The sequence below is a fragment of the Loxodonta africana genome, chromosome X, assembly GCF_030014295.1.
Source record: "Loxodonta africana isolate mLoxAfr1 chromosome X, mLoxAfr1.hap2, whole genome shotgun sequence".
Taxonomy (NCBI): domain Eukaryota; kingdom Metazoa; phylum Chordata; class Mammalia; order Proboscidea; family Elephantidae; genus Loxodonta; species Loxodonta africana.
Genome location: NC_087369.1, coordinates 131565221 through 131637309, shown reverse-complemented (window position 1 = coordinate 131637309; position 72089 = coordinate 131565221). Strand labels below are relative to the sequence as shown.

The 72089-nt window shown below is 41.5% G+C and overlaps 1 protein-coding gene across 1 annotated transcript; it reads left to right on the top strand.

Annotated features, from left to right (window-relative positions):
- The first annotated feature begins 36607 nt into the window (after positions 1-36607).
- On the top strand, positions 36608-54925 carry CHRDL1 (chordin like 1). The gene is made up of 5 exons (XM_064278683.1): positions 36608-36738; positions 43029-43238; positions 49146-49313; positions 51385-51474; positions 54718-54925. Exons 1-5 carry the CDS (start codon positions 36669-36671, stop codon positions 54846-54848), a joined length of 669 nt encoding a protein of 222 aa, XP_064134753.1. The 5' UTR covers positions 36608-36668; the 3' UTR covers positions 54849-54925.
- The last annotated feature ends 17164 nt before the right edge of the window (positions 54926-72089 follow it).

The window sequence follows — 72089 nt, the reverse complement described above, 5'->3', positions numbered from 1 at the left end:
TTTGCCTTTTTTCTGTTAGGTTATTAGTCTTTTTCTTATTAATTTTAGGCATAGACACACACACTTGTGTGTGTGTGTATATATATTAGAGGCAAATAGGATTTTAATCTAAAAATGGCAAATTTCTGAAGAGGTTCTAAGCCAGTGATATTACAATGTTTTTTTAGCAGCAAAACCCTTTCTTCAAATGAAATCATAAAAAACCCAAACATACAAACCAGTAAAATTGAAGTTGTTCTGTTGAAGTGGAAATAAGGGAGAGATTTCCTTCCTGATGCCCATCAGACACCTCTGAAGACTCCCAAAGCAGCAAAGAATACCATTTGAGAATGGCCGCCCTACACTGCTGATTGACCTGTGGTTTTAGTTTCTATAACCCTTTCAGCCAGGAATATTTCCTAGTGCCTAATCTGAATCCTTATTGATGGCGTTGATAGTCCTTTCCTCTTGACAAAGTTGGCAATTTATTATTATTTGTTCTTTCTCCCATTATTAACCTTTACATGTATTTAAATACATTATCATTTCCTTTATGTATTCTTTTAATATATTATCATTTAAAGACTTTTTTTTACCTCCCCACCCAATAAGAACAAAACTCCCCTTGAGGTCAGGGTCCTGCCTTATTTATCTTTGTAGCACTAACCTAGCATAGTGCCAGGCAGATAGTTAAGGATCTCCATAGGTGTTTGTTGAATGAAGAAGGAAACAATGTTTCAACTTCCTTTATCCCTATAGCAGCTACCATTCTCAGAAGTACAGTGCAAACAAGTTTTAATTAATTATCCTGTCATCCATGGAAACAAGGGGATCCCTTCATGTTCTTCAAATTTGTAGCTTTCTTCTCTGTGCCTTCTTTTTTCTAGACCAACACTATCTACCATTTATTTTAAGCTTTATTATATATTCAGTACCTTTGGGCTTTTAAAAATAAATTATCCCTAAACCTCACAGCCATATAAGGCAGACAGCATACTCATTTTGAAGATGAGGTAACTGAGGTGTGAAGAGATTAAGTAACTTTCTTAAGGTCACAGATCTAAGACATTACAGTGGTGAGATATGAACCTAATGTCTGCAGACCCCGAAGGCCAGGCTCAATTCTCTTCTCTTGCATAACTATGATATAAAGAACAGAGAAACACTGTGTACAAAGAGTGCCCTATCCCAGGGGCTCCTTTTCTAGCCCTTTTGCCATTCTCTACTTCCTTGTGTTTCTGAGACCTGGAGACAAACCTTTTGGACTATTCCACCAGTTGCTCTGGAGTTGACTCTGACTCATGTGTGTCATGTGTGACTCATGGTGAACCCGCGTGTATCAGAGTAGAATTGTACTCCATAGGTTTTCAATGATTGAAAGTCATTGAATGAAGTAGATCACCCAGCCTTTCTTTTAAGGTGCCTCTGGGTGGAATCGAACTTCCAACCTTTTGGCTAACAGCCAAGAGCATTAACCATTTGCACCACCCAGGGATGCCTTGAATCCACCAGGCGCTCCTTAGAAACTCTATGGGGGCATTTTCCCTCTGTCCTATAGGGTCGCTGTGAGTCAGAATCAACTCAACAGCAGTGGATTTTGGTTTTTTGGGGTATTTTTAGGACTATACAGTTCTGTTTTGTTGGATGTATGTGTGTGTCTCATGTGTAATTAAAGGGAGCATAACTTCTTCTTCCAAGTCTTTTACCTTCATCTCCACCCCTTGCACCACCACCCCCAAAATGGCCTGCAGATATGCTGGAACTACAGTGGAGTTACAGAGAACCAGACTAGAAACCGTAGCCTCAGGCCCAGCCAACAAAAGTAAAGTAGAAACCAGAGTAACAGTCCAAACCCAAACCAGTTTCATTGCTGTTGAGTTGATTTGGACTCATAGCGACTGTATGGGACAGAGAACTGTCCTATAGGGTTCCCAAGGCTGTAATCCGTATGGAAGCAGACTGCCACTTCTTTCTCCTGCAGAGCAGCTAGTGGGTTTGAACTGCCTACCTTTTGATTAGCAGCCGAACAGTTAACCACTGCACCACCAGGGCCCCTTAGAGTAACAGTAGCAATGGCAAAAGAAGGGAAGGCTTGGAGTTGAAGAATTAGCAACCAAACCTTGGGTGCTCTTGAAGGGTTTGCATTTATCTCATAGACACTGGAAGCTGATTTTTTTACTAACATACCAGCTGCCTTCCTGACTAGCCAAGAACTTCCCCACTAAGAAAATAGAAATTTGAGGATGGGGCAATTGGGAAAGAGAGGAACCAGCATGAGGACTTTGGGTTCCAGAGTGTAGAAAGAAGGGTATGCCAGGAGGGGAGACAACAGTGTACCAAAGGACGTAGGGTAGGACCACAGACTTATTGACCCCTTGTTAAAATTTGCCAGTAGCTCTGAGGAAAAAAAAAGGAACTATTGCAAAGTTGTTCTAAGATGTCAGTTAGTGACAAAGTGTAGCCTCTCACAGAAATTTTGGAATTGTAAAATCTGATTGCAAGAAGGCAACCTAAAGAAATGTACTGCTAATGGTGGCATTTTAGGCATCAGTGAAGGAATAGGTGGTAAGAGAGATTTAGGATAAGGGGATATTTTCTGAGCACCCTAGAAATCATAGTCCTGCTTACATATAAGACCACCTTTCTCATCTGGGGAGAAGAAACAATTTCTTGTCCCAAAACACTTGTAGTCAGAGTGCTTGGCTTTAGTGCTTACCTTCTTACCGCACCGCACAATGTCCTTCCTCCACTCCTTGTCCTAGTGCTGTTTGGGAATTTGACTGGAATTGGGGGAATTGGGGGAGGCTAGAAGCCATACAGCTTGATCATTTCTGTTGTAGCATTCCCCTGAGGAGCCCTGGAACCAGCTTTGTTTTGGACTGATTTTTTTTTGCCAGTTTTCAGCCAGGAACACTGAATGTGTTCTAAGGATTGTTGGTTAGAAGCCCAGCCACCTTGGAAAATCTGGGAATGGAGAGGGTAGAGTAAGAGGTGGCTTTCCTTGCTTCTGTGGTTGGGAAGCATACTTTATTAGTCCTCTAAAGATGCAAGGGGAGATTTGAGTCCCATATCCCATGCTTAGGTAGAAAAATTGAGACCCACATAGGTAAAGTGGCTTGTCCAAAGTTATGGGGAGTTGGTATGCAAGGTGAAATTATGACTTCGTGATCCTGTCCACCAGTTTTAATACTCACTCCGTAAAAGGAGCACAAACTTGGAGGCAGGAGAACTGTATTTCAGACTTGGTTCTTCTATTAAATAGTTGTATGACAGTCAAATCTTTTGGGGGTATCAGTAGCCTTATTTTCATAATTCTTTCCCCTATACCATTAGGGATGTTAGATGAATGAAATAAGAATTAATGAGAAGATGTTTTAAAATATTATTGTATAAAACTAGTATTAACCACAATAATATTTGGTTTCTTTTTTTTTGATTCTGTTTTTTCTTTTTTTTGCTTTCTCCCCATCTCCCGCTGAGTAGATTAATAGACTCCAGTGCCAGGTTACCCAGAAGACTATTTCAAGGAAGGCTCTAAAGGTCATGCTTCCACTGGAAAATCTCATCTTGCATTTGCCTTACTGTTGATTCCTTGGTGGAAGGTCCAGTTCAAAAATCAATCCACATTCCTTTGAGGCAAAATAATTCCAATTTTTTTTTCTTTTTGGTATTCCAAAAATCTGCCAGCTCCTGTAAGAGCCATGGCAAATATTATTTTGTAGCTCATCCTAGTTTTCCTTCACCACAAAATCTGAGATTTAATACAATTAGAGCCCAGGGGGCAAATGGTTCTGCTCCTGTCATTTATTTCTCTGATGGGTTTCACTCATGTCTACCAACTGCAGCTGTTTGTGTGTACTCAGAGGCAGGTGTAGAGACTCAGAATCAAGACCAAAGGGTCAATTAGCATGAGGTAAACTCTTTCTAGGAGCTAATACTTCTTTTAAAGGGAAAAAATAAGAAGCTTCCTTTGTATCCTGTAAAAGGTCATTAATAAGTCATTAATGCCTATGGAGTGAGTTAATCACAAATTGAAGCTAAATCAACTTATATAGCAAAGTGTAGCATTTAGCTAGTTATCAGATCACTGATGAAAAAGAAAGTTTGATGTCAGTTTTCTAGAGGGACAAGACAGTCTTCACGTTCCATTGGTTTTGATTTTAAATGAACTGGTCCTTTCCTTTTACAGGTTTGAAGTGATCGGGGCTTTACCTAATAGTGGCTAGGTGATTCTAGAATCAGACATTAGTTTAGATGCTGGCATTGCCACTTACAAGTTGTGTGGTCTTGAGCAAATCAATGAATTTCTTAAGCCTTAGTTTATTTATCTGCAAAATGGGCATGATCATTATGTCTACATCAGAATTTGTTAGTAAGATCCAGTGAGATAAGCTATGTAAAAGCACTTATTATTGTGCCTGACATATAGTAAGGGCTCAATAAATGTTATCTTTTTATATCATTATTATTACAGGTATGGGTGTCTTGGTTATCTAGTGCTGCTATAACAGAAATACCACAAGTGGGTGGCTTTAACAAACAGAAGTTTATTCTCGCACAGTCTAGTAGGCTAGAAGCCCAAATTCAGGTCCCCAGCTCCAGGGGAAGGCTTTCTCTCTCTGTCGGCTCTGGAAGAAGGTCCTTGTCTTCAATCTTCTCCTGGTCTAGTAGCTTCTCCGTGAAGGAACCCAAGTCCCAAAGAATGCACAGTTCTCCTGGCACTTGTTTCTTGGTGGTATGAGGTCTACATGTCTCTCTGCTTGCTTCTCTCTTCTGTATCGCAAAAGAGATTGGCTCAAAACACAACCCAGTCTTGTAGATTGAGTTCTGCCTCATTAATGACTGCCACTAATCACATCTCATGAACATCATAGAGATAGAATTTATAACACATAGGAAAATCACATCAGATGACAAAATGGTGGAGAAGTACACAATACTGGGAATCATGGCCTAGCCAAATTGATGCACATATTTTTGGAAGACACAATGCAATCCATGACAATGGGTATTATTATTATGTTGGCCTTTGTCATGTTCACCTACATCCTGAGAATAATTTCATTTTGATTTTTTAAAAACAGTTTTATTGAGGTGTAGTTTATCTACCGTAAAATTGACTCACTTTCATTCTGGTTTTGATTGATGGGAAACAAGGGCTGATGCATCTTCCAAGCCATATTTTGAATCACACAACTCTCCTAATTTCTCTTTATCCACTATCCTACAGCTTGTTCATTTTTGTTCTGGATGTGCGTGTATGAGTATGTGCGCACACGTGCAGCAAGTGCCTTAAAGAAGTCCAGTGAAAAGACTTCTAGAGACCATTCAGTTAGAGCCAACTCAACAAGTGTATTGACTTTTTACAACATGGCAGCCCTGTGCTAGACTCAGTGGAAAAGAGTCATATAAAAACAGAGGCCCAAGTCCTTAAGGAGCAACATAGTTTGATAGAAAGAAGATGGGATTTAGGGCCAGTAGACAATGTTTCAATTCTCTTTGACCACTGACTAGCTTTGTGAGCTCAGATAAGTCACTCAACCTCAGAGACTTCTTTCCCTCGATTGAAAAATGAGGATAAGAATCTGTCCTTACTTGATTCACAGGGTTGTTATGAGACTTCACTGTGATAAGGTATGTTAAAGCTCTTTGTAAATTGTTTGCTAACCCAGTAACCCAGTGCCGTCGAGTAGGTTACTGTAATTCACAAACATGAGTTATGAGAAGAATATCCAAGTGCCAAACTGTGAGCTGCATACCTCAGATGCCATGAAAGGTCCAGACTGTTGGCCAGAGCTATCAGGGAATGCTTCCTGGAGGAAATGGAACTTGAACTGATCTTTTAAAATCAGATGGGATTTCAATAGGTGTAAAAGAGCAGTGGAGGGTGAGGAGACAATCTTAGGGAGGGAGAAAAAAATAAGCAAAGGGTACAGAGGCTGGAACAAGCACACAAGCACACACCAAGTGATGGGAAACATGGAAGGGGCTAAAGTTACTAGCGTGGTTATGATAGATGGTTCCGCTTCTGAAAGAACAGGGGGAAAGAATAAATAGAGGTACAGTGAACTCCCTCCTTTCAGGCAAGTTAGTATCTTACTCATCTAGGACCTGTAGCTCCATCAAGGCCTTGTCCTTGTTCACTGCTCTCTCTCTCTCTCTCTTACTGGCTTACAACAGTGCCTTGCACATAAAAAAAAAATTTAGCACATAGTAGGTGCTTAATAACTACACAATAAATGAAAGAATGGATGGATGATTATGCCATGTGCTATTCTCACCTGCCTGCTTTAATATTATCTAAAATCATAAGCCACTGTGGCACAGATTGTCTTTTAACTCCCTCTGTGTTGGAGCCCTGGTGGTGCAGTGGTTAAGAACTCGGCTGCGAACCAAAAGGTTGGCAGTTTGAATCCACCAGGTGCTCCTTGGAAACCCAATGGGAACAGTTTTACTCCGTCCTATAGGGTCGCTATGAGTTGGAATTGACTCACGGCAGTGGGTTTGGTTTACTTTTTGGTATGTAGTACAGCCCCATCTGCTGTTGGGATTTATGAAATTCTTTGCAATGATGCCAATACGCGGTGTGGTTTTTCTTCGCCCTGCCCCAGAAGACTCCTTACCTCCAGCAAACAATAAAGTGACCAGCAAGTCATGTGAGTACAACGGGACCACTTACCAACATGGTGAGCTGTTCATGGCTGAAGGGCTCTTTCAGAATCGACAACCCAATCAATGTACCCAGTGCAGCTGTTCGGTAAGACCCTGCATCTTAATGTTTCTGGTAGCCCCTACCCAAATAAGAGAGCTTCCTCTGTCCTTGTGCCTTTAGTTTGAGCCTACACTGTAGCATGATTGGAAGCTAAATTGTAATCTCCCTGCCAATCCAGACTCCCTAATCTTCATCCAGCCTGAACAATTCTGTGAAGGGATCAGAACATATCCCAGTCTTAAAGCTTTAGGACTGCTTGAATGGGTAAAGGTGAGCTGGTGTTTGATTTGCACCTCTTTTCACAATAGTTACACCCCCAAAACCTTCATCTGAAGGACTCAATTACTTGAAGCCTTGGGAATACTATGGGTGGAAAAGCCCACAATCACCATTTAGGGCCACTTAATTCAATTCACAAGAAAAGGGTTAGCCTGCTGGTTCCCATACCTGAAGTCTTCTACTAACCAGTTCATTTATGATGTCCTGCAATGAGAAAACTCTCTGTAAATGCTTGACCATAATGATTCCTATGACATTACTTATCAAAAGAACTGCATGTATTTCCAGAATAAAGTATACCAATTATATCTTTATCTAATTGTGTGGCCCAGAGAATATAATAGATAAAACTAGAAAATGAGGGAAAATGGGTTTTTAACTGGAGCATGAAAGAATGAAGATAGATGTGAAAAACAACTTATCTGTCCATAAGGGACATTAAGGAGTCTCTGGGTGGCAAAAATGGTTAAGTGCTGGCCTACTAACCATAAAGGTTGGCGGTTCAGACCCACCCAGAGGTGACTTGGAAGTAAGGCCTGGCAATCAGCTTCCAAAAGGTCACAGCCTTGAAAACCCTATAGAGCATTCTACTCTGCTCACATGGGGCCGCCATGAGTCAGAATAGACTCGACGGCAACTAACAACGGCAACAACAACAAAGGGCATTAAACACCGTATTGCCAAGGTAAGTTATAGAATCTCTTCCCTTGCTGTTTTTTTAGTAAAAATATAGTATCTCAGTAGTTTGGGGGAATTTGATTGTAACCGTGCCTTCCTAATGACCTTTCAGGAGCCCTTCTGGGCCCAGAAGAATGTGCTTCTGAGGACAAAGAACAAGTTCTAATTTAAGGAAAAGGTTTGGAGCATAGAATTTTAGGGAATGGAGATTATGCAAATACAGACATAACCAGCAAGTAAATTTGATCCTCTCCTTTGCCTTGTGCTGGTCTGAGCTTTGGAATTCAGATAGTCTTGTATAGCCTTGTATTGCTCCAGAGAGCTTGTCTCTTTGGTTTGGAAAGGAGACTCTAGTGAATATTACCAGTGGCAGCTGTCACACAAATCCTCATTCTCTTAAATCTCCAACATACTAGCTGGGACACCTTGGGGACCAAGGGATACAGTGAACAGAGAAAGGGAGAGCAAGGATATATTTGGTGGTTTGAAGGCCCCATGGAAGCCCTCACACCATTTTGTACCATCTTAAGCCAGAACGTCCAAATGGGGTGGGATTATTGCCAACTCTTTGTGGCCTAGTCTCTGGCATGGAGAAATAATAAATAGAAAAAAAATTAATGTGTAATAGAATTTAGGAAGTACCTAGAACTGCCTATGGGAGAGCAATGGGGAAGCATGTGCCATATTTTCACCCCCTACTGTATTACTGTATCCCAGGTACTGAGTAAGCTTTTACATGTATCCCAGATTCTTCTAATCTTAATTCTGTCTCTTCCTGGCAGGAGGGAAATGTATATTGTGGTCTCAAGACTTGCCCCAAATTAACCTGTGCATCACCAGTCTCTGTTCCGGATTCCTGCTGCAGGGTGTGCAGAGGTAGGTGTCCCACTTCCCAAAGAACTGGGGTGAAGCCATCTTGAGTAGCAGAGATTAGAAGAGAGAAAATTGCCTGGCCAGTGGTCTGGAGAAAGGGAATCTTTTTTAATAGTAGCCTTAGATTTTAGAAGTGCTTTCACTCGCAAAAAGAATAGCACTGATTTTAAGAGCCGGAGCCTGAAAGATATTGGGCTGGAGTGCAGCAGAGGGGGTGGGGGGTGGTCATGTAAGATGAAAGTGAGTATCTTTATCTCTCCTTTCTTAATCCCTTCTAGCTTGGTCCCTAAGTTATTGTATTGTAGAATACAAAGGAAGAATGGGCCTCACAAAGCATTGATGTGCCCCTTTTGAAGATTATGCAGGGCAAACAAGTATGTTTTTTAAATTCACAGTAAAATGGAGATAAACGCAATAAAAACAAAATGGAAGGCATCGTCTCCCCAAATTAGATACAAATTGAATCATCATCATGTTTTTTTTCTTGGACTTCTTTTTTTTTTTAAATAATCGGACCATTTTTCCTCCAGGCTCCTAGGATCAAATATACATATATATATTATAATTGCCTTTAATTCCTCCTTTGTTGCATCTTTTCAAGTTGACAGATCTATCAGCAGCCTGTGTTATCCCTCTCTCCTCACCCTTTCCAACTGACTCTATCCTAATTTTGCCTTCCTATTATATTTCCATTCAAACAACATATGTATTGAGCATCTACTATATGCTTCACACTGTGCTGTAAGCTGAGTTATACTGGTTAATAGAATACACATACGAATAATATACCATAGACTATATGGCTTCTTTATGTGAATTAGAAATCCCCCCTTACTTAATATACTTAAGATGCTTAAGATACTTTACTGCCATCTTCCAGAAAAATTATCGTGAGTCCTACCTCCTTAGCTGTGAAACCCTTGTGCAATGAGCAACCTCCAAAGCCATATGTGAAAAGATGGAGGATTTCACCAGAGACTTGAAATCCATAAAGAATCAAACAGAAATTAAATAATAGGGCCCTGGACACCCTTTTAGCTCAGTAATGAAGTCACCCTTCAGCCAAAGATTAGACAGGTCCATAAAGCAAAACGAGACTAAATGGGCACACCAGCGCAGGGGCAAGGACAAGAAGGTAGGAGGGGACAGGAAAGCTGGTAATGGGGAACCCAAGGGAGAGAAGCGGAGAGTGTTGACATGTTGTGGGATTGGTAACCAATGTCACAAAACAATATGTGTACTAATTATTTAATGAGAAGCTAGTTTGTTCTGTAAAACTTCTTTTAAAGTACAATAATAATTTTTAAAAATAGAAAAAAGGAAAAATAATAAAATACAATTTCAAAACTGCTATGTATACTATTTTAGGTACCTGGTTTTGTGGTTTGAGTGGTGCAAGTGGTTTGCAATGAGCTGCTAACCTAAAGGTTGGCAGTTTGAACCCACCCCGCAGCACCATGGAAGAAAGTCCTGGGGATCTGCTTCCATGAAGATGAAGATTACAGCCAAGAAAACCCTATGTAGCTCTGTTCTACTCTGTAACACATGGGGTCGCCATGAGTCGGAATTGACTCAATGGCAGTGGCTTTGGAATTTGGATTTCGTTCATACTATTTTAGTAATTAATGTTATTATGTGTAATTTTACTTATCAGGTTGAGGTGAGTTTAGAGGAAACAAAACCAGAGCTGGCCTTGAGTCTGTTTCATATCCCATCCTAGAAGACAATGGGTAAAACCAACCTGGATTAGTGGGCATCAGTGATCAAAGTCAAAGCCAGCTCGCAAGACCAGGGTTGGGCCAGACACAGGCCAAGTTTGATTGCTGGGCAGTAGATGTCAGCAGGGATGCGGAATGACCACCATAGTCACAGTTGTGGGCAGAGACCTCAGAACCAAGTACGAGACCATGCTTTAGAGGTTGGGGGGAGGACATAGGACAGTGCAGCTTAGTTCTAGTCCCCCTTTATGTGGCCACCAGGGCAACTTCGTGATCTTGCCAGAGGAGGGGAAGACAAGGGAAAGAGAAATGACATGTGTTAAGCACCCACTAGATGCCAGGCACTTTACAAAATTGCCTCAGTGTCCCCATAAAAACACAATGTATTATTCCATTCGCTCTAAATGTGCACTATCCAATATGGTGGCCACATATGAGTATTGAAATGTGGCTAGTTTGAATTGTAGGTATAAGCAGTAGTATTATACACAATAGTACTAATCCTCTTTTTATAGATGAGATTTTGGCTAAGAGAAGTTACATAGCGTGTCCCAGGTCACCTAGGTAATGAGTAGCAGAACCAGGATTCAAACCCAGTGATGTTTGGCTCCCAAACCCATACTCTGTCCTTACATTCCACTGTTTCTAAGTTGACTTCCACTTTACAGTGGATGAGTAGATCCCAAAGGTAAATTTTGTCAATTACAAAATTTTGCTCAAACTAAAATTATACCCAGAAAATGTATTAAAAACTTCCACATTAAAAAAAAATCTCATTGGCTATGGTGTCCAAACTACATAAGAGAGAGGCAGTAATGCAAGTGGAGCGATCAGTGGTTAATGTAGTAACCTGGGAAGTGAAAGAGGATGGGTGTTTGGTCTGGGAATGTTGTGGTCAAGAGTGGAGCCTCTGGAGCCCGACTGTCTCAGTTCCAATCCTAGCCCTGCTGCTTTCTAGCTGGATGACCATGAGCAACTTGCTTGACCTTTTAAGTAAATCTGTAAAGTGAGGATAATGTCAGCACCTACTTCAGAGATGGTTGTAAGGTTTAAATGAGATAATGCAGGGAAAGGATTTAGCACAGTGTCTTGCATAGTAAGACTCAATAAGGGAAAATGGACAGATTTGAAATATATTTAGAGCATTGGTTCTCAACCATGGGTGCATATGGAATCATCTTGACAGATTTATACTCAGACCAGGAGTGGGAGGTGATTCCATTGTGCAGCCAAGTTTGAGAACCACTGAGTTAGAGGGAAAAATTATGGGATTTACTGGGGGTGGGGGATAAGTGATTCCTATACATTATTCTAGCACAGTCTTCCAAAAAGATAGCCTTAACTATGCTGAAACCCTGCTCAAAAGTTTTTATGCTAACATATATTTTACTTACTATATTCCAGTCACAATTCTGAACACTTTACAAATATGAACTCATTTAATCCCATGACAATCCTATGTGATAAGTACTATTATTATCTCCGTTTTATGAATGAGAACACTGAGGCAGAGAGAGATTAAGAACCTTGTTCAAGGTCATGTAGCTTGTGAGTAGCTAAAATTTGAATCCAAGCAGCCTGGTTCCAGACTCTGCACTCTGCTACTCAAAGGGATGGCTCCCTGTTGCCAATAGAATACATATCAACCGCCTAACTCTGACACTGAAGGCTTTCAATGGTCTAGCCTCAACTTACCTTTATAGGACTATATTCTTCTATTCATGCACCTCAGGTTCCAGTCACATTGTTCCTGTGTTTTGTTTTGTTTTCATTTTTGCACCTTTGCTGTCTCCTCTGACTTCAAGCCTGATGTTTCTCAAACTTTAGTTTGCTTCACAGTCACCTGGAGAACTTGTTGAAATTCAGATCCTTGGAACACACCTCCAGAGATTCTGATTTGGTGGCCTTGGATCTGGGTCCCAGGAATCTGCATTTAAACAGGCCTCAGAGTTCGTTCTGATGCAGGTGGTCCATAGATCTTTGAGAAACTATTCCTAAGACCATTGAGATGACTGGAACTCTGGTTTTACATCTGTGTTCTGTGCACTTAAATTGAGCCTACTGAAGGGCTGAAACCTTAGTAAACCAGTGGAGAAGTAAGCAATTTCGGCCTCAGATTGGTCAGAGCATCTAATTCCAATCATATGATGACAGTTTGGGGTGAATAAGTGGCGAGCATTTTATGATAAGCAATTGGGAGGAAAGGGAGACAAAATGGCTGCCTAGTTAACCACTGTGCATGTACAGTAAGGGTTGAGAGGAGGGAATGTTGCCTCTTTCTGGAAAATTCTTTGCCTGCATCTCTGCCTGTGGAAATCCTGCCAGCCATTCAAGACCTAGCTCAGATGCATGCTTCAAGGACACTAATGCAGGTAGTTCTCAGATCATATTTTGATAAAATACTAGCTGGAAAGACCTTCTCTTTCTTCTCTGCCTTCCACCTCCATCCCTAATTTCTTGACCCTTAAATTCTGCTTATTCTTCAAAGGCCAGCCTAAATTTCACCTCTTCTATGAAGTGTTTCTTAAGCCTGCAAACTAGGTATAAACCTCTCTCCTCTCTGGAACCCCTCAGCACTGAACCTGTGCTTCTCCAGTACCATTTATCACCTTGTCACCTTTTGTCTTTCATTATTTGTGTCCTTTCTAACCTCGTATCTTATTTTACCACACATTTTATCAGCCGTACCAATGTATACGAAAAAAAAAGCAGGGACTATTTCTGGTTCATCTTTATTTCCCCTACTGCACTAGGCACAAAGTAAGTGCTCTTTGAATGAATGCATGCTACTTTGGAAATAATACTAGAAATTTAGTCATGGTCTGAATTAGGTGTTACTAAAATAGGATATATATATATATTCTTTTTTTCCTCCCTGAATTACAGACTGACCATGGTAGATGATTCTGACCATACTTTGGATCATGGTCAAAAGGAAATTATTGAGTGTCATTTCTGACCCCCAGATTATTTTCTCCCCAACTCCACTTCAGGACACTATAATTAACATTTCTTTTTTGAAGAGCTGACCTTGTTATGACTATCAATATATATTCATTCCTTTTAATATGTTTTTTATACCAGTGCTCATAAGTAAATGTGAATTTAGTTACACCCAAATTTGACACGGGGTCGCCATGAGTCAGGGGCTGCTGACCTGACTGCAGCTAATGACAATTCGATTTATGCTTCAATACGACCTCGAGTCTTTCTCACAATATGTGTGCGTGTGTGTGTGTACCTGTGCCACAGTACAGCTATTAAATTTCAACCAGGAAAGATGGATTTCTTGTTCCCCACCTTTCTGAACCCTCACTTTCTTTCTCAACTTTGTCCCAAACTAGTTTGAGTCTGTCCCAAAAGGAAGAGCGTCTATAGTGAGCAAAGGTGTGCACGTGGTTGCTAATATAACCAGCTGTTCACTATAATCTAACTATTAAAAAACAATTAGGCTAGGATTATTTTGTTTGGGAAAATGATATTTGAAATGTGAACTGAGGAACAATTAATAAAAGGAAAGAAACCACAAAAAGACATACTATATATCCGAAAAACAACATGGTTCAGTGTAAAGGACAAGGCTTTGACGCCAGAAGGACATAGATTTGATATTTGGGAGCCACCACCTACTAACAAAATGACTTTGGGTAAGTTACTTACCATTCCGAACCTTGGCTTTCTAGGCTTGGTTTTCTCATCCATAGAGTGGTCTTAAAGATAAACTGAGATGACAGAGCATTCGGAGAAGGTCTAGCACAGAGTCATTGCTTAACAAGTAGTAATTATTTTATATAATAATTATTATACTTATTACTCTAACATTAGGTAGAATTGTACCATCTCCTCTATCTCAGTCTTGCCTTTTTATTTAATCTCCATATACAGAACTCTATTTCTAATCCTTCTTGTGGTAACAGAATCTGGACTAACTCTTTCTCTACAGTTTTCTTGGCACAATTTAAATTTCTTTTCTTTTATCATGTCCTTAGAAGAATGAGATAAAAGCTGGTTATTACTGATCACCTGTTGTCCCTTCATACACTTGGAGATTCATTAAGTTCTTTCTTCACCATCTCTTCTCCAACCTAAATAAGCCATTTTCTTTCATCTTTGCTTAAAAAGACTAAATCCTACACTTTTATAAAAACTGTTGTTTTTTTTCTGTGCCTCCGATTTCCTTAAATCTTTCCGTTGTATCTAATGTGATTTAAACTCCTTTGAAGTTCTAATTTTTGAAACACCGTTTTTTTCTGTTGAAATGATATTTTTACAAAGGTATATCTTGAATAAGCATATTACTCTTATAGCAAGGAACGCAAACACATTTCTACCCTATGCTGGCCACCCTAATTGCAGGCAAAATACTGAAGAAGAAATGACCTTTTGAGTGCTGAACTTGCAAACCTTAATATAAAGAGCCCCATTGAAACAGCCTCTCTGCACTGTCACCAAACACTAATTTTGCCTTTCTTCCAGGATCAGACAGAAATCTTAGACACAGATTGAATCTCAGCCCCGGCCTCAGTTGTTTAGATGTGTCTTTGAGGTTAGGACAGTCAGGAGAGTGCTGGCAGAGTGCGTGTCATTGCTGGCAATTCAGCAAACCTCATCTGGACCGGAAGCTTAGTGCAAACAGCCACTGAAACCTTAAGGGAAACTATCAGAAGAAAAAATCTCTTCGGAGATTGTACTACTGCCACATTCTGGGCAGGCAGGCCTCAGACCCAAACCCACACCCAGCTTCCCTCCACCATTTGTCGTTTCTTCTTCCTGTCTCTTGCCTATCTTCCCAAAGCAAAGGGAAAGGCTATGTACTTGGATTCTGGAAAAGGGAGAGGTATTTGGGGTAGGCTATTGACTGTATGGAAACCCTGGTGGCGTAGTGGTTAAGTGCTATGGCTGCTAACCAAAAGGTCAGCAGTTTGAATCCGCCAGACCCTCCTTGGAAACTCTGTGGGGGCAGTTCTACTCTGTCCTATAGGGTCGCTGTGAGTCAGAATCGACTCGATGGCACTGGGTTATTGCCTGTATGCTTGGCAGAGTACAGGGTCAGCGGGAAAGAGGAAGACCCTCAACAAGGTGGATTGACACAGTGGCTGTAACAATGAGCTCAAGCATAACAACAATTGTAAGGATGGCGCAGGACCAGGCAGTGTTTCGTTCTGTTGTGCATAGTGTCTCTATGAGTCGGAACCGACTCGACAGCACCTAACAACAACAACATTGACTGTATGGGAAACCCTGGTGGCGTAAGTGGCTAAGACTGCTAACCAAGAGGTTGGCAGTTCAAATCCACTCCTTGGAAACTCTATGGGGGAGTTCTATTCTTTTCTGTAGGGTCGCTGTGAGTCAGAATTGACTCAATGGCAACGGGTTTTTTTTTATTGACTATATGGGAGCCCTGGTACCACAGTGGTTAAGAGCTGTGGCTGCTAACCAAAAGGTCCACAGTTTGAATCCACCAGCTGCTCCTTGGAAACCCTATGGGGCAGTCCTACTCTGTCCTATAGGGTCACTATTAGTCGGCATCATCTCGATGGCAATGAGTTTTTTTGGTTTATTGACAGTATAGAGAGCTAGGTTGGCATTTGGTAGACAGTATACTATGTGCCAGGCAGTGTTCTAAGCACTTATGTGTAAAAAATGGCTCATTTGGTTCTCACCATACTAGTAGAAACTATTATTATCCCTATTCTATAGATAATGAAACTGCAGCAGAGAAGTTAAGTGATTTCCCCAAGGATACGTGGTAGTAAGTGGCAGAGCTAGAATTTGAACCTAGGCGGTTTGACTCCATAGTCCAAGTTCTTAACTCCTATACTACCTGTTGGGATCCATTCATAGAATTTTGACAAAGGCCTCTCCTTGTGCAGAGGAGTAGAGGCAAAGAGAATATATGCATGACACATTGGCATAGGCAAATAATCCCAAGAGTGTAACTACACAGCCCATCTTTCCTCACCAAGGACTCAACCTACCCACTCCCAACCACAGAGGGCCACCTTCATCCCACCCTTCTTTTTCTAGGCTTAAGAAGTCCGAGTGTAAATATGTACCTTCTTTCATTCAGCAAACTTTTGTTGAGCAACCACTATGTACCTGGTACTGTGCTGGTGCTAGGGATACAATGGTGAACAAAAATGGGCACGGAACCTGTCCTCATGGAGTTTAGTGGTGAAGAAAGACGTGTCAAATAATGATACAAATACATATAAAATTGTAACTGTGCCACATGCTACACAAGAAAGGTACTTGGTGCAATAAGAGCCAAAAATTGAGGAGTGGGGGTTGACCTAATCAGGAAGGTGAAGGAAGACTCCTGCAATTATCTCTCCAGCCTCGACTCACACCACACTTCTTGTTCTCTGCACTCCAGCAGGGTAAGGGAGGACTCACTCATAAATGTTAGTGACTGGGAGCAGTCTGTACTCCCAGTATCCCCAACTTCTGATCTCACCATGAAACTAGGCCCTCCATGCTGTGGGATTATCTCTACTGTTCCTCTTACACTGTATGTACTGCGTAATACTCTAGTCTAGGCTTCTCTTTGTAAGGTATGCTTTATCATACTGGTCAGTGGTTGCCAATTCTTACCATATTATCCAATCTAAATTCTTCAGCTTGTTTTTAAAGGCCTTCTGCAAAGCACTATGTCCCTACCTTAACCTTCTCACCCATCCTCATTTCCCTGCCTCCAGCATACACTACCTTCTCCTCTAGGCTGGCTAATCTCTTTGTCCGATAATATGCCATGTTCCTTCCCGACTTCACTCCTATTGTGTGCTTTTCTTAACTCTTACTTCCCACAAGCTTGGAATAGTTTACCTTCTCTTTTCTACCTATTAGGTCCTGCACATCCGTCAAGAGCCCAGCTCTTCTAAATTGCCTTTCTTGATTGCTCTGGTCCTCGTTGATCTCTTTTGTTTTTGACCACCTTCCGGAGTTTGTCTGGTTCATAGAGTTCAGCATTTAAAAATATTTTCTTGTACTGTTTATTGTTCTGTGTGTCTTGGCTTCTCAACTGGGAAGCTGTGTAAGAAAAGGATCTTCTTTTCTTCTGTTTCCCCTAGCATGTTGTTGTTGTTAGGCACCATCGAGTCGATTCCAACTCGTAGCGACCCTGTGTCCAACAGAAGAAAACACTGCCTGGTCCTGTGCCATCCTCACAATCGTTATGCTTGAGCCCATTGTTGCAGCCACTGTGTCAATCCATCTAGTTGAGGGTCTTCCTCTTTTTCACTGACCCTCTACTTTACCAAGCATGGTGTCCTTCTCCAGGGACTGGACCCTCCTGATAACATATCCAAAGTGTATGAGATGCAGTCTCGCCATCCTTGCTTCTGAGGAGCATTCTGGCTGTACTTCTTCCAAGACAGATTTGTTCATTCTTCTGGCAGTCCATGGTACATTCAGTATTCTTCACCAACAGCATAATTCAAAAATGTCAATTCTACTTCAGTCTTTCTTATTCATTGTCCAGCTTTCACATGCATATGAGGCGATTGAAAACACCATGGCTTGGGTCAGGCACACCTTAGTCCTTAAAGTGACATCTTTGCTTTTTAACATTTTAAAAGAGGTCTTTTGCAGCAGATTTGCCCATGCAATTTGCCCATGCTATAAAAAAAATAAAATAAAATAAAATAAAATGCAATACATCATTTGATTTCTTGACTGCTGCTTCCACGGGTGTTCATTGTGGATCTAAGTAAAATGAAATCCTTGACAACTTCAATCTTTTTTCCATTTATTGTGATGTCGCTTATTGATCCAGTTGTGAGGATTTTTGTTTTCTTTATGTTGAGGTGTAATCCATGCTAAAGGCTGAAGTCCTTGATCTTCATCAGTAAGTGCTTCAAGTCCTCTTCACTTTCAGCAAGCAAGGTTGTGTCATCTGCATAACGCAGGTTGTTAATGAGTCTTCCTCCAATCCTGATGCCCCATTCTTCTTCATATCGTCCAGTTTCTGGGATTATTTGCTCAGCATACATACTGAACAAATCTGGTGAAAGGATACAGCCCTGATACACACCTTTCCTGACTTTAAATCCCTAGGACAGTATTAAGCATGTGTCTTGCTGATGGATTTATTGATAATAAAGAGAGCCACGGTCATGAAAAGCTCTTGACAATGCTCTAAGTGCAGACCTGGCTAGGGAGGCAGGAGAAATGACTGAACCCACAACTTGTTCTACCCACGGGTATTTATCCAACACATCTCAAATGAACCCAAAGAGAAAATTGAAGGTTCTTTTTGTGGAATTGAGATATTTCTGCTAATTCCTTCAGGGTAACTGGAACTGGGAAGCCGATGTTTAAAAGTGGTCTGTCAGTGTTCAAGACAACTGCCATTTTGCCTTAAGTCTCTTGATTTCTCTTTCCAAAAAGCAGTAAAATTGCAACTCACATGCCATCTTGGCTAGCATCCAGGGATATTTGGAGAAATGGTGTGGGAGATACTTCAGTTTTTTAACATCATAAAAATGTACCAAATTTTTGAAGTTTGTAAATCAAAGAAAACTGCAAGAAAATAACAGCAACTCTGAATATAGATCCTCACAAATTGTTCTAGAGTCGTTTTTGTTTTGACCCACATTTTTTGCAGAAATACCATCATCTCCTGGTCCTGATGATAGGAAGGAAACATGGTTTATTAAAAATACTACTTGAACAAATAAAAATTGATCAGAGAGAGATGTGATGAGAGACGAGTCAGAGAGATATGATGTTGCTGGATTTGGAGATGGAAGAAGGGGACCACAAGCCAAGGAATGTGGTTGGCCTCTAGAAACAGGAAAAAGTCAACGAAATGGATTCTGCTTTGGAGCCTTCAGAAAGGAATATATCCCTGCTGACACTTTGATTTTAGCCCAGTGAGACCCATGCTGGACTTCTGACTTCTATAACTGTGGCATCCTACCACCACAAACCACCTTTTCCTGGGTGCAACTATAATTCTGGAGCCCCTTGACCTTAAATTAAGCATGGTTTAATTCAGCAGAAAGCAGGAAGAAGATGGAATTGGCACATTGTGACTATCAGGAGAGTCACTGACCTCAAGAAACCCATGTGTCATCCATGAAACCCAGGACCCTCAGAAGATGGTGCAATTGACAGAAATTGAGAAATCAAGAGGAGAAGGCTTAGGAGAGTAGATTGGTTCAGTTTTGGGCATGCTGAAAGAAAGTTTCAGGTGTCAGTAAACATCAAATCAAAATATTCATCATGTAACTAGAAACTGGGAAACTGAAGAGAGAGAGAAGTTGGGGCTAAAGATAGAATTTTTTATCACATACATGGAGATGATGGCTAAAACCATGAAGGTGGATGAGATCTGCAAGGGAGAGAATATAAGGATAGGAAAGAAAAGAGGGGTGCAAAGCTGATAGATGCCTACAAGTAAAGAGTAAGAGAAAGTAGAAAATGGAGAATGGCTGAACAAAGTTCTGAGTCCCATAGATGGAAATTTGAATATATGAAGACTCAAAAAACAGATAAAATCTGATTCAAGCACAGATACCTCAAACGTGCTGCGATTGTGTGCAAAATATTATTGGAAGGGAACTCACTAATTCCAACAGATCGTAGCACTTCAAATTTTAGCTCTGTTTTTGTGGGTGAGGAAGTATGAGAAAAATGGGATAATAATGAGGAGGAATCAAAATGAAAAGATTTTTTCTAATAATGATATGAGTTCTATGCTCTCACATTTATAAACAAATATAGCTTAGTCAACAGCTGACACTGGGATTGTTTGTATGTTTTTGGAAACAGTCTCAGCACAAAACCAAAACCAGATTCTGACTCATAGCAACCCTATAGGTAGGACAGAGTAGAACTGCCCCATAGAGTTTCCAAAACTGTGATCTTTACAGAAGCAGACCATCATATCTGGTTGGTGAGTTCGAACTACCAACCTTTCAGTTAGCAGCTGAGCACTTAACCACTGCGCCACCAGGGCTGTTAGTCTCAGCACAGTCTCCTGAAAGGTAAGATAAATAAATAATGCTCAGACAACCCTAATTATATTAACCACTTTAGGACTGAAGTCAGAGATGTTAGGGAATAGCAAAATGTTAGTCAACAGGCTACTTTCCCTCCCCCAATCTGGTTGTTGTCTCCCATGCATTCTCCTTTTCCTGCAACATTGGAAATTGCTGGGCTAGGTGGAGTGGAGGATTTAACAAAGTCAAATGCTCCCCAAATTTTAGACAGAGACACATCTCTATTATGTTTCTTATATTAGGATTGTACCAAGGGGTGGGGGGAGAAGGATTGACCAAAAAAAGAAAAAAAGGATCCCTGAGTCTTTCTACCTGAAATAGAGGCACTTCCATAGTCTTAGGGAAGCTGTCATCTGCTTGGAGAATGAATCTGGATGATGTGGGCTGACTGCTATTGTTTACAAACTGATGAGATGCTCTGAGAGTTCCTTGAGGGTACAGTCTTGAGTAAAGGACTAGCAAATTTACTACAGTCCTACCTCACTGAATTAGTTGAGCAGGCTAATCCTCACAAATGGATAGGATTTAAGATATGATTGTGAGATTTTAATCCAACTGCATAAATCTGTGTATAGATGTAGGCTTAGATTTATAGACACTGACTATAAAGAAAAAAATGGACCTTTTCCTCTAACAACTTTCATGCTCATTTAAAATCATCATTGTTTAGCATGCATTTTTCTCAATAAAACTAGCATGCTGAAATGGAAAAAAAAATAACTCAGTAATTTTTGAGTTCATATGTTCTCACCTAAACTTCAAAATGTATTGAAACACTCTGATCTTTTCATAGTTACAGAAATGTCTGACCACCATGACTGATCCCTTTTCGAAAGTGAATCATTTGTGTTTATGAATATGGAGCCATCCTAAAGATTTTCCATTCTTTCCTACCTCTCCTCTTTTTCTAAATCACAATTGGAAGCATTCCCCTTCCATGGAAAGTTTCCAGGTTATTTTTGTTCTCTTTCCATCCCTGGAGCTCCTAATTCACCCCCACATGCTTGCTGACTGTCCCAGGAACCCCACCCCTCTAAGGTCATCATGTTCTTGCTTGGCATGTCTCTTATGTCTAGAATGTTTCTTCCTAGACAAAAAGTCCTTCAGGCAGTGGTTGGGCAACATTGACTTTCATTCTGAGCTTAACAAATTAATAGTGATAATTTCTAATTGACCATCTGGGATATCCTGTCAGGGTCAATAAGGCCCCATCCTGTTTGTGGGGTTGGAGTGGAGATCTTTTTTGTGTATATGAGTCTGGTTGTACAAGAAAAATAAGGAATTCGCAGTGAAGCATATTAGAGCAATTATTTCTTCACGGGTGGTTAAAGCCACTAGTCCTTCAATCCTGTCCCTCTAACTACTTCAAGGAATGCCATGTCTGCCCAGAAACACACCACTGGATGTGCCCATTACTCACCTTAGAATAGTCTTCATCAGTTTAGACTCCAGCATTTATAGAAATTAATTTGATTACTTGACTGACAGTGTAAACAAAGGAAAAAGATACATAAGAAAGAGGAGCTATTTCAGGCAGAGGAATCATATTTGCACAATACCCAGACTGTAAGTATAAGAATTTACAAAGTCCACGTCTCCATAGCCCAGGCAAAGTGGACAGTGGATGTAATTACCCAGTTGATTCAGGCGAAGAGCTGGCATGACTGCGTCCACTTTCCACTTGGCTTTGGCTATTAAAACCAGACCCACATCCTCCTCTCGCACCAAGTACCTCAATCCTCTTTTTATAGCACCAGGAAGCCAAAGTGGTGTTCATGACTGGAAGACCTTACAACTGACTGATTTTCATTACCGGGTTGACTAAGCAGAAACATTGGTACATCATTGAATTTCCCTTCTCTGTCCTGCTTGTTATTTTTAGTTTATGGATGTGGCAACAGGTCTCTATTTGGACACTGTACTTGGACTTTTAATGCTCCACTTTATAACTATGAAAATTGTATTGCCTCCCAATGAAGCAGCTATCTGTCTTCATGAGCCTCATTTTAAGCCAAGAAAGAAAAAACATTTCTAACTAACATGCAAACTCCTTTTCCAAAGGATGTAAATAAGGAGGGGACTAGCATAATTATGAGAGAAACAAAGCCAGTTTAGAATGTATGAGCTGAAGGAAGCTCTGCAGCAATTTTTTTTTTTTTTTTTACTATCTCTAGGACCCAGGCTTCTGATTTTAGAAACAAAATTATTTCCTTCCTATGTGCTAGGCTTTTTGTTATCATTGTTGTTTAATCCAGATTCTTTCCTCTGTTAAATACCTAGCGCACCTGTGGGAGTCCCTTAAGCTGGGTTTTCCCCATGTGTAGGAGAAAGAGGAAGGGAAAGGGAAAAAGGGGGAAGAGGAATAATAGCTAACGCTTACATGGCACTGTGTGCCAGACGTTGTTCTAAGCACTTTGCATATATTGATTGATTTAATTCTCACAATCCTACGAGATAAGTATTATTACCTCCGTTTTAGTGATAAAGGAACTGAGGCACAGAGAAGTTAATTCACTGCCCAAAGTGACACAGGTAAGAAGGGGGTACAGCCAGGATTTGGATCCAGGCAGTCGGGCCCCTGTCTGTTCTTTTAACTGTTACACTATGCTGCCTCTCAACTTGGGGAAATGAGGCAACTGTATTAACTCTGAGGCTCCTGGGAGGAGCAAACTGTGACAATTCTGTTCCCGTGTCAGATATGGTAACACCTCCAGCAGATGGATTAAGACTACTCTGAGAAACAAAGCCCCCCTTTCTAACTATAAACTTGAATCTCTTTAGCCAGGTCTTCACTGAAAGAACAGAGTGTGGATCGTGGGCACCATCTAGCTAATGATTTCTTTATTTCCTCTCTTAATTCTCCCCTGCATACACACACATACACACACTCTCGATGCATTTTTTTAAAAATAAATATTTCTGATTTTTCTCAATAAGTCCTTTTGTACTCCTCTTCAGATTTGGTTTGCTACTGTTGGCAAGAAGTTTCCATAGTCTGGGTCTTAGGGTTTCTCAAGCATATTTTTTGTTGAAATTGCTGAGAGCTTATATTGACAATGCAAGGAGTAAAGTGCTTTATTTCACAATATTTTGTAGAAAAGAAAAATGACTGCCCACATTACAAGGTACTGGCGTAGTGGTTAAGTGCTACGGCTGGTAACCTAAAGGTCAGCAGTTCAAATCTGCCAGGCGCTCCTTGGAAACTCTATGGGGCAGTTCTACTCTGTCCTATAGGGTCGCTAGGAGTTGGAATTGACTTGACGGCAACAGGTTTGGTTTGGTTGGTTGGCAGACTTCTCGCAGTACCGTATGTTATTATTGGGAGCTCATACGTCTGGGTATCAATGCAGAATCTTTATACCAGTGTTCTTCAAAACCATTGACCCATGGCCATCAAGTTGATTCTGCCTGACTCATAGCGACCCTATAGGACAGATTAGAACTGCCACATAGGGTTTCCAAGGCTGTAATGTTAACAGAAGCAGTCTGTCACATCTTTCTCCTGCGAAGCGGCTGATAGGTTCGAACTGCTGACCTTTTGGTTAGCAGCTGAGCACTTAACCACTGTGCTATCAAGGCTCCCTAGTGTTCTTCAAACCATCCTTCAAATTTCAGCATGTCTTTTCCTTCCCAGCAGAACTTGGAGAATTAGGTGGTTGGCAGAAGACTCCAAAGGTCATCTGCTTCCAACCCCTCCTTCCTCTCCAGCTTGGGTACAGAGTACTGACTATAAAGTGCCTCATCATAGAACCTGGCATAACGTAGGTGGAGATTTCATGGTGGGTTTCTTCTACCCTGTCCTCTTCCACTTTCTCTCAAAAGCCCTTTAACTATCTGCTGTGATTCTGATGGTTTCAACTTGTTCTTCTGAAAATACAGATAGCACTTTCTCTTGTCCCAGAGATCACTTCCCTTGCCTCAGTGACCCATTTAATCTGTATTTGCGCTTATGATTAGAGTGGCCATATAATTTATCATCCAAACCAAGACACTTTTGAAAAGTGAATGGGAGCAACCTTAAAAGTTATGCTTGCCAGAAAAATAGACACAAAACTGGGGCTTTCCCAGACAAATCAGGACGTATGGCTACCGTACTTCCAATGTCTTGCTTGGTTCAGAAGTGGCCACATGCTGGCGTAGTTTTGCTGTGTGAGGCTTATCTTCATGGGTATCTCATAATCTCATTGTACATTTAGTCCTCTTGAGAGGACAAGGTTTACTTGTGTGACTTGCTGAAGCCAATCAGATTAATGGAGGCAATGGGAGTTATAAACAGCCTGAATTTCAGCCTAGCTCTTGACCATTTTTCAAAACTGCTCTCCATTTCTCCCATTACCAGAAAGCCAAGTCATTCCAACTGCATAGAGTAGCACTCAGAGTATAATTGAGGCTTGAATAAACAACACATGTGGCTTTTAAGGTTAAATGAATATTGTTTGACATACAGTACACTAGAGTTGTTTTTCATTTGGCTTTCAAAAATTGGTTAAAATTATATCTTGTTGCTTCTCAGAGTTAACTAGAATCCTTCTGTCTCCATTAGAATTACTGTTTTTTCAAAAAATCCTTGGCTGAAAAAAGAAGTTCCTTCTCACCGAAGATAATTTGTCCAGTGAATCAGGAAAAGAAAAGAAAAGAAACAGGTTTTTAGGCTCTTGATGCCTACTTTTTTCCTTCAGATATTTTGTCTCTTAGATACAGTTAATGATTGTAAATAGGCATACCTATTTTTAGTTGTCCAGACAGACCCTGCCCAGGTCTAGAGAACCACTTATAACTGCACAAAATGTGAATACCTAAGAAGACAATTCCACTTTAACTAAGTTGAATAGAATAACTGAAATGTTGAAACCTTTAGCAGCTACTTCTAAAACATTCAAGCTTAGAGAATGTCATTGTGATGACTTTGAAAGCTCAAAGGCACCAGAAATACTTCAGCTCCTTCTTGAGAAAAGGATATACATACATATATGTATGTATACAAATATATATATATATATATATATATATATATATATATATATATATATATATAAAATCACTATATAGTGCAGTGGTTAAGCATTCGGCTGCAAACCAGATGGTCAGCAGTTCAAATCCACCAGCCACTCTTTGGAAATGCTATGGAACTGTTCTACTTTGTCCTATAGAGTCGCTATGAGTCGGAATCAACTGGACAGCAGCGGGTTTGGTTTTTTGGTTTATCTCGGTAATGGAATGTGTACTAGTTGGGGAGCAGTTGGAATCTAGGAGGAATTTGGTTTCAGTGTATATATGTATACTACAACAGCCTCCTGGTTGGCCTCCCAGATTCCAGTTGTTCCCCAACTAGTCTACAAGTTCCATGGACCACACTTTGAAAACCACAGCACTAGGGGATCCAAAGGAAGTCTAAGATATAATCTCTGCTTTCAGGGGATTTACAGGCTCATCAAGGAGTCAAGGCAGTCCCAGGAAACATTTAACACCAGAAAGTATTGTACATATTTTAGTACTCATTCACTGAACAAATATTGAATGAGTACTACGTACCCAGCACTGTTCTCGGTGAACACACCAGACCAAAATCCTGCTCTCAGGCAGGATTCTAGTGGGGGAATATAGACAGTAAATAAGATAAATAAAACATAAAATGTAAGATAGTGATAAGTGCTAAGGAGAAAAAGCACAGAAGGTGGATAATTGATACCAGTGAGAGGATGCAGTATTAGATAGGGTGGTCAGAGAAGTTCTCCCAAGTCCTTCTTTTGACAAGTACTTATTGAGTGGCTACCGTATTTTTGCACAAATAATGTGCATGTTATTAGTTTTTTGCCAACCGCACCCTTCCCCAGCACCCCAGGTATTTTTGTAAATGCACTATGCAATTTTTTGCAGCAACATAAAAATATAGTGAAAAATCAGCACACTACACTTACAAAAATAGCTCAGGGGGGGCACAGTTGGCAAAAAAGACTTATAAAAAGGGCATTGTTTGTGTAAAAATACTGTACTATCTGTCTGGCACTGTTTTAGATGATATAGACATGGATAACACACATGAAAAACCCTACCCTTATGGAATGGATATACTTATTTGGGCATCAGGATTCCTGGGGTTCTGATGTTAACTGTTATGAACTCATGTGACTGTGGGTGGCCACTGTCTCTCTCTAAGGTTACAAGATGCTAAGTTTTTCAGGCAATTGGAAGCCTGTAAGAATTCTTGAGGAAGGCTTTGTGGAGGAAGAAAACTTAAATGGAAACGCTGAGAAATGGGTATGGTATTCATAGGCATAGGGGAGCTGTGGCATGTGGGAGGTGAGGAGGTAATTTCAAAATAACATGAGCAAAAGCATGGAAGCAAAAATGGGAGACACATGTTCCATGAATAGCAAGGAGAACAAAGGGTTTACATTGTAGAGCAGCTGATATAGTTGGGTAGGAGGTTGTTCTTGTTTAGCTGCCGTCAAGTCAGCCTCCATGCACAATAAAACTAAATGCGACCCAATCCTGGGCCATCCCCCTGAATGGCCACGGATCTGACCATTGTGATCCATAGGGTTTTCACTGGCTGATTTTTGAAGGTAGATTGCCAGGCTTTTCTGCATAGTCCATCATAGCCTGGAAGCTTCATTCAAACCTGTTTAGCATCATAGCAACACACAAGGCTCCACTGACAGATGGGTAGTTGTTGCACATGAGGTGCACTGGCCTGGAATTGAACCTAGGTCTCCTACATGGAAGATGAGAATCTACCACTGAACTACCCAGTGACCATGGAGTAGCAGGTAGGTGCTCAATAAAGATGAGGTGGGAGCTCATTCTAGCGGGTCTTGAATGGAAAACCACTGAAAGTTTTGATCAGGGAATGATATATAATGAAAATGATGTTTTAGGAAGATTAACCTAGCCATCAGAGAAATCTTCAAAATTCATAAATATTTTCATAAGATTATTTTTATTGTGATAAATATATATGTAACAAAACATTTGACATTTTAACAATCTTCACATGCACAGTTCAGTGACATTATGTTCATCATGTTGTTCAAACATCTCCCTTATCTGTTTCCAGATTATTTTTTAATTATAAAGGGTTAAAGCCATACTTTGTTATGTCACTGTCTGATGATCATATTACTAGCAAACTAGTTCCAGGGTCCATTTCAAGCCCAGGAGCCATGGTGGTGCAGTGGTTAAGAGCTTGGCCGCTAACCAAAAGGTTGGCAGTTTGAATCCACCAGCTGCTCCTTGGAAACCCTATGGGGCAGTTCTACTCTATCCTATAGGGTCTCTATGAGTCGAAATTGACTTGACTGGCAACAAGGTTTTTTTTTCAAGCCCTAAAAGCCAATGACATTACATAATTTTCCTAAAAGTAACTATGATATGCTTGAACCAGTAGTATGTTACTATTTTATTTAATTATTGTAATTATTGTACTTTAGATGAAGGTTTACAAAGGAAACTAGTTCTTTAACAATCAACACACATGTTGTATTGTGACATAGGTTGCCAACCCAGCAACATCTCAACATTCACCCCTTCTCAACCTTGGAATCCCCATTACCAGCTTTCCTCTTCCCTCCTGCCTTCTCGTCCTTGTACCTGGGCTGGTGTGCCCATTTAGTCTCATTTTGTTTCATGGGCCTGTCTAATCTTTGGCTGAAGGGTGAACCTCAGAAGTGACTTCAGTACTGAGTTAAAAGGATGTCCAAGGGCCATACTCTTAACAGTTTCTCCAGTCTCTGCCAGACCAATAAGTCTGGTCTTATTTTTTGTGAATTAGAATTTTGTTCTACACTTTTCTCCAGCTCTGTCTGGGACCCTCTGTGGTGACCCCTGTCAGGGCAGTCGGTAGTGGCAGCCAGGCACCATCTAGTTGTGCTGGACTCAGTCTAGTGGAGGCTGTGGTACGTGTAGTCCATTAGTAATACATTACTATTTTAGTTGCACATTTTTGAAAGCTTGGGAGATGAATTAGAACATTCTTAATGCTTATATTTTTTTCCTATTCTTGTTATCTCATGAAATATCTGTTTGAATTGATATTGTCATGGTGACCCCATGTGTACAGAGTAGAACTGTCCCATAGGGTTTTCAAGGCTGTGACATTTCAGAAGCACATCACCAGGCCTTTCCTCTGAGGCACCACTGGCTGGGTTTGAACTACCAGCCTTTTGGTTAATAGTCCAGCGCTTTACCATTTGCGCTACCCAGGGACTCCTATATATGAAATATTTAAATAGTGGTCATTTACAGTGGTGCAAGCATCTCTAAGACCAAGCTCTCCTCACTCTTGTCTTTCTGCTTCTTTGGACATAGGTAACATAGGTAGAAATTTGGAAATTATTCTCATTTTTTAAGTAATTTATTTTATCTTTGTCTTGTTGAGAATATACACAGCAGGACATATACCAATTCAACAATTTCTACATATATAATTCAGTGTCATTGATTACATTCTTCGAGTTGTGCAGCCATTCCCACCCTTCTTTTCCAAATTGTTCTCCCCCATTAACACAAACTCACTGCCCCCTAAGTTTCCTGTCTATCAAGTTGCTGTTGTCAATTTGATCCTACATAAATAGATCTTGAAAGAGCACAATGTTCAATTCAGACGTTCTTTACTAATTAAGCTAAAGCATTGTTTGGTTTAAACAGACTTCAGGGGATATTTTTGGATTGAGGTTTAAAGATTATCTCAGGCCAATAGTTTTGAGGATTCATCCAGCCTCCATGGCTCTGGAAAGTCTGGATCCCATGGGAATTGGAAATTGTGTTCTGCATTTTCTCCCTTTTGATCAGGATAATTCTTTCTTGTTTTTTTTTTATCTTGAATTAGCTGAGGAATATCCCTATCTGTGGTGTGTTTGTTGCTCTCAAGACTGAGAGTAGAATCTTCTTCCCTAAAAGCAGCTACTCTTGAAGACAGTAATGCTAGAGGCTCGCTGTCCAAACATTGGGTCATGTAGACCTAGAGAAAGGCGTCTCAGGCAAAAATAGAGGAGAATGACATGTATATTTGTTATGTGACACCATAACCATGGGAAGTTTTACCTTAACTTTTAGATCAGGTCATAATTTCTCAGAGACATAATGGTGAATTTAACAAATCATGACAGACCAAATCCTCAAAACTCATTTTTTGAGGGTAGTTTAAACACATGTTAAATATGATCTGCAAAATACTTAACCGTCACTGAAATAAAATAATCAAAAGCGATGATGATGGCTTTGTTTCTGGGGAAGGTAATTATTTCCCTTTTTATTTTACAAATTTTGGATAATGTTGCTAGATGGTCTATTTTAGAAAGTGGCAACTTTCTTCAGAGTTGTTTTGAAAAATGAGGCACACCCAGAGAAAGAGCTCAGTGCTGTTTTTTGAAGGACAGCCACAAGAGCTAAAATGTCTTGAGAACTTTGGGTCATAGAACCAAAAATGTTGCTGGGTCTTGAGGGTGATAATTTTCCTTATATGTATGTACGATCCTTTATTTCTTTTTTAATAAACAGGGGATGGAGAGTTGTCGTGGGAACATTCTGATGGTGATATCTTCCGGCAACCTGCCAACAGAGAAGCAGTAAGTGTGAATAGCTCGAATAATTCAACACTCCACAGGATCAGGCCAAACTTTCCTCTCCCTGTGGTTACTATCCCAGCAAAGCCATTTAAGGGCCCATTTCTAGCACCATTTTTCTTCCCCTTCATCAGCAATTTGAATGGCATCATCACCAACCTGTAACCATTTAAGTGCACTGCATAATTGGTAACCGGGATGAGGACATAGAACACAAAGAAGTCATAACCCCAGCTCTAAGGAATCCTTAGTCTAGATCAGAAGTGGGTACCCTTTCAGGATGACTTGCCAAATTTTCATGTCCTCTGTAAGGAATGTAGTTCACTACCCCTATCTTCAACCCTGAGGACCTTTGGTGGTATTGTAAGGTAGCCCAGCCTATCCTTTTGGCAGAGGTATATAAACCCTCTCCTAAGTCTTAGGCTCTCAGTTGGAGAAAGGGAAGGTAGCAGGCCTGATTCTCCTTCTTCCACCCTGCAACATCTTCTTCTCATTCCATTCTAGGCACTAATCTCAGAATAAGACTTACATAGGCATCTACGTATGTGTAGTAATAGCATCTCTTGTTCCTTTGTATTTTGAAGTGATTAACAAAATAGAGTCCCTGTATAAAAATATATGTCTAAGTAGGCTAACATTTCATACTTCTTAAAATAGGAAAAGGAGATGTTCCAGTTCAAAGAGCCTATCACATGTGAAGGACTCATAAAAGTGTACAAAGTATACAGGGGTATTCCTTGCACATAAAAGGGTTTTCATCACACACTTGTACATAAAAGTATACAGAGGTGTCTATGGAAGCATTGTTCATAAGAGCAAAACAAATGGAAACAACCTAAATGTCCATCAGTAGGGACTTGATAAAATAAACTCAATCTATGGGACACTGTGCAGTTGTTCAAAAGAATACAGTACATCTAAATGTAGTAAAATGGGATGATCTCCAAGATTTATTATGTAAGCAAAGCAAGATACAATATAAAATTTATATTATCATTTCCTTATGTAAAAACTGTATATGTGTGTGTGTGTGTAAATGCATGTATAGTGAGTGATCTGGAAGGTGACATACCAAAATGATAAGAATGGAAGACTCAGAGGGGTAGAATTGGGCAGGAGAAAGGTAGCCTTTCACTTTTCTACTTCTGTATTATTTGATGTTTTTCAATGAGCATGAATAGTTTTCTAAAACCTTAGAAACTAGTTCACCACAAGCATTGGCTGTAAGGCAGAAGTCTAGGGGATTACAAGGCAGGCCCAAGAATAGTGAGGGTGTGAAGAAGGTGTTGATAGGGAATGTAACAGAATGACCAATACAAACATCATAGTGTTGCTTAGGCTATGCTTTTCAGTCATCATGTGCCACTTCTGGCTTGTAAGCTCCCAGCTTGCCATCACCCAACCTAACGCCTCAGCAGTGAGATGGAATGATTTATATTTGCTTTATTCTCTAAAAGTATTGTTTTCTGGCCACGGCTGTTTCTGGAATGACTGCGGGTGGAGTGGAGAACAGTATTCTGGACATCTCAAAAAAGCAGCAACCTTGCAAGGGAGGATGGGCTTCCCAATTATCTGCCTGATATAGATGCTGAGGAAAGGTTTTCTCCATCTAGCTCTATCTTCTCTATAGTAAAATGATATTCCTTCCAGATCCTGACAGGAAATGATGTCAGTCTGAGTTTTCTGTGTTGTGAGTGTTCTCTTTTTCTCAGTTCTATTTTTTTCATTGTGGTGAAAGTTGAGAGTGTTTAAATTAGTGGCTGTCAACCAGATACCATTCTGAATCAAATTTAGGGCTCAGTCACTTTAAGCTGTATGCCTTGCCCACTAACAAACAGGCCCCCAACACTGAGCACTGTGGCCATCTCAGAGGTCTTGCTGGCAATGTCACTAATTAGCCTTTCTTCTTGACCTTGTGTTACACCGACCCCAACTCTCTCCCTTGTCTTTCAGCCTCATTGTTCTTCTTAAACTGCTTGTGATAGGGCTGGACTTAATCCGGCATTTCCCTTAGCAAAAGAGTCAGGAACAGAATCCAGGGCCTTGAAATAGTTATTGATTTTCAAAGGCATTCAAGACCTATCTTTAGAAACAAACATTTGGGTCTGGTAGACCAAAATGGCCAGATGGTTCCACTTTATTATAAATAAATATTTTCCTTTGTTCTAAAAGGGGTAGGTATTGTGGGATATGATTTGAATAATAAATAGCATCTGTAGTATGGAAAAGCATGTACCTAGCACATAGTAGGCACACAATAAATATGTGTTGAATGGATGGGTGTGGAAGATTGAGTGAAATGTGGTGTGGCGGGATGGGGGGGATTCCATTAATTTTAATGCACAAAGAATCTGTCCCAAATCAGAGAGAAATTCTTCGGACTTGCTGTTTGCTCTTGACCAGCCTGAAACTAGAAGGTAGGGGAATCCCTTTTGAATAACTGCAGGATGAACTTCCTGCATGGAAGAAAAAAAGCCAGTCCTAACACCACATTTCCTCTAGCGCTTCAGTAGGCTGTTCACATTTACCTTGAACTAGCAAAAAAAAAAAAAGAAAACCTCAGCTCAACAGAAACACAGCTGATTGGTTTACTTTGCCAAGTTTTATGAACTGCATAGGAAGGGGAACCAGTGGTTTAAATATGACTCCTTTGTAAAAATATGAAACAGTTTTTGTTTGATTTTCAGATCATAATTTCACATGATCTGGTCCTAGTGCCATTGGAGTATGTGTGTGTGTGCGTGCGCGCGTTTTTGCGGGGGGGAGTGGGGGGAGGGAGAATAGGCACAGGGTAGAAAGCCAAAACATGAAAGCAAGCATAATTTCATTTTGGACAACAGCCAAACTCTGATTTTGCCCCCAATAGATTACACAGAGATTTACCATTAAAAAAGTGAAAGAGTTTGGAATAGAAACAACATGAAACAGATAACAATTCCTGTCTCCTTCACATTATCAGAACAATGGTTGGGGAAGGAACCTGGCCTAGTGTCTTTAGACAGGGATAGTTCTAGGTCAGTAGTGACTTAAATGGAATGTTTTGATGGCTGTGTGGATCAGAACATGTTCCGAAGGTACTTCTGTAAATGAAATTTTTAATCAATTGTAGATAATTGTAGATTCACTTGCATTTGTAAGAAATAATATAGAGTGATCCTGAGTGCCCTTCACCCAGCTTCCCTCAACGGTAATATCTTGCAAAACTGTAGTACGATGTCACCACCAGGAGGTTGACATGAAGGCCCTTTTAAGGCCCTTTCTGGACTTTGATGTTCTCCTGTCTCCACCAGTAAAACCATTATACCTTTGACTTTAGAACAAGCAAGGTAGAAATTCCTGGGAAATCTCTACAATACAATGAGGCTTGAAATATTTTTCAGTCCTTCAAGTAAATAAATAATGCCAAAACATTGAGCAAAATAAAGCATAGCTATTTTTTTTTTTATATGGTCATTTCTACCTAACTAGTTTTGACCTGGTCTCTCAAGCAGCTTATTTACAGCTGGAATTTAAAAATAAGCTGCAATTCTGCTTACAATTCCAAGGCCTTAAGGCCTTTTTCTCCTTTGCTTTAAGTTACGAAGTCAGAATGGCTTCTGGTCAGGCTCTTTGAGGTGTTTAGAAGTGTCAGTCTGAAGGAGCCATTCCTCTTAAAGAAAAATCACACACCACCATAGCCCCTGCTCCCGCAACAGAGGATCCTTTGTGTCAGCGATTCTCGATGTTAGCTGCAAATTAGAATCCTCTGGGGAGTGAGTATACAGGGAGCCCTGGTGGCACAATGGTTAAAGGTTGGCAGTTTGAAATCACCAGCAGCTCCAGGGGAGAAAGATGTGGCAGATGTGGCAGTCAGCTTCTGTAGAGATTTACAGCCTTGGAAACCCAATGGGGTCTCTAGGAGTCGGAATCAACTACATGGCTGTGGGTATTTTAGTTGAGGAGTACATAAAAACCCTAATGCCCAAGCCTCATTCCAGACCAATTACATCAGAATCCCTAGAGGTGGAACCATCAGTAACTCTCTCCAGGTGATTCCAATGTGCAGTTGAGGTTGAAAACCAGTGGCATAAGTAGCTGTGAACACTGTACACCCAGAACTAAACTCAGTGCCGTCAAGTCGATTCTACAGGACATAGCGACCCTACAGGACAGAGTAGAACTGCCCCACAAGAGTTTCCAAGGAGCACCTGGCGAATTCGAACTGCTGACCCTTTGGTTAGCAGCCATAGCACTTATCCACTATTCCACCAGGGTGAACGCCGTAGCAGACTTCTATATCTGAAAGAACTTTTTGATGAGCCTTTAGCCAAGTGTTTGTGGACTACTGAGTTTGACCAGACATTAGCTCTCCCATTTTCTCCTCCTCCACTCTAAAACTTCCTCTTCTCCCCTTTTTCCCTCACTCCAACTCTCCTGCCATCTCTAAAAACCCAACCTTCTTTGTGACCCTGAATAAAATCCCTTCTCGTCCCTGGCTTCAGTTTCTCTATCTGTAAAACAAAAACTTAAACAAGATAAAGTTCTAGGAGGGCTGACTAGCCCATTAGAGGGCCTCTGATCAAAATCCCTAAGATTTTTTTTTTTTATGAATCATTTTGCTATCGGTGTCATATGTCCAGGAGCCCTGGTGGCGCACTAGTTAAAGCACTCGGCTGCTAACCAAAAAGTCAGTGGTTTAAACCCCCCAGCTGCTCTGCAGGCGAAAAATTGTGGCAGTCTGCTTCTGTAAAAACTTTATGGCCTTGGAAACCCTATGAGGCAGTTCTGCTCTGTCCGTAGGGTCCCTATGAGTTGGAATCCACTCAATAGCAGCAGGTTTGGTTTTTTGTTTTATCATGTGTTCAGGATCTGAGTCCCTGGTACCAAAGGATAGTTTTTTATTTTGTGCTCACCATCATGAACCAGAGAACTTCTTGTACTTGCAGCTTATCCTGGGTCAGCATTTCCTCTCTAATTCCGTCTCTGTAGAACTCCTTCCTTTTAGCAGCAGTAGGACAGCCACCAGCCAAACTGTCCTTTCTGTGTTCCAGTGTTCCTTTAGCAAAACCCTGCCAAACTTCTGAAGGGACAGAACAATCTGTAATGGCCTTTGAAGAATGTGAGTGATTAGCGCAGAAAAAGACATATGAGCCATTGTGGGAATGAAAAAGATTTGTGTTGATAGTCTGACACGTGTACGTAATAAATTGATACAAACCCTTATTTATTTTTATAGCTAGACTCTTTTTAGATAAAGAGAATAATGTTCTTTTTCAAAAGGCTAGAAAAGGTCCTCTTACCCCAGCTCCTGTTCTCTCTCTCCTTCTCCCACCCACCAATGCCCACGCCCCAAGAGGGAAATACAACTCCCAAAGCTAAATTTGCAACATACATGTCTATAGCAAATAACTTTAATAAATGTTTTGTGGGATGGTGGGGTCACTGGACCCCACAACTACCATGCAAAGGTTCCCTGCTATTTCTGTCACAGAATATAAGGGTTTCACTTTTTAATTGTCTGGGAAAGGATTTTTTTAATGAGCCCCTCCTCCTTCACTCCTAACATTTGCCCTTAGGATGCAATTGATGTTACTTGGCTTTAAACCTTAACATTTCATTCTTCATTCGTTCCATCCTCCTCTACCTCTAACCTACCTCAGCTCCTGGGGGGAGGGGTGGGTAGCAGAATAGTGGACTCATCATGTGTCTTGAATCCTTGCTGAAAGAGCAGTTATTATATTATGTGTACTACAGGGCTCTATACTTTTGTTAGGGACAACAGCTTTCATTTATTCAACAAATATTTAATGAGCACATTCTATACACTAGACACTCTTCTGATTACTGTGGGTTTAGCATTGGACAAAACAAAGTACTTGACTCTGTGGTGCTTACATTCTAGTACTGTCAGGTACTTTCAATTCTCTCTTTAAAATGTCTAGGGTATCTGTGCCCTGCTGTATGATCTCATATCATTGCCTGCATTTACAGTCTCAGTATATCTTATCTAAACTATACTTGACTGCTGTCTCTTCCTTCCATCCAGTTCACCCTACACATCATCAGGGGATTCCATTTTTTGAAACACAATTCTGATTAAGTCAAGTCCCTACTTAAAAAAAAAAATCCCAGAAGGCTTCCACACCCCACCTCTACTGCCTACCAAATAAAGTTCTCACCCCTTAACATGTCATTTAGAGTCCTCCATGTTCTGGTTTCAACCACTTTTGGAATGTTATCCTGCAGCTGTTCCCTTTTATAGACTCTTATGTTCTCTGCTACACCTTCTCAACTTGGAAATGTTTGCCTGGAATATTCCCCACCAACTCTGCCTGTAAAAAGTCTACCCATCCTTCATGGTCCAAGTCACAGACCCTCCTTGACTATAAGCTCTTCTTCTTCTCTGAATTTACACAGCCCTTTCTAATTCTGTGGCCTCTGTCACATTCTGCTTTGTGTGGCAGGCTACTCTTTTAACTCCTAAACCCGATTGTGAGATTCTTGGGTGTAGGAATGATGCTTTACCCTGTTCGGTTGTTTTTCCCCTCAGGAATTTGTGAACCTTGTCCAGTCTTCTACAAGAACAGTCTCAGCATGTGGCTAGTGCTCCTTTCAACATTGTCACATTCCTATTTCTATTGGAGTTGGTGAATGGGCAGTTATGATGAGAACTCATCCCTAAAAATTAATAAAAGTCATTGAATGGCTTTTAATGTATGTAACTCCATCTTTACCTCCTCATTGGTGGATTTTTTATACCATATTTGTCCTTGTCATTTTACAGAGACACTCTTACCACCGCTCTCACTATGATCCTCCACCAAGCAGACAGGCAGGAAGTCTTCCCCGCTTTCCTGGGGCCAGAAGTCACAGGGGAGCTCTTATGGATTCCCAGCAAGCATCAGGGACCATCGTGCAGATTGTCATCAATAACAAACACAAGCATGGACAAGGTAAGAGGCACCCACATCGGGCTTCAGCAGCCTGGGTCTTCGGAGGGCTAGAGCTGGGAAAGGACCTTTTCTCCCACACACATCATATATTTGCATGTTGACCACTCACCATTCAAGTCCACAAGTGACTCTAGGGGACTCTTAAACCAAAATCAAGCCCATTGCCTTTGAGTCAGTTCCAACTCATAGCAACTCTTAAAAAATTTTTTTTTTTTTTAACTCTTAAGGCTCTCCCAAATACAGCATTGTTCATATCAGGAATATCTGATCTTTATTTAGGACAAAAGGCAAGAAGGCAGCTAACCTAATGTCTACTGTGGGTGGTACATTAGCAGCCCCATTTGTGCTTGTGAAGCAGCTTCCAGCATTTTCACAGTTGCCGCTGGGAATTGGGAAAGTTTGTTGAGGCTTTAAAAAAATCAGAGGTTGTTTGCTTTCCAGTAGGCACCTAACTTTCAAAGGTACTCACTGTCAAACACTTCTGAAGCTCTTATCCATAACTTAGGAATTAAAAAAAAAAAAACAGTTATCATGTGTTGATTCCAACTCATGGCAACCCCCTGTGCTTCTGAGTACAACTGTGCTCCATAAGGTTTTCAATGGTTGGTCTTTCAGAAGTAGATCTTCAGGCCTACTTCTGAGGCAACTCTAGGTGGACTCAAACATCCAACGTTTTGGTTAGCAGGCAAGTATGTTAACCGTTTGTATCACTCAGGGCCTCTGCCTTAGGAATAAGGGTTCTTATACCTCTGTTCACCCCAGATTCTCCTGGAGTTCATGTTGAAGATATACATTCCTGGCCACACCCTCAAAGAGTCTGATTCAGTAAGACTGGAGCCCAGGAATCTGCATTTTAATATGCACTCCAGATGATTTTGATGCAGGTGGTTCCCTAAACACACTTTGTGTAACACTGGCTTAGGAAGAAGCAGAATTACAATCATAAATGCCTCTGAAAATTGTCTTACAATTTGTACCACTCACTGTTTCTCATATCAAACTTAGGCTTGGGTTAGGGGATTTGCCACCTGGTGGAGCCCATATTTCAAAAGAAGTCTCATGTTGACTCCATGGCCCAAACCTAGGGCTAGCCCCTTCCCTCTGACAGCGATATTGCTTAGGGTTTTGTCCCTATCCCACCAGCTTCATCCCTGCTAGCCGCCCCGCCCCCCATTTAGTATCATTTTCTCTTCTTTCTCTTCTGCTCTCTTTCCCCAAAATTCTTGTAAAACCCATTGCCATTGAGTCAATTCTGATTCACAGTGACTCTATAGGACAGAGGAGAACTCCTCATAGCATTTCCAAGGCTGTTATCTTTACAGAAGCAGACTGCCACATCTTTCTCCCACAGAGCTGTGGACCTTTCCGGTTAGCAGCTGAGCTCTTAACCACTGCCTCACCAGGGTTCCTTTCTCCCAAATTACCTTGATATAAAGGCTACTTCAGATGCCCCAGCTAGTGACTAGATTGAATTAAGACTCCAGCTGCAGTTTCTTTCAGATATCATTGTGTGCTACAAAGCACGCCTTGTGTCAAGAAATACTCCTACCCCTACGGGAGAGAGCTGGTGGTGAAATGAATTGCTTGTTCGGCCCCCTAAACTCTGGGTTCAGAATCCAGCTCAGAAACATCCTCTTCATCTGCACAGAGATTGACCATCCAGAAAATTTGCTTTAGAGACCTGTGTAGCCACCATAATCTCTTTAGTTTCGCCATGAGCATATTTTCCAAGTCCTTTGAGACCACGATCAGGGCCTCTAAGCATAGACACTCACCTGGGAAGTGCCTTAGGCTGCCTGACTGAGAAGGGAAAGAGACACTACTGAATGTTCAAAATGACAGTTGACTGTTTTGCCTTTTAAAGCCCACACAGGCACATTTCGGTACTTTCCTTGAAGCTGCATCAGATCTCACCTATCTCCAAATGAAGAAATGCATGTGTCTTGACCTTGTCCTGTATACAACTGATACTACCACAATGTACCTCTCATCGTCAAGTTGATTCCAGCTTACAGCAACCCTATGTACAACAGAACAAAACACTGCCTGGTCTTGCACCATCCTCTCAATCCTTGCTGTACTTGAGCCCATTGTTGCAGCCACTGTGTCAGTCTGTCTTCTTGAGGGTCTTCCTCTTTTTCACTGACCCTCTACTTTACCAAGCATGATGTCCTTCTCCAGGGATTGATCTCTCCTCTTGAAATGTTCTTTTTGACAATGAATGCAATGCCATTCCTCTTCAAGTTGTCATTCCTGGCATAGTAGGCCATATGATTGTCTGATTCACAATGGCCAATACCAGTCCATTTCAGCTCACTCATGCCTTGGGTATTGATGTTTATGCATTCCATTTCATTTTTGAAAATTTCCATTTTTCCTAGATTCGTACCTCGTATACTCCACATTCCTATTATTAATGGATGTTTGCAGCTGTTTCTTCTCATTTTGAGTTGTGCCACATCAGCAAATGAAGGTCCCAAAAGCTTGACTCCATCCACATCATTAAGGTCGACTCTGCTCTGAGGAGGTGGCTCTTCCCCAGTCGTATTTTGAGCGCCTTCCAACCTGGGGTGGCTCATCTTCTGGCACTATATCAGACAGTGTTCCACTGCTATTCATAAGGTTTTCACTGGCTAATGCTTTTCAGAAGTAGACTGCCGGTTTCTTCCTACTCTGTCTTAGTCTGGAAGCTCAGTTAGAACCTGTCCACCATGGGTGACCCTGCTGGTATTTGAATACCGGTGGCATAGTTACCAGCACCACAGCAACACAAAAGCCCCCACAGTATGACAGGCTGACAGACACATGGGGGTTGTACCTCTTACAACCAGCTAACTTGGAGAATTTGGCTGTGTACTACCATCCTGGCCAAGGGGCCTTCTGATCTGGCCACGCGTGGGCCAGGCTTCTTTGTACTTGGGCCACTTACTTGAGGGTGGCATTAGCTCACAAAAGGAATGACATGGCTGTTCGATTTTTATTATCTGCCTGAACCTCCACAAAAAATCGTTACACTGAAGCCTGGGGAAGATACAAAATCTTGGAGAGCAGAAGCATCTCCTCCAAACCAAAGAAGCCAATAGATGAAATGCATGCATGAAGACACCCAAACCAAAACTTGCCATCGAGTCTATTCCAACTCATAGGGATCCTATAGGACAGAGTAGAACTGCCCCATAGGATTTCCAAGGTTGTAAATCATTATGGAAGCGGACTGTCACATCTGTCCCCCACTGAGCTGCTGGTGGGTTTGAACCGCTGATCTTTGGGTTAGCAGCCGAGCACTTAACCACTGTGCCACCGAGGCTCACCCTCAAAACAACATAGGCCCAGTTTTCTCCCAGAAAACAACACAGAAACACAACCTTGACAATGTGTAGCTTATGAGGAGAATGTCCTTAGAAATGAGTAATCCAGTGAGAAATCCAGAAACCTCCTGGCCCAGCACCAGGAGGACTGTTCAGGTTAATCCTGACATGCAGCCCATCAACTGACCACTGGCTGTAGCATGCATACATCCATGGGCCCATTTCTTCCTGCACAGGCTTCTCTGGCCTCTACCCCCTCCCTAGCAGTGGGTGTAGGGGGGAGGAGAAATTCAATCAAACAATTGACTGCTTCTTACTTTTTTAGGCATCGTGTCAACCAGCTCTTCGGAGCGAGAGCTCAGCTGGTTCCTTTTTATGAAACCACAAACATGTTTTGTTTCCTTTAAAGGAAAAACAAAATCAAAGGCAGTTCTCTGAATGGGTTAAAGTGATAAATTATTAAACCAAATGATTGAACAACATGGGTGAAAAACAATCCGTTACAAAGAACTCCTACTATAAATCTCAAAAAAGCTAATCAAGCCAAAGCTAGTTGATCACATCTGTTACTAGTTAGATGTAAATTTCAGATTACAGATAAAAAAATGCTTTTGAAACTTACAGGCTTAAAAGAAGAACACTCAAAAATTAAACTCTTGATAAAAATAGTGGTATATTAGAAGTATTGGAAATATTTACCGTTGATCTGGGTTTGATTTGAAATTTATTGTTTTTAAGTTCTAAGGCATTGTAATATGAATTTGTGGAATGAGGAGGAATTAGGTAAAGATGCAGTTTGATTTTCAATCTTAAATTGCCTCCAATAGATTCCATTTGCTCCAAAAGTATTTCAAAGCCTTAAAAAAAAAAAAAAAAGAAAAGAAAAGTGTGGGGAAATGGACTTTGAAAATCCTAAATCCCATAATTTCCACAAGGCCTCTTCATTTTCAGGGCAGAGGCTCATCCCTTGATTTTGTCTCTGTCCTATAAAAGCCCCAGCTGGTTTACATTTATTCATTTGCCCCCATTGATTTGGATGCAGCAATTCTCTTCTGACCTTTCCATTAGAGTTCTCTGGAGAATCATTTGCCCCTACCCCCAACTCCCAGCTCCCCAGCTGGATGATTCAAAATCATCTTGAGAATTGGTTGGTGGGGAGAAGACTGTATTTCAACCTAGAAAACTGACCTCACCCTATTCCACTTCAGAGTGTGGGCTCTCACCCAGTCTGTTAGGAAACAGGGAACCGAGCTATGTAACACTAGAAGTGCTTCCCTGCTCTTCAGCATGTCTCATCCTTCTCCTTAGCTCTCTTGCTGATGATGTGGTCCTCTGAGATACATTTACTTGGTTTCTTCTTAGATTCAAAGAAGAGAAGGGATAGGACTCCACCGTTTTAATTTCAGTCCAGCCTAAGTTTGCTTGAAGCAGATTATGTGTCCACTTGTTCACATTGTCTAGAAGGGAGTGAGAGAGAAGGAAGGGCAGGACAGAGAGTAACATAACTGGCCTGTGGGTTCTGGTCATCTCTTGTCACTTGATCCTGTCCACAGCCCTGAGCCTCACAGTTTAGATATCAAGTCTCTAGTCTGTCGCATTGCAATGTTGGGAGCCTCCCCACCGGTTTAGGTTCTTGGAAATCTTTGCATGGATTGACCTGTTAAGAGTGCCCAGTACTCTAGCAGCTCTTGCAAAGGACAGGAAAAGGCAGCCAACATCATCCATATTTCCTAATGCGGCCCAGTGGATTTGATGAGAAAGAAATAACCCAGTGATTCATCCTTCTGAGGCAGCTGTCTTGCAGCCAAATCAGTCAGTTCCTAGAAACGCCCCAAGTGGGGTGATTTCTCCCACCCTAACCCCGCCTTAAGTGATACAACCCACCCTAGAGATGTTGTTGATTGGGATGCCGACAGGTCTCCCCGGGTATGATGAGGTGATGGGAATAATGAGAAACACACCCTGTCCCAGTCATGGCTTGAAATCTCTAGAACATCTCAGTGCTTTCAAAAAGAGAGAGAACTCATTCTCAGACTTTCTCATTCACAGGCCTTTGCAGTTCTTATCCTGGAGCCTAGCTCCGTGTCTTACAGTAGGAGCCAGATACATTTTGGTTGATTTGCTTTGAAGGATGTTCCTGTGGTCCCTTCCCTACATGGGCCCCTTGGCCTGCAGCCCAGATGCTTGCTTTTTTTTTTTTTTGAGGCCCCACAGAAAACATGGAGCCAATGACTTCACTCCCCATTCAACAAATGTGAGACTGCCAAAGGATATCTGTGGAGCAGGCAACGATTCTCTGTAGCTGAATCTCTATAGCCACTATGAGGTGGGAGACAGGAAATTTAATTACCTAAAGATTTGAGACATAAAAGTCTGCCATTTCACAAGCTGTCCAGAAGTGGATCCTTTTCCTCTCAATCTTGTCTTAGCACCTTCCTTCCCACTCCAGAGAGTAGGCCAGCATCATTAAACTTCATATCCGTCTGTGTGAGTGTATCAGGCACTAATACAGTTTGACATTCTGAATGGACTTGCTTCAGGATCTCGAAAAACTGGCCCTTTGGGAAGAGCAGCAGTTTTTGCATCTAGACTTACTTTCTTGTCTGGAGGCACATCCACTTGGGCCATACAAATCCCTCATGCATGTAGAGGTTTCTTGTCAGATATCCACAACAGATAGAAATCTACTTGCATATATTCATTCATTCCTCCATTAAAAAAACAAAATATTTATTGACTATCTACTATATGTCAGGCATTTGTGATCATCCAGAGGCCACTTTTGAACAACCAGATAGCTGCTGACAGTAGAACATGGCCCAAGCTGTTAATTGGTTGCAGAGGCCTCTCTGTCAGTGTATCTCCATAGCCATGACAAGAACAAAGGACACTTGATGTCTTCAGTTCAGGGCTTGATTTCTGAGCACAAGGGCCCATTTTAGCTCACTAGCCTTTAATTTCCAGTCCTGTGTTCTCTTCCAGTGTGTGTTTCCAATGGAAAGACCTATTCCCATGGCGAATCCTGGCACCCAAACCTCCGGGCATTTGGCGTTGTCGAGTGTGTGCTGTGCACTTGTAATGTCACCAAGCAGGAGTGTAAGAAAATCCACTGCCCCAATCGATACCCCTGCAAGTATCCTCAAAAAATAGATGGAAAATGCTGCAAGGTGTGTCCAGGTAAAAAGCCAAAAGGTGCGTTGGTTGGAGGCCCTGCCTTTGATTGACTGAGATCCTCACATAGTCATACTTAACATCCTTTGAGCATCAGAAGCCTAATCAACCTGTCATATAATTTTAATGATTGTAATTCTAATAATAATGAAGTTACTTCACTCCTCTCTTGAAGGACTGATAAGATGGTTCTTGGAAGAAATTTAATAGTTAGAATTCCTTGGGGATTTGCTGTGTCTACCATACCAACCTAACAACAACATACCTACCTAACAACAACATACCTACCTAACCACACCACCATACCATTGACCCGTGTGGTCCCAAGGACCAAACTTACCCTTGCTTTTCTAAGTAGTAAAGAGATGAGGCTATCATGATTATTAGGAAGAATAGTAGCACTTTTAATTTACATCACTATTTAACTCATAAAGCACATTACCCTTCTGAGACAGGATGTGATACAGGTGAGGTATAATGCAAGGAGGCTGGGTTCTGGTCCAATTTTCTAACTCGGTGTGGGACCTTGGAAATATGCCATATCCACTTTGAGCCTCATCAGCCTCTTCTGTACAATGAGAAGTTTGGAACAATTGTTCTCTAAGTTCCTTTCCAACACTAAAATTCTATCATTTCATTATTATTTCCCTTTTACAGATAAGAAAATCGAGTTTTAGAAAGTAAAATGACTTGCCCAGAGTCACACAGCTAATTGGTAATAAAACCAAGGCATAGAACCTAGGTCACTTCTAGCCCATTGTCTTTTCTAGGCCAGTAGAAAATGTTGATGTATAAAAAAGGTGAATTAATGATTTAAATAGTGATTTTAAAACATGAGCTGGATAAAAATGTAGTCTGTAGTATTGGAGTTGATAGAGTATTGGATTGGTAATCAAGCATTCTAGCCCTGGATCTACTAGATTTTCTGTATGACGTAGAACAAGTCACTTTATTATCTGAGCCTCAGTTTCCTTCTCTGCAAAATACGGGGTTAGAGTAGATGATGCCTCAGGATCCATCTAGCTCCCACATTCTAGGACTCAGTAAACCAGTCACTTCCAGGAACATGAATTTATCATTTCTTCTGCCTACCTGCAAAGCATTTCTATAAACACAGATGAAAAACCATACATCTTTACATGTAGGCAGAGAGTTAAATCATTTGTTCCTTCATCTTAGGCAATTCTTCATGACTAACAGGCAAACATGCACTCAGTTCATGTATATTTATTGAGCACCTTCAATACAATGGGCAGTGGTTCCCAAATTGTCTGCACATTGGAATCACCTGGAGAGATTCTAAAAATAACTGCGTCCCGTCCCCAAAAACTATGATTTAATTGATTTGGGGTGTTGCCTGGGCTTTGGAATTTTTTTTAAAAGATCCCCAGATGATAGTAATATGCAGATAAGTTTGAGAACCACTCATGTAGGCCCAGGGTGGTTTACAGTGTTTTTACTCAAAGTGTGGTTGATGGACCTGCAGCATGGGTATCATCCGAGAGCTTGTTAGAAATGCAGATTTTTAGGATCTCACCCAGACCCACTGCATCAGAATCTGCATTTGAACAAGATCCCCAGGTGCGTCAAATGCACACTAAATTTTGAGATGCTCTGGTCAATGGCACACACATAACAAAAAATCGCCCTTAATATAATGCCCCCCCACCCCCGCCACCTTCCAGAGTAAACAGGGAGTGGGGTGTGAGGAAGGACAGAGGCCAACAGATATGGAGTAGCGATATGGGGCATTAGTACTGATGAGGAAATGTGTGTGTTAGAGATAGGAGGTAAGCACATTCTAAGGATCATACGGACATTGGTGCCACCCAGCCATGGTGACCTACTATGATTTCCACATCTGTGATCTCACTAGATCCCCAAAACTTTTACTGTCACTTAGCAAGTAGTTCTACCAAAACAGTTTTCTTTCTGTCAAGGGTCTATCATCTGTAGTTACATAAGTGGTACAACAAGATAATTTCAGACAAAACTAATAGTTACCAAAATTACCCAGGTAAGATAAACCCTTCCACTGTACAATATTCCAATTTGAATCTCAGACCTTTAGACCAAATACTCTTTCATTGTGTGCTTAGGATTTTATTGATCCAGGTGATTCAAATAAGAGAAAGACTAAAAAAGGCAGGAAAACGGGACACACAATGGGCATTGTCTTAAATAATTGTCCTCTCAAATTGGTAATATTTATTAAAACCTTAATGTATATACTCTTTGGCTCAGCGTTTCCACTCCAAGGAATACTGAGAAGGAATCAGAGACATACAGTAATATATAGAAAAAAAGATGTTTGTTGCAGTGCTGTTAACAATAGTGAAAAATTGGAACCCACATGAAAGTTCATCAATATGGAAATGGTTAAAAAAAATTATGGTATATTTATACTGTGGAGTGTTATATTGCCATTAAAAATCATTGTAGACCAAGATTTAATGGCATGGAAAGATTTTTGCAATATATTAAGTAGAAAGAGCAAACCACAAAACAATATTACGATGTTAAAAAAAGTGTTTATGTATGGTTAATCAAAAAATTAAAAAAAAAGAAAGATTGGAAAGGTATATGGCAGAATGTTAACAGTGGCCATCTTTGGGTGACTGAATTATGGGTAATTCTTATTTTCTTCTTTTTGTTTATCTGTGTTTCCTAAATTTTTAACAATAAATATGTATTACTCTTGTAACTAGAAAAAATAATAAAAGTTATTATTTTAAAAACCATTCTCTAGAATCCCAGTTGGCAGTAAATTGAAGACCCTGATTAACTAAACTTGTTTTTCTGGACGAGCTGCTTTTCCTGCTTTCCCAGCCTGCACAAGTATATGGAGATAAAGGATTCCTTGGGCAACATGCAAGGAAAGAGTTGCTTTCCCATTCTGTGTACCTGTCTCTCAGTGTTTGCGTATTGTACCATTCCTCATGGTCCTGATCACCTAACAGTTGTCGCTGTCCACATAGCCCAGGGCACCTGCTGCAGGCACTCAGCGCCCACAGAGCATCAAAGGGCACGCACTCCGTCTTGCATTCAATCTGGAAATACATATTAAGTGCCAGCTGTGTACCAGACACTGTTACAGGCACTGAAGATAGAGATGAACAAGACAGACAAAGGCTACTTGTCATTATGGTCCTCATATTCTAGTGGGGGAAGAAAGACAACACAAACCAATCAGGTAATTTTAGGTTGTGGTGAGTGCTGCGAATTAAAATAAAGCAGGACCAAGAGATAGAGAATGGGGCGGGGAGCACTTTTAAAAGGGTGGTCAGGAAAGACTTGTCTGAAGAAGCGATATTGGAGCAGAGTCCTGAGACATGTGACTAAACCCCAAACTCACTGCCACTGAGTCGATTCCGACTTATAGTGACTTTATCGAGCAGAGTAGTACTGCCCCATAGGGTTTCCAAGGCTGTAAATCTTTATGGAAGCAGACTGCCACATCTTTCTCCTGTGGTTGGAACCACCGACCTTTCAATTAGTAGCTGAGTACTTAACTACTGCACCACCAGGGCTCCTAAGTGATGTGAAGGGATGAGAAATGGAAATATCAAGACATCACCAGGCTCTTACAAAATAACACGTGACACAGAGAAAAAGGAACAAGAGGAAAAGATCAAAGAAAATAAGAACAGTAAATTCAGTTTTTCATGTTGATAAGGGAGAAGCGATAAATAAAATCCACTGATGATCCAGCCAAAAGTTTCATTGCAACAAATGAATGCAGGCTACTCCAATAAGAAACTAGGGCCAAAAGAAAGCATGTGAGTTTCACCTCTCTCTTCCGTTTGCTCTGGTAGATACTAGCCTTGCCCTGCATACCAGTGGCCACCTACAGAGCTGTGTAGGATTGCCACTTCCTAAAGTGGAACCCACCCCTCACCCCGCCATACCACCCCAAGGGCTGGAATTCCCATAATTACACACTTCTCTTGGTTTATGGTCTTAAAAGCCCCTGTGACAACTTCAAAGACTCCTGGGCTGGGATAATACATCTCCTTCATCAGCCAACACCACTCTGTAAGGAATGATTTCTCAGTTTCTTAGTTCTGGAGAGAACAAGTGGAGCTCAGAACAGAAGCATTTCTCATGGGAGGCGGAAATGGCCAGGAATGACTTCAAGCATGCTGCATGGCATGCTCCCCTGGAAGGAAACCAAAGTAGGTGAACGTGGAGTGATCAGAAAGCACCTTGAGATGGAGGGTGTGGAATGAGGAAGATGTTGCTGAATAAAAAAAAAAGATGTTGCTGAATAGGTAGTTCCAAATATACACTTGGCTTATCCTTAACATTTTCAAGTACCAGCCCGGGGTGAGTCACTACTGGGTTTTGTTGTTTGTAGATCCCCTCGGGCTAGTAAATTAAGCTCTTGGATGGAGAGGGCATGGTGGGGCAGGATGACTCCTTAGGGCACTGGGAGAAAGTTTAGTATATTACAAGTACTTCCAGGGTCATCAAAGATTCCATATGCTGGTTATAGTCATGGCCAATGTTAAGCTAGTGAGCAAAGTTTAACAAATGGCATTCAGTTCTCATTCTAAAGGTGATAATTAAATACATGGTTGTTCCTGTACAGTCAGTGCCCTCCTCCCCAGTCAAAAAGTGCTAGCATACATCCCTTCATTTCCTAACATAACACCAAGAAGACTGGCTCACTGAGTCACTGAATAGCTGAAAAGACGGACAAAAAGAAAAAGCAAGTTTGATTCTTGGAGAATCCACAAATTGAGTAATCCGCCCTGAGAAGACTAGGTTTTGTCCACATAATGCCAAAATGGTGGTGGGGTGGGAAAGCTAATCAGGTCAGCAAGAGACATGCACTAACAATTTGATTACAGTGTCTAGTCCAAATGTGTCTGATTGACTAACAGCAGAGCCTCCCTAATGAGAGCCACAGATCTAAAGCACTCAACACTCAATGGTTTCACCCTCCACAACTTCTGCACATGTTCAAAGTTTCAGGGTGTCCTTGGCTTCTCTTTGTTGTTCTTGATTTGAGTGTACGCTTTAAATATACAGCTGCAGAGGGTGCTGATTATGAGGCTAGCAAGAAGCTAACTCACTAATAACCAACCAGGAGACATTTTTGTTTTGGTTGGGGGCTGAGGAGAGAAGAGGGTAGAGGGAACAGGCAGTATCACAGGGTTGGTATCTTTATGCCTGGGAGCTGAAATCCAACAGTTTAGTTTATATATTAAATGATCCACAGTTGAGGGATTTGACTAATTTTTTGTGTTTCCGAACCATTCATTTGGCATAGCATACATATGACTAATCTGACATCTAGGTTTTGGCGCTGATGTTGATCTGGTATTATCGTTCCCCTTACAAACAAATCAAAGAACATTCAGAAATGTCAAGCCAATTTGGATAGATCCTTTGGGCAAGTATGTGCACATAAATGAGTGTCATAAATGGTTTCTAAGTATACCTAAATGATGTCAGAGAAGTTAACCAAGGCCCTCTGTCAGCCCATTCCCTTAGCCTCTGTTGGCAACACTGGGCTGGACAGGCCACGATCCTGACCCAGTATGGAAAATTCTCTGTTCCTTTAAATGCCAGATTTGTACCTGGCCATATTCTTCCTCCTCCTCATGAAGGTCCCGTTGTCAGTGATGGTGGTAGGTGGATCCAGTTTATTTTGTGGGCCAGTGTTCTGCAGAACTGTGGGTTCTGTCATCACATAGACTTTAATCAAAGGTTATATGCTCCTTAGTGATTTGGTACTGTTGCAGGGGCTGCCTAAGCTAAGCAAATGAAGTATGGGTGGGACTTCTCTCTGTACGAATGTTCTTGTTGATTTTCCACTTTTGATAAATGTATGGTGTTATGAACAATGAGATATATAAATGCATGAGTGCACTTCTGTTTTTGGAAAACCATGATAAAACTCTCCCTGCCTCCTGATTCTAGAAGAACTTCCAGGCCAAAGCTTTGACAGCAAAGGCTACTTTTGTGGAGAAGAAACAATGCCTGTGTATGAGTCCGTGTTCATGGAGGATGGAGAGACCACAAGAAAAATAGCACTGGAGACTGAGAGACCACCTCAGGTTGAGGTCCATGTTTGGACCATTCGAAAAGGTGAGGAATTAAGGGGGCACAGGGAAGGAGGGGAAGACTCACCTCAATTTTGCCTCAGCCTGTTCCTCTGGGTCAAAATTTTTCCTGATTGCTTAGAAACTAACACATGCCTAACACAGTTATTACTGTGGCCTTTAAATTTAACTGTGGACTTAGCTAAAAAGTAAGCTTTGATCCTTGTAGTCTGTTGCCTTTCTCACACCACCAAACCCTGGAGCAGTGGTTCTCCACCCTGGCTACACGTCAGAATCATCTGGGAGACATTTTTTTTTTAAAACACCAATGCCTGGGCCCCACCCCCAGAGATTCTGAATAATTGGTCTAGGGTAGAGCCTGCGCATTTGGTGTTAATTTGTTTTGTTTTTTCCTTAAAGCTCTGTGGGTGATTTTAATGTGCAGCCAGGATTGAGAACTACCTGAATGCAGTCTGCCATCCTTTCCAAGACAAAGCTCGACAAGCATGAAAATCCATTCATTCATTGGGAAGCTAAATCCCCAGAGTCATGCTATGTACTCTGTACTAAGACAATCTTAAAACATCATCCCTGCCCTCAGGAAGATTATAGTCTCACTGGAGAAACAACCCCAGTCATAATGTTCAGTTCCTTTTCCCATTACTCTCACTGACAGCCATAGCAAACTGCATTCCTTTCACTGTGATCTTGCAGTTATTTAAACCATTCCACAGATACAAGACTAGTGTTTGTTTAGCAAGTCTGGTAAAATTTTTTAGGAATCCAAGAGGTGAGATTTCAATTGGAAAATAAAACACATTCCTTTTCTTCTGGCTCCCACATAAAGCACTAGAGTGCTTAAACTTCAGCGTGCATCAGAATCACACAAGGAGCTGCTTTAAAATGCAGATTCCTGGGCCCATTCGAGAACTGTGAATTCACTAGGCTTTGAGTAAGATTCAAGCATTTTCATTTTTAACACATAGCCATGTGATTCTAATGCAGGAAGCACTTGGACCATCCTTGGAGAAACACTGCTGTAATTGTGAGATTTTTCTCTCCCTTTTTACAACCACTTCTCTTTCTCTAAAGGATGTGTTCCTACACCTCCCCCCAAATATGCTAGAACATGTATATATGTTTCTCATCCATGCTTAGTTTTCCTCTATACCTAGGAGTGTTGATTTCCTCTCTCTACCTCCCTAGCTCTTCCATAGCTGGTCACCTAAGAAAAAGGACTATCATTTTAGCTTCTCTAGCAGTGAAGCTCACTATTCGTCTCCCCACATCTCTCACCCCACAGAGGCGTGTAGATGTTTCTCAGCTTTCTAGTGCAGCATCTAAGTAGCCTCTTATTCACAGTGCAGGGTCATCAAGGCCTGTGCTTGCTGGGCAGAGAATGACCCAGGCTTCATTTACTTTACCCCCTGTAGGCCTCTTGAGGGTTATTTAAGTGGGCTGGTAATGGTTGCTCTTTAACTGCAAGGCAGTTTTTAGTTGTTTACCTGTTACTCTGATAAAAACTACTGAGGCAAGGTTGAGACGTTGGGTGCCACTTTGTTTTAATTCTCCTCTCCTCATTTTTTTACAAGGGTAAAGGAGCTATTATTATTTCCCAAAGGAAAATAGGCTTTTCAGTGAGTTTAGGAACTGGGACAGCTTCTCCATTTACACAAACAACCTGTCTGCAATCCTACTGCTGGTTCTCATTGCTTAGCCAGGAGGGCTGTCCAGTGGTTTGGCAGGGACATAGTCTACCCAGACTTGGAGGAAGAGCAGAATTTCTAATACTGCTTTTGGCTGCAGAAGCTTCAGTCAGCACCCATGCTTGACTCCATGTGGCTTTCCCTAGGAGTGGGTCCCATGGTCAACAGCACTATCTCCCTTATCTCCATCCCCTGGAGAAGCCTAGAGGAGGCCATGGAGCCAAGGAAACAAATGGAGTCAATTATAACCATTGATCCATCCAAGTTCCTGGTTAAGCACATTACACAGCCCAGCTCGATACTCCTAAGCCCCAGTAATGAGATGATATGCTCAGCCCAAGCAGAAAAAGGAGTTGGTGGTTCCAGATAGAAAGCGCCTGACCACCTGCCCTACTTTTTGCTTGGCTCCAGGCATCCTCCAGCATTTTCACATTGAGAAGATCTCCAAGAGGATGTTTGAGGAGCTCCATCACTTCAAGCTGGTGACCAGGACAACCTTGAGTAAGTGGTACTTCCCTTTCTTTACTCCCCCCACCCTGGAAATCGCATCCAATTTTGAATACAGCATAATCCCAAATAAAGTTCCTCTGCGTTCTCAGTGAACGTTAGCAATGTTCATTATCAACATTAGCAGATTGCCATCTCTGCTCTGGGTGACTTAGCAGTGACTGGGGTGTCCGCATGTGAACTGAAAAGCTTGGACATGCAGAGTACAAACTCCGATGTAGTCTGAGTATAAACTACTCAGGCCAAGGTTTCCTGAATATCCTTAATGAAATTGCTAAACCTAGGGCCTCAAGAGGGTTGGAGAAAGCTTCGAAGATTCCAGGCCTTGTAGAGACTTTGCATCTGGAAAGATATGTCCTCTCGTGATGAAGATGAGAGACAGAGAGGAAATGAATGCATATCAATTCACTTACTTTATCAAAGCTCTGGGTCTTTTGAAACTACACCTGGGTAGTCATGTTTCTTTAAAAGCAGTCAGACAATCAAGCATACTTGTAGCTCTCCCACTTTATACGCTAGATGGAGCTTAGGGACTACATACCACTAGGCACTGGGGGGCAAGGGGGATACTTAACTTCTAAAGGAATAAAAGACACAGCCTCCATCCACAGGGAATTCTAATGGGCAAGACAGAACATGAAAATGCCTTAAGTGTGAATTAGTATACTTGGTATCATTCTGAAGAGTTAAATACCCAAGTGCTCAGGGGAATCTGCAAAGAACAATAAAAGGAGAGCCAGATGGGCTTAGTCAGGGAAGGCTTCGGGGAGGAGGTGAGGTTTTAGGGGGTTTTGAAAGAGCAGGGTGTGACTGGGCAACAGGTCAGGAAATCAGTCCAGGGAGAGGGTACAGCCTAAGAGAAGACTCAGACAGGAGCAAACAAGAAATGTGGGTGTGGGTGGGTGGGGGTGAGGAACAATTACAAAGGCCACATAGGGTGCACTGAAAGCAGAGAAAAATTATAGGTAGGGAGTAGTCAGAGGGCCTGGAAGAACCCAGCAAGAAGTTCAAATATAAGGCAAGTAGCATTATTAGTAGTTGCTGCAAACTTACGAACAGCATAGTGATTTCAAAATGGTGCCTTGGAAAAATGTCTTCTTGGCCGTCGGATAGATTTATTAAGCACCTACTTTAATGAAGCCAGATTATGAAGGGTCCAATATGCTAAGAGTTGAACTTGATCCTCTAGACGAGAGAACCTGAGTGGAGATTTTTAAGCAAGTGAACAATGCATTCGGATTTGTTTTGTAGGAAGAGGTACTTCTGGCAATGTAGAATGAAAGGTGGACTATTAGTGAGAGAGCTGGTGATAGTTTGAATTAGGGAGCTATTGCATTATATTAAGTCAGTGAGACGGGAAGAGAGGTCACTGTGAGAGACATCCATGAGGTTAAATCCGCAGGATCAGGTATCAGAGAGAGAAATGAGTTTGGAATGACTCCAATATTAACAACTTTATAGACTGGGGGAATAGTAATACCATTCACCAATAGGAAGCCTAGAGGATGAGCAGGTATTGGTGAAAAAAGTAATTACTTTCACTTGGAACATGTTTAGATTAAGATATTTAAGGGCCATCTAAGCAGAGATATCCAATAGGCAGCTGGAAATAGGGTTGATGAGGTCAACCGTTTCTCTTCTGCAGAAGACTGATGGAAAATAAACTGTACGATATGAGAATTCAGCAGAGGAGTTGAGAGTCCTTACATGTGAGTAAGGAGTAAATGAGGCAGAGTCTAGGATCCCAGGATCAATGACGTGGCTATTGAAATCATCGATTAATTTCAAAGAACATTTTTTTATTTCATACTCTGAGCAAGGTGCTATACTTGGCATCATGATGGAAAGATGATTCGGACCTATATCCTGCTCATGGCAGCCAAGATTTGGGGTGCACCTCCAACTGTACAGCTGAAGGAAGTGGGTAATGAGGTGATCCTACAGGTTCACCTAGATACAAAGAAGTACATGCTCCATTCCTTTATGTAACATGCCTTTCTGAGCTTGGCACATAGTAGGTATTTGGCAAAAGCTGCTTGTTCCTTGCCCAACCCTTTCCTCCTTTTTCCTTCTCCCTTCCAGCTGAGTCAGAGAGAATGGGGGAAAGTGAAGAATTCAAGGGAGACAGGAGTAGAGAAATGGAGTCCATAGGGAAGAAGGCCATGTTTCCATATGGCTAGGAAAAGAGATTCAAAATAGGTTGTGAATTAGGAAGAGTTTGCTTACCTTGGACAAGGAGTTCTCCAGGTTGCAGCACCATCAGCACAGCAATAAAGAGAAGACTGAAGAAGGTATCCAGGGTGGGAAGTTTGTTATGAAGGTTATTTGACAGAGCAAGATAATAGCAGGAAAAGAAACACCTTGCCCCGTCAAGGACCAGGAAAGTTAGAAAAAGGATGATCCAGAGACATAAAGGGGTTTCCGGTGGCCAGAACAGAACTAGCACTCAAAAATGTTTGCTCAATTAACATGACAAAATGGGGAAATAGAGAAGTTGGTAAGGAAACTTTGATAGTTGGACAGTTCCATGGAGGGAGCAGAGAAAACAGAAATGGAAAGGGACATGACCAGAAATAATAGAGAATGGAAGGGATACAGCTGGGTTTACTCAGTGTAGAAACAGATCACCTGGGAGATATGAGAATGGAACAATATACAGAACCATGAGAGGGAACCTAGGGGTGCTAAAGAACAGCATGTGGATATAGGAGAAAGCAGAGGTGAGCAGTTTTTTTTTTTTTAATGAAGGGTGGCAGGACTAGAGAAAAGAGCAGCACATAATCAAAGAACCCAAACAAATATTTGGGTGTCCTAAAGCCCCCAGTAACGAACCAGGTATTGTTTTCCAAAGTGCCTTGTTAGACCTGTTGCCAAGTGAGCTGCCTAAATAACCAATGAAATGATGGTGGAGCATTTTTAAATGCTAAATATACTGTGAAGATTCTAGGCATAATACTTAGATTTTACTTTTGAGAAAGCGGTTACGTATTATTCTTGGAATTCTTACCAATGCTATGTGTTGAAATGAAAACTCCATGGCCCACTTTCCTTATCTGCCCCAGAAATGCTTTCTTTCTTTCTTTTTTTTTTTTTTTTCTGAAACCATCTGACATTTGTGTTCCAAATTCTCTGGTGAGTCCGTGAGTGAGTGGGTAAGGATGGGGTATGTTGGTTTTACTCTTTATTTGCTCTGCTCTCCTTTTCCACTCTCCTGGTAACTTTGTGTTTGTCTTTCAGGCCAGTGGAAGATATTCACTGAAGGTGAAGCTCAGATCAGCCAGATGTGTTCAAGCCGTGTGTGCAGAACAGAGCTTGAAGATTTGGTCAAAGTTTTGTACCTGGAGAGGTCTGAAAAGGGCCACTGTTAGACTAGACAGACAGTGTTGGATAGGGTAAAGCAAGAAAACTCAAGCTGCAGCTGGACTGCAGGCTTACTTTGCTTAAGTCAACAGTGCCCTAAAATCCCAAACTCAAATGCAGTCAATTATTCACGCCATGCACAGCATAACTTGCTCCTTTATGTGGAGTGGTGTGTCAGCCCTTAAACATCTCCTCCAAGGAGACTAGAAGAGTCTTGAATTCTTTGTGGGAGGAAGAGGGATAGAACACCACAGCACTGCTCTAGTTTGTTGGAGAATCACATTTCTTTACAGGTTAAAGATCAAACAAAACCCCAGGGTTTCAATCTAAAAAGTTATTCAAATGAAAAATAGTGAAGGGAATTGCTTAGTAGGAGCTCTACAGTACAGAGTAATTTGTATGAAATTATACTTTTTGAATGTCTTACATTAAAAAAAAAATTTAAGCCACCCATCCTGACACACACATACATTAAACTACATCATTCTAAGGCAAGGCCAGCCTAGACTCTACCCTTCTTTCTCTTGCCTGGCTCCCAAGTAGCTTGGAGGTTGTTGACACCCAAGAAAATGAATAAGAAATTGTGAGCAGAAGGCTCTGCCTTTGAGTCTTTGGTGTAGTTTTTGAAATCACCAACTGTGATGTCACGATGAACACCATTTCAGAGCCATCTTCATGTTGAAGCAGTGAATAACTTTTCCCTAATAATACCACTTCTGTTTTCTCCCTCAACCTATGGGGACTCCATAAATAAGTTATACTTGGGTGAAAATTTTCAAAAAAATGAATTCATATAAAACTAAATAATTATTTAGTGAAAAGAGTGAATAAAAATCAATGAGACCATCATCACTTTTTTTTCAACTCACCAATTAATAGCTCAATAGTAACTAATTTTTCCTGAGGCCATCGTTCTGTGGCAAGAAAATTTAGGTTGAATTAATTCTAGAAGTTCCTTAAAGGGTAGTTCCCCTTCTACAAGTACAGGAGTTGATTTTCACTTTGCAAAGTGTTAGATCATCAGGAGAGTTATGGTTCATTTGAGGAGCTGGAAATTCTGATAAAGATCTTTATCCTAAACCTTCCTATCATCTACCCCTAAATGACCAAGCATGGGTTTGAATCAAGCATCCTAGAGAAGGTGGCTCCTAAAATGTCTACTTGCAGTCCAATACCAGAGTATAAATTATCCACTCTGAAGTCTGGCTTTAGAAATCATCTTTGTGAAGAAAAACTACAAATTCTCCACAGCAAGGATCTCAAGGCTGCCTTCTAGATTTGTTTCCTCTGAGGGGCATGAATGAACTCTAGTGAGTACTTAGACATATTTAGGACCCAAAAATCCCACATTCCCTGCTCTGTGACCATCGGTGAGAAGAATGTTTTCTTAGAGTATTTTACACAAATAGGGAAAATCATAAAAGGTCCAGTATTTACAGCAACCTGGCAAAAAGGAGTCTGTTCTCATAAAGAAACAAAAGGGCCTTATGGTCAGGACTTCATGGGACAAGCCTCTCCCTAGCCCATCACACACATTCTCCTCAGGAGAAGGAGGTAGACTATCCTGGGTTGAAAGGACACAGAGCATTATTTGTGGGAGGGGGAGTTAAACAGCTGCTGCCTCCCCACCCAGAGGTGGCCGTATTTCCATGGTGTGAAGACTAGTAACGGGATCCGGAAGTGAAACGGTGATTCCCCTTCGAGATGATTCACCCCAAAGCCTTCCACCCAGGTGTTCTGTAAAAGCTCAAGCTTAAGGGAACACCCAGAGAGCTTCCCTAGAGAGACTCCTGCCTCCAGGTCCTGGGACACACCTTTATAAAGTGCTCCGTGAAGCAGGAGCTGGGAAGCTATGTTAAGTCAATGTGGGAACCCCCCGCCCCACCCCAGTGTTTTATAGGACATAGGGAAAAGAGGCCAAGCCACCTGTAGTTTGTAGAGAAAAATGGATGTGGTTCTTCTTGTATATTTATTTGTAACATAAGCACTTGGAACAACAAAGACCATAAGCATCATTTAGCAGCTGTAGCCATTTTATAGTTAACTCATGTAAGCAAGTAAGAGTAACATAACAGTATTACCCTTTCACTCTTCTCACAGGACATGTACCTACATATGGTACCTATTTATGTAGTCACTGTATTACTGGATTTTTTAAATTAATAAACCGAAAGTGAATTTTGAAACACCATCCGCAGTAATGTGTGAGTGGTTTGCTCTGTTCAGTACTATTCTTGCATTGGGTAACAGGTGATGGGTAGTCCTGCCTGTTTCACACTCAGCTTGACACTCCTCTCACTATAGCATAGGAATTAAGAGTGTGAACTTTGGGGTCTGACTTCCTGGGTTTTTAATCCCAGCTCTGCACGTACTACCTGTGTTTGTCAGTCTCCCTAACTCAAAAATGGGCATAATAGTAGTACTCTTTACCTTTGCCTGCAATATTGTTGTGAGATTTGAATTGGTCAGTGCATGTAAAGTGATTAAAATAGTGTCTGGTGCATAGTAATCACTCATTTATAACCATGGATGTTCAAGGATGGAGTGGCACTGAAACTAGCCATTGGTTTCTGGTCTCCCTTGAAGCCAAGACTTTTAAGAGACTGGCGGCAGAGACCACTGACTTGAGTTTTAAGAGGATCCTCAATTTTGGTCTGCTTCTCAGTGGCAATTTTGTATAGGTAGCAGAATAAGAGTTTTGTCACACATGTTGATTCAAACTGAAATCCCACAGACCCCCAATGTCAGCTAAGCTTGTTACAGAGACCAAGATAAAAGAGTGTTTCAAGAAAGACAGTAGTCAAATGTGTCAAGTACTGCTGAGGTGTCAAATAATATAAGGACAGAAAAGTAAGCATTGGTGTTAGCAACATAGCAGTCCTTGGTGATCTTAGCAAGAGAAATATTGGTGGATTGATAGGAGCAGACACCACATTGGAGTGGATTATAAGAAGTGAGTGGGGAGATGAGGAACTGGAGACAGGAGCTAGATACAATTCTTTGGAGAAGCTCTATTGGAGAGAGTAGAGAGATAAGGTGAAGGAAATAGCTGGGGAAGGAGAGCTATTGTCTCAAATATGGGAGATACATGGCCATGCTTGACTACTGAGGGGAAGGACGCTATAGAAAAGATTGAAGATAATGGGGAAAGGAGAGTTAACCTATTGTGTAAGGTGCATGCTGCACCCCTTAAAATACAACAATTTTTGGCCCACAACCTGGACAGAATTTCAGCCCTTGGTGCTCAACGCCTTACCTTGATCTAGTTCCCCTCATCTATGTTAGCTTGGTCCCCCTTTACACCCAGCATATTCTCTTCTGGAGTGGTGGGCTATAAATCCCAATATTGCTCCACCCCTATTGGGGGAACTGTAGATAACTCAAAATCAGACACTTTGGCTACATCTTGCAGCACTCTTCACTTTCCATTATTACCCACATCCAAATTTCACCAAGTCCTACCAATGTGGCTCATATTTATTGGCTTTTGCTGTCATATTCTCTTGCAGGATCTTTTCTTCCCTATAGTGTCCAAACATCCTTCCCCCCCTGCCCCGTGGTTTCCAGGAAGCCCCCAAAATCATCTTACATGGGCCCAAGAACAAGATCTGCCTGCTACCACATGTTATCCATCATTTTATTCCTTCCTAGTTTGACCCTCCCCTGTGATAGGCACTGCAAGAAAAGATGTCCATCCACTGTCTCCATCACCATGCATCTCCTGACAGTCTCCACCATTGCCAGCTGACCTAGAGACATCACCATGGTGATGGTGCTCTGGAGTTCTCCATATTCCCCAGTGGCAGCATGTCCTATACACAAGTGGAGAAAATGCCCTTCTCCCTCCCTACAACTGATGTTACACTTTGTCACCTTGTATTAAACCAAGTAACAAATAGTTCTTGAGTGTGTATTATGTGCACCAAAGCAAGGTCTTCTTGTGCCCCAAGGTCTCATAGAGTTTTTCATGGAATTAACTCTTTCAGGTTCCACCTTCAGCCTTTTTCTTAGGGCTCAGTAACTGATATGCAGAGGCTATCCTGTGTACAAGCCTCCAAGATAGACACAAGATTGTCCTCCCAATCCTTCTCCCCCTTGGTCCACATGGACTGCTTCCTTTACCACACCAAAAGCCTCATGCAGATTGACTTCAGGGTGCCTACCCCACCAGTCTACCAAGCATGCCCAGATAATCCGAAACCTCCAGGTGGGAGATAGGTCTCCTTGAATGCAGAGCTCCAGCCACAGCGGACAGTCTTCCAAATACTTCATACACGTTTACATCTTTGTGCCTTTGTATATGCTTTTTGTGTTTTTTTGTATATGCTTGGAGAACTTGGGAAATCCTGGTGGTATAGTGGTTAAGTGCTAAGGCTGCTAACCAAAGGGTCTGCAGTTCGAATCCGCCAGGTGCTCCTTGGAAACTCTATGGGGCAGTTCTACTCTGTCCTATAGGGTTGCTATGAGTCGGAATTGACTCGACGGCACTGGGTTTGGTTTGGTTGGTTTTGGAGAATACGTATTTGTGCAGCAAGACCCAGTCCAAATGTCACCTTCCCTGTGCAGCCCTCCCTGCTCCCCTGCAAAATTGCCACCATTCCCCCTTTCTCCCTATGTACTGTATCCTCCACCCATACCAAGCAACTGAAGTTCCTGGAACATGCCATGTGCCTTTGTACACAGCTCCCTTTGCCTGGAATGGTCATCCCCTGATGTCTCTGCTTAATGAACACCTACTCACCTTTTAAAATTCACATTGCTCATCTGTGAGATCTTGTCCATCTCTTTCAAGCAGTTAGTCATTCCCTCCCCTCTGCTCTGAGGAAATCGCAATCAAAGTGGACATTATTGAGCACTTACTCTGAGCCAGCCACTGTAGTATCAATTTACGTGCATATTCTCTCATCTAATCCTCACCACATCCCTATGCAGTAGGTACCATTATTGATCCTTTGTTAGAAATGAGCACATTGTGGACATTCACCTTTTACATACCATTATATGTAAAATGGAGCCCTGGAGGCACAGTGGTTAAGAACTAGGCTGCTAACCAAAAGGTTGGCAGTTCGAATCCATCAGCTGCTCTTTGGAAACCCTATGGGACAGTTCTACTCTGTCCTATAGGGTCGTGATGAGTCAGAATCGACTTGACAGCAACAGGTTTGGTTTTAGTTTGGTATATGTAAAATGAAATATGTAAAACCCTCAGTGAGATGGATTGACAAATAGTGGCTGCAACAATGGGCTCAAACACAGCAAAAATTGTGAGGATGGTACAGGACCAGGCAGTGTTTCGTTCTGTTGTACATAGGGTTGCTATGAGTCAGAACTCTCTCAATGGTTATCTAACTAACTATAGGTAAAAGGGGAATTATTTGCTCATCCAGGGTCCCCCAACTAGATTGGGGTGCTCTGAGAGAGCAGGGAACCAGTGTCCAGCACGACCAGACATTCAATAAATATTTTCTAAGTGAATAGTCAGTCAATCTGATGAGATTCTTTGGACAGTTGGGAAAGAAAGCAGTTCAGAGAACACTTAAATATCCAGGGCCAAGGTAGTCCTTCAGTACATTTTCTCTGTACCGTGCTCCAAGGAAAACAAGTAAATTCTGTGTTTACAGATATGAATAAAAAAGTACTTGTTTGTTTTGCAAAAGTATTTGCCATACAATACCTTTTAAAAACTGATAAATATTGGATTTACTCACAGATTTTTTTTTTTTTTTAGTGCTTAAAGCAAGACGCACCTGCATTTGTGGCACAGCTGTGAAAGATTCTTGCTAAGCTTCGATTATGGGCGATAAGTAGTATCTATATATTTACACGGAAACCCTGGTGGTGTAGTGGTTAAGTGCTACAGCTGCTAACCAAAACGGTGGCAGCTCGGATCCACCAGGCACTCCTTTGAAACCCTATGGGGCAGTTCTACCCTGTCCTATAGGGTCGCTATGATGGCAGTGGGTTTGGTTTTTTGGTTTTGGTATATATTTACGTACACTATCTGTATTATAATGTAAACCCTGGTGGCATACTGATTAAGAGCTATGGCTGCTAGCCAAAAGATCAGCAGTTTGAATCCACCAGGCACTCCTTGGAAACCCTATGAGGCAGTTCTACTCCGTCCTATAGGGTTGCTATGAGTCAGAATTGACTCCACGGCAACGTGTTTGGTTTTTTGTTTTTATAACATATACTACAATGTTTACGTCTATTTGTACCTATCCGTGTGTGTATGTGTGTTTGTGTCTGTATGAGAGAGAAAGAGAGAATAATTAGGCTCCAACATTGTGTGTATGGAGCCTTCACAAAATGGACCATACAAAAGACCCAAGGCCTAGCTTCAAGTTACTGTAGACAAGAAGAGTTCTGAGTTGTCTCCAAGTAGCTCACTATCTAAGAATAACCAAAAAAAAAAAAAAAAAAACTGAGTAGAACTGCCCCATAGTGTTTCAAGTAGTGGCTGTTGGGTTTGAACTGCTGACCTTTAGGTTAACAGCCCTAGAACTTAACCACTGTACCACCAGGGCTCTATCTAGGAACAAAGTGTTAGGCAAAAGTTTAGAATTCAGCATGCATTTTCTTATAGAAACAACATTCTATGTGATGCTCAGATTCCCAGGCCAGTCCACACAAGCCTCTTGAACCCTGAATGTAGCCAAGTTATATATAGTACTAATTAGTACCTGCTTAAGCTCCGTCCTGAGGGCAGGGGCTGGTGGTTAGGAGAGAGGAGGGATCAAGAAGTTTCATTTCACTTTCCTAAGTGACACAGGTGGGAGAGGGGAGTGGGAAGCAGGCTCTAGGCAAAAATCTCAGGAGGATAGAGTTTGTACTTGACAGCCTCCTCCATTTCATCACGTACTCTCTGAGTCCCCAGCCCAGGCATTCTACCCTTTGGATCCAGCAATAGCCCCAGACCCAGGCCAGCCTGGTCCACAAAGAACCTCAGGCTCCGCCATTAACCACCTCACTCAACAATCAAACCCTGAATCCCTTCAGGGCAGCTGGCTGGGCATTAGGAAGGAAGCAAATTTACTGAAGTGAATGAGGGTCCCTTTAACTGTCAGAAACCTTCTCATTTTTTTTTTAATAACTTTTATTAAGCTTCGAGTGAACGTTTACAAATCCAATCAGTCTGTCACATAGAAGTTTACATACATCTCACTCCCTACTCCCACTTGCTCTCCCCCTCTTGAGTCAGCCCTTTCAGTCTCTCCTTTCTTGACAATTTTGCCTGCTTCCCTCTCTCTCTATCCTCCCATCCCCCCTCCAGACAAGAGTTGCCAACACAATCTCAAGTGTCCACCTGATATAATTAGCTCACTCTTCATCAGCGTCTCTCTCCCACCCGCTGACCAGTCCCTTTCATTTCTGATGAGTTGTCTTCGGGGATGGTTCATGTCCTGTGCCAACAGAAGGTCTGGGGAGCATGGCCGCCGGGATTCCTCCAGTCTCAGTCAGACCATTAAGTTTGGTCTTTTTATGAGAATTTGGGGTCTGCATCCCACTGATCTCCTGCTCCCTCAGGGGTTCTCTGTTGTGCTCCCTGTCAGGGCAGTCATCAATTGTGGCCGGGCACCAACTAGTTCTTCTGGTCTCAGGATGATGTAGGTCTCTGGTTCATGTGGCCCTTTCTGTCTCTTGGGCTCTTAGTTGTCGTGTGGCCTTGGTGTTCTTCATTTTTCTTTGCTCCAGGTGGGTTGAGACCAATTGATGCATCTTAGATGGCCGCTTGTTAGCATTTAAGACCCCAGATGCCACATTTCAAAGTGGGATGCAGAATGATTTCATAATAGAATTATTTTGCCAATTGACTTAGAAGTCCCCGCAAACCATGTTCCCCAGACCCCAGCGCTTGCTCTGCTGACCTTTGAAGCATTCATTTTATCCCGGAAACTTCTTTGCTTTTGGTCCAGTCCAATTGAGCTGACCTTCCAGGTATTGAGTGTTGTCTTTCCCTTCACCTAAAGCAGTTCTTATCTACTGATTAATCAATAAAAAACCCTCTCCCTCCCTCCCTCCCCCCATCGTAAGCACAAAAGTATGTGTTCTTCTCAGTTTTTACTATTTCTCAAGATCTTATAATAGTGGTCTTATACAATATTTGTCCTTTTGCCTCTGACTAATTTCGCTCAGCATAATGCCTTCCAGGTTCCTCCATGTTATGAAATGTTTCAGAGATTCGTCACTGTTCTTTATCGATGCGTAGTATTCCATTGTGTGAATATACCACAATTTATTTACCCATTCATCTGTTGATGGACACCTTGGTTGCTTCCAACTTTTTGCTATTGTAAACAGAGCTGCAATAAACATGGGTGTGCATATATCTGTTTGTATGAAGGCTCTTGTATCTCTAGGGTATATTCCTAGGAGTGGGATTTCTGGGTTGTATGGTAGTTCTATTTCTAACTGTTTAAGATAACGCCAGATAGATTTCCAAAGTGGTTGTACCATTTTACATTCCCACCAGCAGTGTATGAGAGTTCGAATCTCTCCGCAGCCTCTCCAACATTTATTATTTTGTGTTTTTTGGATTAATGCCAGCCTTGCTGGTGTGAGATGGAATCTCATCGTAGTTTTAATGTGCATTTCTCTAATGGCTAATGATCGAGAGCATTTTCTCATGTATCTGTTGGCTGCCTGAATATCTTCTTTAGTGAAATGTGTGTTCATATCCTTTGCCCACTTCTTGATTGGGTTGTTTGTCTTTTTGTGGTTGAGTTTTGACAGAATCATGTAGATTTTAGAGATCAGGCGCTGGTCGGAGATGTCATAGCTGAAAATTCTTTCCCAGTCTGTAGGTGGTCTTTTTACTCTTTTGGTGAAGTCTTTAGATGAGCATAGGTGTTTGATTTTTAGGAGCTCCCAGTTATCGGGTTTCTCTTCATCACTTTTGGTAATGTTTTGTATTCTGTTTATACCTTGTATTAGGGCTCCTAGGGTTGTCCCAATTTTTTCTTCCATGATCTTTATCGTTTTAGTCTTTATGTTTAGGTCTTTGATCCACTTGGAGTTAGTTTTTGTGCAGGGTGTGAGGTATGGGTCCTGTTTCATTTTTTTGCAAATGGATATCCAGTTATGCCAGCACCATTTGTTAAAAAGGCTATCTTTTCCCCAGTTAATTGACACTGGTCCTTTGTCAAATATCAGCTGTTCATACGTGGATGGATCTGTGTCTGGGTTCTCAATTCTGTTCCATTGGTCTATGTGTCTGTTGTTGTACCAATACCAGGCTGTTTTGACTACTGTGGCTGTATAATAGGTTCTGAAGTCAGGTAAGGTGAGGCCTCCCACTTTCTTCTTCTTTTTCAGTAGTGCTTTGCTTATCCGGGGCTTCTTTCCCTTCCATATGAAATTGGTGATTTGTTTCTCTATCCCCTTAAAATATGACATTGGAATTTGGATCGGAAGTGCGTTAAATGTATAAATGGCTTTTGGTAGAATAGACATTTTTACTATGTTAAGTCTTCCTATCCATGAGCAAGGTATGTTTTTCCACTTAAGTATGTCCTTTTGAATTTCTTGTAGTAGAGCTTTGTAGTTTTCTTTGTATAGGTCTTTTACATCCTTGGTAAGATTTATTCCTAAGTATCTTATCTTCTTGGGGGCTACTGTGAATGGTATTGATTTGGTTATTTCCTCTCCGGTGTTCTTTTTGTTGATGTAGAGGAATCCAAGTGATTTTTGTATGTTTATTTTATAACCTGAGACTCTGCCAAACTCTTCTATTAGTTTCAGTAGTTTTCTGGAGGATTCCTTAGGGTTTTCTGTGTATAAGATCATGTCATCTGCAAATAGTGATAACTTTACTTCTTCCTTGCCAAAACCTTCTCATTTTGAAAGACAATGCTTTATTACCCTCACAATGAATTCCCTAATGACAAAATTACAGGCTGAGGGAAGAAGGGAGTGAAAATCTTCTGGCAGTGGAGACAGCAGGAGAGTGCTGTGTGTGTGAGGTGGGGAGGGGTTGAGATAGTTGAGGTGGAGGAAAGCAGGCCACACCTACAGTCTCTGCCTGAGAATCTGCTCTCACCCACATTCACCCCTTGTAAGCATCACTAATGTAATTCCGACTTTTCTAGATTTTGCCTTCCAAACCTGCTAAAACAAAACAACAGTAAACACACACACCAAAAAAAAAAAAAAACCCATTGCCCTCCAGTAGATTCCTACTCACAGGGGCCCTACAGGACAGTGTAGAACTGCCCCACAGATTTCCAAGGAGCAGCTAGCTAGTGGATTCGAATTGCCCACCTTTGGTTAGCAGCCATAGTTCTAAACCACTGCATCACCAGGGCTCCTCTGAACCTGCTAATTCTCTAAAATTCCCAGGTTTGGTGTCTGTTTATTGTGGGAAGTAGTAGCTTCCATGGCAGCAGTGGCCACGGTGAGGAGAGGGTGGAGAGGGAGGGGTGGCCTATTTATATGTGTTGTTGAGAACTGTCTGTCCAGTTGTCCACTGGCAGTCACCTGGCCTGGCCCTGTACTAACCATAGTAGGGAGCACTTGAAAGGAAATTTTGAAACTTTTGAGCGTGTATCTATGTAAGGAGACATCTTTGTCAGGAGGTAATCAGGGGAAAAATACTGCAGAAGGGCTTTAGCCATTTTCAGTCCTGCAATCAAGGTGTTCACCCCTCTTCAAGGAATAACCGCAATTAATGATAGAATAAAATAAGTTTGGAGTCAAACCTAGCAAGGGATCCACTTTGATCAGGAAACCAAGATAGACAGGGAGCTAATACATGCAAACAATTCATATTTCTGTTTCCTACATCTGCTAATCTCAGTTACCTTGTCTGTAATATGGGGATAAGAATAATCCCTACCTCATAGGATTGCTGTGAGGCTTAAATAAGAAAATGCAAAGTGCTTATGATAGTGACTGGCACATAGCAAGTGCACAGTAAATACTCCTTTTTTGTATTAGGTGAACTGTTTGTTCTTGAACTCTAGTGGTTTAACAAAAGGTAAAAGCTTGAGTTAGCTTCATACAGAAAGTAGAACTTGAGCATGGCTTTGAAGGAAGTGTCAACCTGAGATAGCCAAAAAGGAGAAACCTTTCAGGGATCCTGGTATAGAAAGGGAGAGGGTAACTGACCCCAGAAGACTTCAGCCAGGCTTTAGTAAGAGCAACTACCTGACTTTAGTGCCAAGCAGAAGGGGAAAGAAATCTACCCACTAGAAACTCAAAGTTGTAGCTGCTACATTTATTTCTAAAATTTAATTGCATGACTACAAAGTAGAGAAACCTGATTAACCACTTTTTTGGGGAAAAGATATGGGGGTTGTTGTGATCATAATTTCAATAAAAAGTGACATGTGACATGGCTATTTATAATGTTCATTTACTTTTAGACTATAGCAACAGAAGTGCTTCCATTCGTTTACCAGCTATTTATGGAATACCTACAGTGGGCCAGGCACTATACTTGGCTCTGGGGCTCGGATGATGAACAAGATAGACATGGTATCTGCCCTCATGGAAGTTACAGTCTACCAGAGAATACAGACCCTAAACAAATAATTGCAAGTGTGATGTATGATATGAAAGGGCAAGTCCAAGGTGCTATGAGAATGTCAGTTATGGGGACTTGTCCGGATCATGGAGGGGCAGGAAAAATTATCCTATGGAAATGACATTAAAGGGAACACTCAGAATGTGTGGTGTTAGTAGGGAAGTATGTCTTTGCAAGGAGACATCTTCATCAGGAGGTAATCAGGGAAAAGAGTTTTCACCATTTTCAGTAGCTTAAAATTGTTAGTGAAGATGAGACTTAAGGAAGAAATAGGAGTTGGGGTTCCACACAATATTTTGTTCAAAAACAGGGTTTCACTGCTTTAAAAGAGTTTGAAAAACCATTAGAATAAGCAATGATTCTTCAGGTGACCCCTGTCACAATGTAGGTGCGGAGCTGGGTACCCTCTCTCAGCCAACCAACCTACCAGTTATCAAGTCAGTTCTGACATATGGCGACCCATGTGTGTCAGAGTACAACTGTGCTCCACAGGGTTTTCAATGACTGATTTTTTAGAAGTAGACCACCAGGTCTGTCTTCTCAGGTGCCTCTGGATGGACTCAAACCAGTAACCTTTCAGTTAGCAGCCAAGTGCATGAACCTTTTGTACCACCCAGGGACTCCCCTACTCTAAGACACTCCCCTGTAAAGAAATTCCACCATGGAAAACAGCAGAGTCCTAGGGGGGATGGAACTCAGGACAGGGAAATTTTTGGTAGAGCAAATGGGTATAAATCTGAGATATTAGTCAAGCTTATGTATGGCCCTTCAGGAGCAATGAGGGAGCCACTTGAATGTTGAGATGGGGGCAGCGGTGTACCAAAGGGAGCAGGATCTTACCACTGACATTGTTTAGAATTATCCGTGCAAGATGATAATAAAAGTCTGACTAACTTTTAGACGGTTTTACTATTGTTTTTAAATTCTCTACAGACAATGCGCCCACTTATTGACTGCACCCTGATGGGCCACTCCCACTCCCCCACCCTTCCTGTATGCCACTAGGTGGCAGTCAGGCAGAGGTTGGAGAAGGCCAAAGTTTTCAGCACAGTTCTCAAGAGCTTTTGCTCTGCAACGCTAAGAAAATCAGCTCTGTGAAGCACCTCTTGGGACAGGGCCTCTTCTGAAGCAGCCTAAGCCATTGTACACTTGCCCTGTTAGTGCTGGGGAAAGTAGCCACTTATCGTCCTGAGGTCATGTCAGGCAGAAAGGAGAATTGAGGCAATCAGTTGGTTGTCAGGCAACCGAAAACCCCCTTCTGCAGGGGTTGGCTGATTGTTTCCTCAAATGTCTCTTTTGCTTTGGCTAATGGAGACCCAGTCTGAGTATGATTACTCTTCTGGATCTGAAACAAAGACATAATCACATAGGGTGGGATTGGAAAGGACCAGAGATTAACCCCAAGCCACAGGCAGGGGGATGCCTGGAGCAAGACAACAGGCTTGAGAAGGCTCTGATGCAATGCAATGGGGAAGAAGGAGGATATTTGGTTGAAAGGAAAAGGTCAGTGTGCATTTGAAGTCAGAGCTGTGGCCTATGGGACGCCCTGAAGTTTCGGAAACTGAGGACAAGCTCCAAGAATATTGAGACATTCTGGCAACTTTGAAGAGGGAACCCCTCCAGAAAAACACAGACAATTCGAGCTGATTGAATGGCTTTGAACAGAAAGTGGGACTTGTTGGATGGGATGGGGAAGGTTCACAAGCAAGTATAAGGGAAGGAGGTTTTGGGGAAAAAACAAATGGAAGTGAGAACCTTGAAAGGAAAGAAAGTCTAAAGTCTTCTCAAGACTCCATTCTGGGAAAGTTTTGAGGTGACATTATGATCTCCTTGCCTTCCTACAGACTAAGAAGTGGGCAAAATTTGTCTTGTTCACATATCCAGCAGCCACCCCCAGCTTTTTGCCCCCACTCCTGGTGCTCAGAGCCCTCTTGTTTTCCCTTGATTGTCTTCCAACACTGGTAGAAGCTGGGGAATATTCAGGGCTTGGCTTTTTGGAGTGGTATCAGTCAATAATAATCCATTAATCAAAGTTTGACTACTGCCATAATACCAAAAAAAAAAAAAATCAATTTCCCCAAGAACTAATGGCACCTCCAAGGCTGCACTCTTTAGCCAGGACCTAAACCTGTTTGGAGCCATTTCTGAGCCTCACTCTGCTTTTAGGATAGAAGTGTTCAGTGGTCTACCCTGAAGCAATCAAATTATTTTAGGTGATGACAACTGCTAATGAGTTTATGCCCTATCAAGTGACACATTTGTGTCCCGTGAGGAAAGATATTTAACTCAGTGGTTCCAAAAATTTTTTTGAGTATGCATGACTTCTCTCATCAATCAAAACTTTCTCTGATTATCACGTCATAGTACGTAGTTGTACTTTTAGTATCTGATGATTGAAAAAAAACATTATTAGGGATTCAGCCAGATGTTCAGAAGGTTTTATGCTCTATTAATCAAAACAGCACCCACATACACTTGAGAAATAGTAGCAAATATACGGGCAAGATATATTTATTCAAAATGAAGACAATGCTTTCTCCACAGGCAGATTTACAGGCCTCTCACAGTAACTCCTTGGCTCCCTAGAGGGTTGTGGTCCCAGATTAAGAACTACCGTCTTAACCATAAAAAAAAAAGATTGAAACAGGAAGTTTAATCTTTTGGAAGGCTGGTACTGAAAACAGTTTGTACCAGTGGGGTGGTGGAGCCTCTTTCATGTACCTCACAGATACATTTTCTGTAGGAGGTCTGGGCAAGGCTAGTTAATAGCTGACAAAGGAAAAATGAAGAAATGCTCATGTTTCAGAGAGCCACCCTAAATACTCATTTGAATTAATTACTCAAAGACCAACCATGGAGGAAGCTGGTGGAACATACAGGGTTTGACTTTTGGAAGTGGGATAGCCAAAAAATAGGCCATTAATCAAAGATTGATTACTGTCGCAAATACAAAAGAATGTATTTCCCCAAATAAGGCTTCTAGAGACAAGCTGTACAACTCTATGAATATACTAAAATCCACTAAATTGTACTCTTTAAAAGGGTGAATTTTATGATATGTGAATTGTTATGGGTTGAATTGTGCTCCTCAAACATATGTATCATAGAGACTGGAGAAACCCTGAGAGTATGGCCTCCAGACACCATTTCAGCTTAGTAATGAAGTCACTCCTGAGGTTCACCCTTCAGCCAAAAACTGGACAAGCCCATAAAACAAAACGAGACTGAAGGGGCACACCAGCCCAGCGACAAGGACTAGAAGGTAGGAGGGAACAGGAAAGCTGGTAATAGGGAACCCAAGGTTGGGAAGAGAGAGCGTTGACATGTCCTAAGGTTGTTAACCAATGTCATAAAACAATATGTGTAGTAACTCTTTATTATTATTATTATTGTGCTGTAAGTGAAAGTTTACAAATCAAGTCAGCCCCTCATACAAAAATTTATATACACCTTGCTATATACTCCTAATTGCTCTCCTACTAATGAGACAGCACGCTCCTTCTCTTCACTTTCTGTTTTCCTGCCCATACAGCCAGCTTTTGACCCCCTCCTCTCCCCTCCAGACAGAAGATGCCCACATGGTCTCATGTGTCTACTTGATCCAAGAAGCTCACTCCTCACCAGTATTTTCTATCCCATTATCCAGTCCAGTCCGTGTCTGAAGAGTTGGATTTGGGAATGGTTCATATCTTGGGCTAACAGAAGGTCTGGGGTCCATGACCTCCGGGGTCTTTCTAGTCTCAGTCAGACCATTAAGTCTGGTCTTTTTACGAGAATTTGGGGTCTGCATCCCACTGCTCTCTTGCTCCCTCAGGGGTTCTCTGTTGTGTTCCCTGTCAGGGCAGTCATCGGTTGTAGCCGGGCACCATCTAGTTCTTCTGGTCTCAGGCTGATGTACTCTCTGGTTTATGTGGCCCTTTCTGTCTCTTGGGCTCATAATTACCTTGTGTCCTTGGTGTTCTTCATTCTCCTTTGCTCCATGTGGGTTGAGACTAATTGGTGCATCTTAGATGGCCGCTTGCTAGTGTTTAAGACCCCAGACACCACTCCTCAAAGTTGGATGCATAATGTTTTCTGAATAGATTTTATTATGCCAGTTGACCTAGATGTCCCCTGAAACCATGGTCCCCAAACCCCCGCCCCTGCTACGCTGGCCTTTGAAGCATTCAGTTTCTTCAGGAGACCTCTTTGCTTTTGGTTTAGTTCGGTTGTGCTGACCTCTCCTGTATTGTGTGCTGTCTTTCCCTTCACCTAAAAGAGTTCTTATCTACTATCTAATTAGTGAATACCCCTCTCCCTCCCTCCCCCATCTCCTAACCATCACAGAATATTTTCTTCTCTGTTTAAACTATTTCTCGAGTTCTCATAATAGCGGTCTCATGCAGTATTTGTCCTTTTGCAACTGACTAATTTCACTTAGCATGATGCCTTCAAGATTCCTCCACGTTGTGAAATGTTTCACAGATTCATCATTGTTCTTTATTGATGTGTAATATTCCATTGTGTGAATATATCATAATTTATTTATCCATTCATCCATTGATGGGCACCTTGGTTGCTTCCATCTTTTTGCTATTGCAAACAGCGCTGCAATGAACATGGGTGTGCATATATCTGTTCGTGTAAAGGCTCTTATTTCTCCAGGGTATATTCCAAGGAGTGGGATGGCTGGATCGTATGGTACTTCTATTTCTAGCTTTTTAAGGAAGTGCCAAATTGATTTCCAAAGTGGTTGTACCATTTTACATTCCCACCAGCAGCGTACAAGCATTCCAGTCTCTCCACAACCTCTCCAACATTTCTTATTTTGTGTTTTTTGGATTAATGCCAGCCTTGTTGGAGTGAGAAGGAGTCTCTTTGGGGTTTGGATTTGCATTTCTCTAATGGCTAAAAAAAAAAAAAAAAAAAAAAAATTTTTTTTTTTTAATGGCTAAAGATCGTGAGCATTTCCTAATGTATCTGCTAGCTACCTGAATGTCTTCTTTAGTGAAGTGTCTGTTCATATCCGTTAAAATATTTGTCTGTTTGTAGTTGAGTATTTGCAGTATCATGTAGATTTTAGAGATCAGACACTGATCGGAAATGTCATAGCTAAAAGCTTTTTCCCAGTCTGTAGGTAATCTTTTACTCTTTCATGCAGCCTTTGGACGAGCATAGGTGTTTGATTTTTAGGAGCTCCCAGTTATCTAGTTTCTCTTCTGCATTGTTAGTAATGTTTTGTATACTGTTTATGCCATGTATTAGGGCTCCTAACGTTGTCCCTATTTTTTCTTCTATAATCTTTATCATTTTAGATTTTATATTTAGGACTTTGATCCATTTTGAGTTAGTTTTTGTGCATGGTGTGAGGTATGGATCTTGTTTCACTTTTTTGCAGATGGATATCCAGCACCAATTGTTAAAGAGACTGTCTTTTCCGCATTTAATGGACTTTGGGCCCTTGTCAAATATCAGCTGCTCATACGTGGGTGGATTTATGTCTGGATTCTCAATTCTCTTCCATTGGTCTATGTATCTGTTTTTGTACCGGTACCAGGCTGTTTTGACTACTGTGGTGGTGTAATAGGTTCTAAAATCAGGTAGTGTGAGGCCTGCAACTTTCCCCTTCTTTTTCAGTAATGCTTTACTTCTCCGGGACCTCTTTCCCTTCCATACGAAGTTGGTGACTTGTTTCTCCATTTCATTAAAAAATGCCGTTGGAATTTGGATTGGAATTTCATTGTAT

Coding starts and splice junctions, on each gene's coding strand:
- CHRDL1 (XM_064278683.1), top strand. CDS start 36,669: ATGGATTCCCAGCAAGCATCAGGGACCATCGTGCAGATTGTCATCAAT. Junction 43,239..49,145: donor TCCAGGTAAAAAGCCAAAAG/GTGCGTTGGTTG, acceptor TCCTGATTCTAG/AAGAACTTCCAGGCCAAAGC. Junction 51,475..54,717: donor GGTGACCAGGACAACCTTGA/GTAAGTGGTACT, acceptor TTTGTCTTTCAG/GCCAGTGGAAGATATTCACT.